This window comes from Sylvia atricapilla, chromosome 9, assembly GCF_009819655.1.
Source record: "Sylvia atricapilla isolate bSylAtr1 chromosome 9, bSylAtr1.pri, whole genome shotgun sequence".
Classification (NCBI taxonomy): domain Eukaryota; kingdom Metazoa; phylum Chordata; class Aves; order Passeriformes; family Sylviidae; genus Sylvia; species Sylvia atricapilla.
The window spans coordinates 20,138,520-20,204,036 of NC_089148.1; the positions used below are offsets into that span (position 1 = coordinate 20,138,520).

Below are 65,517 nucleotides of genomic sequence, written 5' to 3' on the forward strand. Positions count from 1 at the left end.
CTTAATTGTCCTGATGGGAAGAGATGGGGAATTATGTATAAGAATATGTAATACACATGGGCTTTTTGGGAATTTGTGTGTTTTTAACTGAGTAGAATTATTTAATCTGGTAGAAGGTTCTAAATTACAAGAGCCATCATGTTAATGTACCACTCTGGTTTTGGAATACTTCATAAATAAGAATTCACTTACATAAGTTTATGATGGTAGTGAAGGATTGTTGATAATACATCAGCCACCTTTTTAACTTATACTTGCTTGTTGCTTCTACTGGAGCAGTACCCAAATGTTTGGTTAAAATACACCTTCTCTCATGCTGGTTTCACTCTTTAAGTTTTTGCACTTCCGAGTACCTTTCCTTAAAATAAATCCATGAGATGATGGCTGGGGTAAAGTCCCAGAAGTTCTTGGATCCTTTTGCTATGCTCTGGAGTCCAGGCCACACGTTACACATATTTAAAACCGTGAAAACAGTAATAAACTTCAAGTATTTAAAGGTGAGATAAAATTGTTTTTAACAATTCTCTAAGAAAGTATTTTTTTTCTTTTTTCTTTTACCAGCTGCTGTTCTCTCACAGGTGAAAGTCATGATCACGCTAACAGAACTCAAATGCTTAGCAGATGCCCAGTCATCCTACCACATACTAAAACCATGGTGGGATGTCTTCTGGTATTACCTCACCATGATAATGCTGCTAGTTGCTGTGCTCGCTGGGGCTCTCCAGCTTACTCAAACCAGAGTATTGTGTTGTCTTCCTTGCAAGCTAGAATTTGACAATCACTGCGCTGTGCCTTGGGATTTAGTTAGAGCCAACCTTAACATGTCAGCTAGCTCCACACCACCAGTAATTGTCCCACTGAAAATCCAGAATTATCTCCATCGGCAGCAGTATTCCTACATTGATGCGGTCTGTTATGAGCGACAGCTTCACTGGTTTGCCAAATTTTTTCCATACCTAGTGCTTTTGCATACCTTTATTTTTGCAGCTTGCAGTAATTTCTGGCTTTACTATCCTAGTACAAGTTCCAGGCTTGAGCATTTTGTAGCCGTTCTTCAGAAGTGTTTTGACTCTCCGTGGACGACACGTGCCCTCTCAGAAACAGTTGCTGAGCAGTCTGCGAGGAAGCTGCCAATAGCTAAATCAAAAACAGTGATTTCATCACCTCAGTGTTCAGGAGACATAGGGGCCAGCAGACAGTCCCTGCCATATTCACAACATGGCTTGGAAACAACTGGAAGAGAAAATTCAAGTGTTCTTGACAAAAAAGAAGGAGAGCAAGCTAAAGCTATATTTGAAAAGGTGAAGAAATTCAGAGTGCATGCCGAGGAAAAGGATGTCGTATACACAGTGTATATGAGACAGATCATAGTGAAAGTTTTTGTAGTTGTCATAATAGTAATTTATGTCCCCTACTATTTATCATTTATTACACTTGAAATTGATTGTGTAGTTAATGTTCAAGCCTTTACAGGCTACAAGAGGTACCAGTGTGTTTATTCGCTAGCAGAAATTTTTAAAGTTTTGGCTTCATTTTATGTTGTTTTAGTGATCTTCTATGGATTAACTTGTACTTACAGTTTGTGGTGGATGTTAAGAAGTTCACTCAAGCAATACTCTTTTGAGAAGTTGAGAGAGAAAAGTAATTACACTGATATACCTGATGTGAAGAATGACTTTGCATTTATTCTTCACTTGGCAGATCAGTATGATCCTCTTTATTCCCAGCGATTCTCAATATTCCTGTCTGACTTGAGTGAAAATGAACTGAAACAGATAAATCTTAACAATGAATGGTCAGTGGAAAAACTGAAAAATAAACTAGTAAGAAACTCGCAAGACAAGACTGAACTTCACCTTTTCATGTTAAATGGTCTTCCAGACAGTATCTTTGAACTGACAGAAATAGAAGTCCTAAGCCTGGAACTTATTCCTGAAGCCAAACTTCCTTCAGCTGTGAGCCAGCTTGTCAGTCTCAAAGAGCTCAACGTTTATCATTCATCACTAACGATGGATTATCCAGCAGTCAGCTTTTTAGAAGAAAATCTGAAAACCTTGCGTTTGAAGTCTAGTGAAATGGGAAGAATTCCATTTTGGGTCTTTCATCTAAAAAACTTACAAGAATTATGCTTAACAGGATATTTCATGCTAGATCATCACAGCTCCATATACAATGATGGCTTTCAGGGGCTAAAAAATCTGAGATCAATTCACTTAAAAAACAACCTTTCCCGTATACCTCAAGTGATTACGGATCTTCTGCCTTCTTTACAACACTTGTCTATCAACAATGAGGGAAATAAACTGATAGTGCTAAATAACCTGAAGAAGCTGGTAAACCTGAGAACCTTGGAACTAATCTGTTGTGATTTAGAGCGTATTCCCCATTCCATTTTTACCCTAAACAACTTGCATGAAATTGACTTAAAAGAAAATAATCTCAGAACAGTGGAAGAAATAATTAGTTTTCAGCATCTTAAAAATCTTTCTTGCTTAAAATTGTGGCACAACAGTATTTCATATGTCCCAGTGCAGATTGGTGCATTATCAAACCTGGAACAGTTGTATCTAAATTATAATAATATTAAGAATGTTCCATTGCAGCTATTTCTTTGTAGAAAGTTACACTATTTGGATCTCAGCTATAATAAGCTAACCTCCATCCCTGAAGAAATTGGATATCTGAGCAACCTGCAGTACTTGGCTTTGACAAAAAATCATGTAAGTAGGACTTTCAATTACTACTCAGAAATTAAAACAGACTTAAGTTGCCATTTCTTCTGGAACAGCCTCTAGCCTTTGTGGTGGTCATGATTAAAGTAAATCCAGGAAAAAAAAGGGATGGTGCTTGTTTAATTACTAAAGCTTTGGTATCAGCAAAGCTCAATACTGAATAAGTACTATTCTGGGTTGTAGTGGCTTAAAGGCTTTGATCCAGGGATGGTATAGGTTAGCATTTTTGCAGAAACATATCTTCCCTTTCCCTGCAGTTGTCAATCCTATGTAGTATTTTAATGGAAGTGAACAATGTTTAATGTTTATGTTAAAACATCAAACTGAAAGCCAAAGTGAATGAACAGCTGATTGATGAGCAGTTCAGGTGTATGACTGGGAAGAGGGAAATAATTATGGTTGGTAGCCTCACAACCAGTGCTAAACTGTCTGCCTTGTTAGTGTGGGGCTGAGGCTTGTGACTTCTTTTGAGGTTTATAATTGTTTTTATTGGTGAGGCTGGTTTTGGATGTTACATGTCAATAGAGTGGGCCAGGACAACTGTACTGCACACATAACTGCTTATGCAGGGTTCACAACACAGGAGCTGCTAATGTCTCTCCACAGTCTTGTTCTTGTGCTTGCTCTTCATTCATTAAGTGATTGTTAGGAATAGCAAGCTCTTCCTCTCCCCGCCACCTGCACACATCTGTGCGCAGTTCTGTGTGCACCTATGGATGTGCTCCCCCTTCCAGGCTAGTGCCAGGAGCTAAGCAGCTTTGTAAGAAAACAGGGATAATAAAACCATGCTCTCAAGCACTTGATCACATAATGATAGAGGAGTTACCGTCTTCCTTTTCCTTTCATAAACTAAGAGGGGTTTTTACCTAACATAAAAAGGGGAAATGTCAAAACATGCAACTGCACATAGGCTAACAACTTGCAATGTACTTTATTTTTGTTCTTCTCTTTTGTTTTTTTTTTTTTTTAGATTGAAATACTGCCTGATGGATTATTTCAGTGCAAAAAGCTGCAATGTCTTCTTCTGGGAAATAACAGTCTGATGAATTTATCCCCTTTTGTGGGCCAGCTACTGAATCTTGTTCAGTTAGAGCTCATTGGAAACTATCTTGAATCACTTCCTGCTGAACTGGAAGAATGTCAGCTCTTAAAGCGAAATAATCTAATTGTAGAAGAAAGGTTGTTAAAAACACTTCCACCTCGTGTAAGAGAGCGTTTGCAGGCATGCTCAGAAAAGTCCTGAGTTTGAAATGAAACTCTGCATCGCTGCATTCTACAAATCTTGCTTAATATCTCTCTAAAGATCTGTATAGGTAGAGAGGAATGAAGGAGAGAGACCAATTTACAAATCAGTCTTAAACTTTAATGCATTGAACTGAGTTGATTGTATTGGAAAAGAAAAATTTATTCAGATTCAAACAGAAGATGCAGCCTTTTACATGTAAACACATTTGAATTGTGGAACATGAATTGTTGGTTAGGGTCTACTGATTGAAATAATTCAGCTAAATGCTTATGGTAGTATTGAAAAAGAGGAGATGATTGCCTGGCTATAGTGAGAGTGTATATACTTTTTTCCTATGAGAATTTTTTCTCTTGATAGTGATGATTTAAGATAGTTTTATCTCCTGCCATATGCAGTCTAAGAACTGTCTGGAATTCGTTTCTAAATATGAACTCTTCTCTAACTTAGGATATATTAAAGTAAGAGTTAAAACTATTTGAGCAGTTTAATTGCATGGGGTATACTGAAAGTAATTTTTCAACATAACTTAATTTTTAAAAGCTTTTGAGAAGTACTAAGCATTAATTCTATAATTGTGGAAGATGCCATTTGAATATTGCTATTAAATACCTAGAACTGGTTTCAGTATTTTGTCTTAAAAACAGTAAATACAAAATTAGTCGATGCCTAGAATTTGGGAGGAATCAGAAGAATCTGAAGTAACTGTTATGCGCATGTCCTAGAGAACCAATCTTACGTTACTGATCTTCATGAGTAATGATGGCCAACAGAACACAGAATAGTTGCAAAATTGTCTTCTGTATGTTGTGAGCATCCCAGGTGTTAGTGTAGTGTATGTTGCTGATTAATATTTTTATAACTTCTCTTTACTGACTGCCTCAGTGCAGCTTCTCTACACCCACTTATTGGGGAGATGATGAAGGAGGTTTGAGGTTTGTATTAGATAGGGACAGAAAGACACATAAAACTAAATCATCACACAACTTATAAACATTTGGGAGGAAAAGACAGGAAGCATTATAAGCTTTGCCTCTTCTAGGGATGTAATAATTTCATAAATCATAGTGGTGGGATAAACTCTTACACCATCCTTAATACTTGCAAAACTGGATGGAAATAAAATGTTTCCTGACTTCATTCTTCTGCTGTGCGCTGTTTTATTATATTTGAAGTCTTAATTCTCATGATGTTTATCATGTTCACTAAAAACATAAGTTATGCCCCTGGGGAAAGAGGTTAGCATGCTTTTCAAAACCACATTTTAAAACATTAACATAATACAGTTTTCAAAAACCAATCTCAGTTATGGGTTAAACAGATGAAGTAAACTGTGCCCTTAATGACTTTGTGTCCAACAAGTGTGCTAACAAACTGCATTCCAGTTTGTAATAGCAAATCATCACAGATAAAACAAGTTGTAGTACTAGACTACTTTTAGTCATCTCTTGCTCCCATTCCACCTCCAGTTTTGTGGAGTGTAAAATTTATTTTGAATGAAAATGCCCTAACAAGGCTGATCAATGTGAAAGTAGATGTCTTTGCAGGAGCAGTGTAAGAGGTGCATGTTTATCCACTGTACTGATGGCATTCCAAATATCTTTGCAGCTGGAGCACTTTTCTTCTCAGGGAACCAAAATGTGGTAAAACTATTGCTTTCTATGTAGTTCTAGAAATGTTTAGTTTAAACTGGTTAGTTGTGTTTATGTGCTGACCAGTGCTGCTGGAACAGTGTTTCATAATGTCCATATGTAACTCTTCCAAACTCTGTTAACTAACTTCGGGTTGTATAACAGTCCCATAGGAATTGACATGGTTCATCAACAGAGCTAGTTGTGGTACATGTGATGGAAGTTTTAATAATTGCAATAGGCCTGTCTGGACTTCATAACTTAACATTAAAGAACACTTTATGCCAGTATTTGACACTTAAGACTTGCAGTCTAATAGTTTATATCAGATTAAATGAGCATTTTCTTTAAAGCTTTTTTTCTAAATTAGGAAGATGTGTTGAAAAGGTTAAATCAGCAAGTAATTGACTTGGCGGGTAGCTTCAACTTTTTAGGAATGCATCAGTCCTTTTCCATAATCAACCAAACTAATTAAGGTGAAAAATTACCTTAAATGTTCATTTTACACTAGTTCTGTCAGGAGTGAAGTAGCATAAATAACTTGGAGAAAGATACTTCATTTCTAAAATGGTAGCAGATTCGAGGAATTGCGCAAATGCATAATTAATAGTAATATTGTTTTATAGGCTAAATAGGTTACATTTTTTCAGGCTTTAATTTGTTCACTCTGCACCCCCTCAGGAGGGTTGGATTATTTTAGCTGCCTGTTTGGGTGTTTAGAAAACATCCAGACAAAAGCCGGATAGTGTAAAGGCTATGATATCTAGCCTTGTTTTCAAACCACAGTGTGCCTTTGCTATCCCTTTTGTACCATGAAACCTAATCCAAGTGCTTAGAATTGAGGATGGAAGCAAATGTAACTCTGAATTCCTTGCATTCACTTCAGCCATTACCTTAATATTCACTATTTCTTCAAAATGAGGGAATTTTCAGGGAATCAATTTATGGATCCATTGTCAAACTTTGTACAATAATATTGTTGGCATCTAGTCTTTGTATAAATAATAATTTCCAGTCAAAAAAGGCTTTTCAACTTGTTTGTGTTGTATTGTGTTTAAGAACTTTGTATTGTGACCTTCCGTATAATGAACATTTTGTTTAAAGATTAAATTTTTGTTTGCATTACAATTCTATGAACGGTTCTTTATTTTTCATAAGAGATGTTGCATTTACTGCAAAAATCAGATGTTTGCTTCCAGCTGTCTGTATCTGTGTGGTAGCAGGTCTGTCTTCTACAGGGAAGTGTGAAGATAATGAACAGCAGTGGGAAATGAACACGATGGTCGGTGTCAAAACAGTTTTCATATTCTGGATTAGGAGAGACATTCTTGTGTTGATTTGATGAACAAAGCTTTTTTCTTTGTTGTTGCTAGAGAACGTTTTCCAAGTCTCCCTCTTTAATTTTTGTGAGCTGGGTAAGTATCAAATTTAGACTGGAATTGTACTGGGAGAAGCAAGTTGGCAATGATTCTCTCCCCAGCTTGGATTGTGTGGCTAAGATGCCATAAATAATACTGCCCATGGTTAATCATGAATGTATTTCAAGAATTGCCTGTGATATTAGCTCAAACATCTCACTTTTCTTGAAATGCAAGATGATTCCTAATGGCTTTTTCTGCAGGCCTGGGTTTGACTCCATGTTCTTAAAATAAGGGAAAAAGCTCAGACGTGCAAGTAGTGTTACATATTCAAGTGCTAGCTTTTTATTTTTCAAAATAAGAACTTTCCTAGTAAGTTCTACAAAACTGTGGCCCCTTCTTTTTGGACATGAAATGAAATAACTAATAAAAAATGATGCTGCTTATCTATTTTGAGGAGGTAGCGATAGTAAAATAAAGCAGGCAGTGATTTTTACAACTCTTTTTTTCATGCTCCTACAGATTTGTGTATTGCTTTCATGGCACCTTATTGTCACACTAATAATTTAATTTTTTACATCATAGATTTTCATCCTGTTAACATACTTCTTTGGTTATGTGGCTTTTTCACCTTCAAGAATGTAATCTGAAGCAGTTCACATCATTTTGTGGATTGTTTCTAGGAAGGATTTTTCAGAACTCTTGAGTATTGCTGGAGATCAGGCATTATTAACCAAGCTCTCACACTTTATTTGGCCTTGTTGGGTGGACAAGTCCATCAAATGTGCAAGCGTAGTAGTACAGTTCCCAAAGGGATTGCAGAGACTGCTGTGTAGCTCCAGCATGATAGCAAGTAATGTAGTCTGTGGCAAGGGAGGGGGAATAGTAGTTGATAGGAAGAAGTAAGCAGTGATACTATGGTTCTACATGTTTGCAGGATACAGCAATGTTTCAGGAATTCCTGTGTCTGGAGAAGTCTCCATCCTGACATTACATGAAGAGTTTTTCCCAGTGCTCCATTGCTAGGACATGTAGGTAATGCAGGGGGCAGTAGCAACCCACTCCGGGGCTGGACTGGCATCTGAAAGGGTTCAGGCATTATCTCAGTTAGTGTGTTTATTAAAGGAACCATTACATCTTTGTCTTGTTGCTTCTTTACGTTACTCCACTTCTGTGAATACCCATTCCCTCTTTGTTTGACTTCTAATAACCTATAATCTGTTATTTTGTACAAATGTGTGCTCTGCTTCATAGGAGCCAGCTGAAAGATTTTTGGGTCGTATAGATATACCAGTCATACGCATTTAACATTTGGAGATGTGGAGAAGAGAGGATGAAAATGAGTCTACCTGCAGAGAAAGGGGAGAGGAATAATTGCTCCAAGTAGCAGGAGAGATCTGAGAGATCGTTGTTACTACTTAGCCCAGCAAGGCTCTTGGGAAGTGTTTCTTGGGAAGTATAACTTGCTCGTAGGCAGTTCTGGCAGCGTGGTGCTTAACACAGGGAGGTATCAGTCTCTAGTGCTCATGGGCCTGCTGTTAAACATGAACATTTATTGCTTGCTATTGCTTTCTTCCTCTTATAAAAATGCTATCTCTGTATATACTACTACTATTTATAAGTGTTTCTTATAATACACTGAATAAAAGTAATTTCTTTTTGCCTCCCTCATACTTGCATATCTGTCTATTGCAGAACCAGTATTCTTGTCAAAAGATGTTGTAAAGCAAGTATTAGAAAAGTGTGGAGCGATGAAAACTGTAACAGGAGGTATGTAGAAAAGCCAGGCAGTGCAATCTCCTTGGCAGTGCAACCTGAAAATCTCTCAAGTCAGGGTTCAGGCTTCTTAGTGTATGGATGGCAAGAGGAAAAAGGAATGTAGCTCATTACTTTTCACTGCAAACGCAGCAAACCTGCAAGTAGAGAGTGAATTGATTGATCATTTGAAATTGGCCTTGTTCAGTAGCAAAAATGCACAAAATTGTAATGAAACAGTTGAGTAGGGTTTCTTCGTCAAGGTGTTCATTATAGCTAAAGGTGTTCATCATTATTGGGGAGGTCCCTCTGACCTCTATGCTTTGGCCCTCTGATCTAACCATTGTTTTGGCTTTTGCTGGACCTTATGCTGAGCTGATTCTATGCAAAAGCCTGGCAAAACATAGTGTACTAGTTTTCTGCTGGTTTAACAAGCTGAAAATAATCTGGTACAGTCTGGTGAGTACCAAAAGCCAGCAGAACAGGACAAAGATCAGTACCTCCCCTTATGGTAACTGCTTAGGGTACAACTTTGTATTTGCTTGCAGCATAATTATCCTTGACTGCCTCTTTGGTTTTGCTTGTTTTTTTAAATCACAGTACGTTATTACAACCAAATGAGCATGACTTCTTTACATGGATTATAAACCATATATATAGCACCATATATATAGCTACATATATGCACATACAGATATTGAATGCTGATCTGGTATTCAACCGGCTTAGGACACGTAAATATACTAAACATGTTTATCTAAAGTAAAATATTAAGAAGTGGAAAGTATAAGGATAGATTTAAAAAAAAACAAGAGTTTGTAAAGAGCATGTCTTCAACTCTTATCAGATAACAGATATGCTCAGTTACTGTGGCTGCAATGGTTGCCTGAAAATTTAGGAACAGAAGGGAAAATAATCCCACTTCCATGATGTGTAACCCATGACTACTGGTGAATATGTGGGCTCATTAATCCCTAACACTCAATTTTCCTCTGGTTGCTTGTGTTTTATCTAAATTAGTGCTCTATTATGGAGCAATGATAGCAGATTCTGTGCTCTGTAGAAAGTTTTCTGCTACTTAAGGATGATTCTGGTTCTCCAGCAGCAGTTGCTGAATTATATTTCAGTGTGTGCTAAGGCAACCTGAAGTTGGCATTGCATTTTATGAGGTGGGCAAAGTGGCTGTGTCAGAGCAACAGAGTATAGTGTAGTGAGGGTGGAAAACTGAAGAGGGGAGAAAGCTGGACTAGGTCCTGCTCTAGCCTGTTATAGAGCAAGTAATACTCACTGCTGAATCAGTTCCTTAATCTGGCTGATGAGAGCTACTGCTAGTTTTTCCTTCAAAGCAGTCTGTCTCACTAAAGAAAACTGCTGAAGTAACTTGAGGGGTGTGCAGGATTCTGTAAGGTGCTGAGTTTTTGAGTAACTCCTTAGTGAGTGTATTTGACTCCCATCCAAAGCCAGTAGAAGTTCAGGGTATTTCATACCATTCCAAATAACTCTTTCAAGTTACTCAGCTTGTTCTTCAAGATGTCTTGGTAAAAGGATCTTGTAAAACGAAGTTTTGTTTTCTTTCTCTTCTTATAAATTATGACATGAGAATGAAAAGGAAATAGGTAAGTTTTCAGGTATAAAAATAGCTAGAAACAAGCAACAATGTCAAAGGCAAGTACACATGAATCTTATTTGATTTAAATCTGTTTTTATGCCAAGTGTGTGTGGGTTTGCTGCTTGAGAAATAAATCCACTAAACAGTCAGAGCTGATAATGTATTCTTTCCTGCATTGCTTCAGAGAAAACTGATAGGTACAAAATTTTAAATTTACAGAGTCTTGCTTTCAGCTATAGCTGCCTGTTTTGCTGGATTTAATAATGCTGGCACCTTATAAAGACAGGTTGATTTTCATTGCCATCGATTTACACAGATCCACCAAGATATAAACAGAGCCTTATATTCCATAGCAGAGGAAACTGAATTTCTGCATAACGTTTCAGGTTGCAGTAGGCCACCATACATAGTTACATTATTTATTATCTTAAAATGGAGGCTTTTAATAAGTTAAGCTCACAAATAAAGATTAATAGTCAATAGAGTAGTGCTTCTGATACCTTGATGAAAAGTGGTGCATGTTTTATGCTGCCCTGCACTTAGTTCTTAATATATCAAAGATGTTTGTACTGGAAATGCACAACTGTCAGAGAGAAACTGAAGCCGTGAGCAGATGAGGAAGTGGAATACGCATACAAGCTGAATGTTCTTAAGGTAGCAGTGAAGTAGCAAATAGTGCCTGACAACTTGTCTTTTAAGACCTCAGGCCTAATCAGTTCAGATCTGTCATTTGCTTCCTTAGAGTATTGCTCCAGGACACAGCAGACTCAAAACAGAAGTGGAGCAGAGTACAAGTTGAGGTTTGGGATTTTTTTTTCCTCAAAAAAGCTGCTGTTTTCTTCTGGTTTGGGTTGGTTTGGGTTTTTTTACAGAAAATAACAAAGCTGTGTTGCAGAAGTCTGCTATGGTTAATAAGGCTCCATTAAGTTGCAAAATCCCTCTTGCATTTTTCAGAAGTTTCTGTCTTTAACTGTGTGCTATTTGATTTGAACTGCCTTTTCTCATTAACAGCCCACCCATAAATGAGTTTTAATCATCGTAGTAATTCCATAGGGCAAAGGATCCCCTAAAGCTTCTAGATGACAGAAGATTATCTCCCGTGTGTCTAGGTAAACATTCCTGTGGCTTCTGTATTGAGGTCAGGGAGATACTAAATCACTGTGCTTGCTGTCTCTCCCTTAGGGTCCAGCTGATGACAAAATTACAACCTGGTATGTAAGAGAATTCAGGCTTGTGCTGGCATGAGAGAAGGAGCTGGGAAGGGCACAGCAAGGGCTGATTATTTCAGTGGCTGTGCCACTTTTGTTTATCCGTAGATAGAAATACATAGTGACCTACATAGTGGCCATATCCAACTATAAAGCATGGAGTAAAGGAACATCCAGATTGGGAGGCAAACTCAGTAATTCTAGAGGCTGTCCCTGCTCTATGTTGAAATAATTGAGCTGGCAAAGGGTACTAGAAAAATACTATTTGGAAGGGGAAGCTTTGGTTTTAAGTCTGAGTCTCCCCTTACCAGCATTTTTTCTCACATCCTTAGCAGTTGTTTAGCTACCAGCTGTACTTTGCCATCTTCATAGAGTTAAGTCAGTGGCTCCTTTGGCAGTTATTTAAGTCCATATGTCAGTGGGGAGGGAATAGCATTTTACCTGAACTTTTTCTCGGCCGAAGTAATACGCTAGAAAATCAGAGAGCTTTTTAGTGTAAGCTGAATATACTGATACTGAATGAGATTGCTGGTGAAGCATGGAAAATTCATCCTTTGCAACTGGGGACCTGACATATTTATCAAATTGTGTCTTTGCCTTCCCCTCCCAAAATGATAATGTATCCTGAGAACATCTCCAGGTGAGGGAGAACATACATGCTGAGGAACACTAACAAAAGAACTCCAGTCATTTCCGAACAGTTACACAAATGCAACAGTTATGTGTGTATGATAATTAAAAATACAAAAATTGAGCTACTAGCTAAATGTTCAGAAATGATCAGGTATTTCCCAGGGAGCTGAAGTGAGCATTTGTAAAGCTTTACAGTGTTTTGGTTTTTTAGTGGGTAGGGAGGGTTTTTTTGTTTGGTTTTTTTGTTGTTGTTGTTATTGTTGTGGTTTTGTTTGGGTTGTGGTTTTTTTTTTTTTTTTTTTCTTTTTTTAAATCTCCTGTTGAGATGCCAGTTTATTTCAGCTTTGAAATGCTCCAAGAGCTTGTCTAAGACATTTCTACTGCACTCTGGTACTTTCCACGGCCTCAGGCAATTGTACCCTCCGTGTCCCCCTGACGGCGCTATTGCCTGGCTGGCTGGCAGCCGTGGCAGGGCTTCGGCTACCGGCATCTGCTTTGCAAAGACCGTTTGAAAAAATTTAAATGAATTAAATACGAAATAACAAGTTAAGCTCCTTGAGGTCTGACTGTAAACAAACCCTTGAGTTCCAGTCTCTGCAGTATGGAGCAGTACACTAGAAACCAGGAATGGAAAGTTTGTGTGGGGGCAGCAGTACCAGTTTGTCCTCATTGTGTGCAAAGCAAATGCACTACCCAAATCGCAAAACACTAAGGAATTCCTTATTTTAATGTATGGGTTTGAATGCAGAATTTGCATTTTCAGTTTACTTTTTGCTGTCAAGGTGTCTGCCCAGTTTTGATGCTAATCAGCCCAGGGTGAGAAATAAGCTGGGTTATTAAGATGGATGTTACCAGTACAAAAGATGTATTAAATGGAAAACATCTTGGGAAGTGAGAAGTCCTTTTCCATTGAAAAACAGCTTAATTCTGGAGGGAATATAAATTCTGTTCATGTTGTTCCCATTTTTAATCCATAGTGACCTAGAATAGTTACCTGGAAGTATGCTCTGCTCACCTCATTGCCCTTTTGCTAGTATGTCTGTCCACATGGGGCACTAAAGTTACTTCATTGCTTAGGCTGTGTCACTAAGTTGAAATGTACTCTCCTTCCCAGTCCTCAAATAATTTTTTTTGTTAACCTTTTCTGCTGGTTTATGAGAAGATATCTTCTTTTCTTCAGGTATCTTGAGTGGCTCTGCTGGAAAGTGTTTTTTCTTTTGAATAAGTTGAAAAATAAAACACTTATTATTTTGAATCTGTAGATAAGTTCTGAGTAACTTTCTAAGGTATCATGTATTGTCTTCTGGCTTTATTCTATGAACGTGCAATATAACATAAGCTACATGATCAAATGTAATTGAAGAAATGGTTTCATTATCTAGAATGAATGAGATTTAAAAATCAAATGCATAGCTTGCTGGTGACAAATTTTTAAGTGTCTAATAGTGTTTTTTCATGACAGTCTGGCAAATCTGATTGGCTCTATTGGGTTATGTCAGCAAACAAATAGACAGTGGGTTAGTTGGGGTGTTCCTCTGCTGTTTTGCATATTTGCAATGAATCCCAATTGACATCTTTTGCTTAATTTCTGTGTTTCGAGAAATCTATTTAATGCATTGCTACCAGCTAAGGTGCTTTCCTAACTGACTCCTCACTGTCTGATTTTCTCCTGGGTTATACCATGATGTCTGTCTCCATGGGCTGCTTTGTTCAGTCCTTTCACTCTGGGTGCGTTTTCCCTCTTGAGTTTGCAGCCACTGTGCAGTTGTCCTCAAGTTAAATCTCTCTGCATGCATATTTGAGGCTCTAAGGCAGCCTTTTGTGGGTCTTTGCTTCAGCTGGGTGTTTCTGTTCCATGGAAAGGATGTGTAACTGCTCACTTCCTGAAGAGGGTGACTGTTCTCATGTGCAAGCTTCAGTGAAATTGTTGGCCAGCTGCTCCCAGAAACGTTTCACTGTGATCATGCCACCAGGCATCCCAGACTAGTCACTAGAGGTCAACATCACCTTCTCTGCTGGAAGACCAACTACCACACGCAGGAAAGGATGGTTATAGGATGGTTCCTTGCTTGTAGGAAAACAAACACAAAAATGCTTTGGATGTTCATGATGGCATATTCCTGATCCTGCCACTCTGCAAGGTTAGGAGGATAGAAGATGAATGGCAGGAGTTAGTAATTTCTAAAAAAGTGTGAGCTTTTTAAAGGTACCAGGAGCAAAAAAATAATAAATCTGAAGGCCTTTTTCTTTCTGCACCTGAGGCAGCTTTTGGTGAGTGCCTTGGGAACAGTGGCAAAGCCAAGAGGATAGAACAATAGAACTTGTCTGAAGCCATAGCTGTGTGTCAGAGCTGTAGGTGTTCCAGCTAATAAGTGTAGCCAGGGACTCCTGTCAGTATAACATGCAGTTCATCAGTGTCAGGACTCTGGGGGTACCCTAGGATTTTCACAACACACAGGTATTGTCTTTACATTCCCACCTGAAGACGATTTTTACTGTTCCTAGCTTGGAGATGCATGCAATCAGTCTGAAGTCTGACAAACTATTTCATAATGAAAGTTGAGATGGAAGTTGAGAAAACTGAAAAACCCAGGAGGAAAAGTCTAATACTGCATCACTTCATAAACAGCTGAAGGAATGAAGCCTGGTCTACAGATCAGTGTCCCTGAAGATTTCCTCATACTTAAGTTATTTAAAAGTGACCTCCCTTTTACAGATTTTCTGGTGTTTTAACTTAACCTTTGAGGCTTTTTCTTGGCTGGAACACTTTGGAAATACTATCTCCCTCCCCTAGGTAGCCACTTATCTCTGTTCGTGCAACTTGAAGGAACTCCTGCATATCTCAGACTTCTTTAGGTATATTTGTTTGAAGTCAACCAGCAGATTCAATATTTACTAGAGGAATGACAGAGATTGCATCATTAATGTTTATGCTTTACCTAATTACCTCTGGGAATATGATGTAAATAGTCTTCCTCTTAAGAAATCTGCAGAAACTGTATTTGTTACTACAAATGCAGTAACCTCTGGGTCAATTAATCCATTCCACACTTCATGAACTTTGAAAAAGGTGAAGAAAGCAATACTTTTAGTGAGATGATGGATCAGAGGTTCAAGTGCACATCTATACATGCTTTTAACTTCATCAGCAAAGTCTAACACAAACATTGAAGATGGGAAGGAGAAAAGAAAGATGGAACTATCCAAAGGCACAAAACAAGATTGTCTGGGTGATCTTGGGCGTAATTATCAAGGCTTTAATCAGTGTTTTCATTGTTGCTGTTGATTCTGCTGGAAAGTTGCTCATCCTTTCCTGTCTTTTTTTTTTTTTTCATAATGACTTAATGTTCTTGTCAAATTCATAGAATTTGAGTCAGTAGTGTGGTTTTATTTGTTAGACTGGGAGAAAAAGGAACTTAAACAATAATTGACAACTTTTTTTTTTTTTTTTTTAAATCCTGGAGGAGTTCTCTCCTCAGCTGTTGTTAAGAAACATGCCAAAAGAGGGAAAGCAGACTGCTTTCCATTCTGGCTGGGCTGCCTGCATTGCTGTCTTCCTTTTCAGCTAATGCAGCTTGACTGTTTCTGGGCCATAAGCAAAGGTGTGTGGGCTGTGCCAGGCAGCTCTGTCACTTCCTCAGGACTAGCTCAGTACCTCTGTGCAGTGGTGCCTCGTGTGGGTGATTTGTCCTGTGATGCATGGACTAAAGGCACACCACTGAGATGCTGTGGAGGCGATGGCAAAATACAGCTGCAGGGTAAAACAATTCCCTTCCCGTTCTCTGTTCAAAGCTGGTGTATCGCTTTTGGTAGGCTGGTACTGCTGCATGCTTTCCCAGTGTAAGCCTGGAGGAGGTCTATCTATCTGGCATACAGTTCTGTTGTCAGGGCTGAGCTGAAATTCCATGAATAGCAAGAGCTGGCACAAGCCGATGGGTCTGCTGCCCTCTCCTCCCTCCTTCCCTCCCTGCAGATCGTTGTGCAGCTGTGCAGAAATGTCTGCATGGGTGAGCCAAGGCGGCGCTGGGCGGGGCCCGGGCAGTCACACACTCCCCATTCATGCTGCATGTTGTGGTGCGTCCATGGCACAGCTCTGGGCTGGTCTGCACCCTTCCCTGCCACCTTGGGTCACAGAGGCCAGTGACTGTGTCCTGCCGGCAGTTTGGGTGTAGCTCTGTTGATGGCAATAAGGGAGATTTGCTGTATGGATACAGGCTGTTCTTTGCAATATGTGAATATAAAAAATAACTCCAGTATCATATGCTTGTTCTTTAAATTTTGATAAGCTGCCTGTGGCTAGTTGCTTATCCTTGGATGCGCATAAGTGGGTTGTTTTTTATTCCTGCATGTCTCTCTTTGCTGCACCAAAAAGTAAATAAGTAACAGAAATATGAGAGCATTTGAAAACCTGTTTCATGAAGTGTTATACTTTGTCTTTGTGTTCCAACCAGGCATCTCTGTACATTCAGGTACCACCTGAAGCAGGAAGAACACAAACACTGAACAGTAATCCAAATGTCATGTGGTTTTGACACCTGATGTCTAAGTAGAAGCTGCAGACTTTACTCACTTATAACCAGTGTCAGGACCTGAGATCTGCTTGATAAAGCTGAGAAGCAAATGCTTCCAGGGTTGAAACCATACCAGATTTTGTACTTGTAAGGGTCTACTTATTTTTAAATAAGGCTTCCTCCAGCATTTTAGAGCAGAGTGTCTCTGAAGGAAAAGAGCAAAAAGGTCTCTTGGAAGGATTGCTTTTGTTATATACAGAGGCCAAATTTTTGCACATGCTATATGGTACTTCTTCTGAAAGTTCTCTGCATAACCTCTGCTTCAGAGTAGATCCTAGTCAGCAGAACTAATTTCTTAATGCAAATGAATGGTCAGACTTCCTGTTGCTTGTGTTCCCCAAATACACTGCTTTCCTTTTTCCTCAGAACTACAGGATTCACCTCTTTCTATATAATTATTGCCTTTTACCTAGTCATTCTTCTATTATTGCTGGATGGAAGCATGGACATAGAGCTCTTAACCTCTCCGTTAAGAATCCATTCAAGTTAAAAGTGGATCTGGTTTTATAAAATAAAATCATGGGGAAGTTACATTTTATGCTGAGATAATTTTGCACTGTTTTGTTTCAGAGTCTGCTCTTGACATCTAGGCTTCCTGTTAGCCTAGCAGAAGTCTTACAGCGTCTCTATTTTCTCCATTCTTCTTTTCACAAACTAAAATAGCCTAGTAGTGTATAGACACTGTCAGCATTACCTTTGTTCTTTCTTTATACTTGTATTTTACACAATAATCTCCAGGAAACAATCCTATTCCTGGAAATTCATCACATTCCATGCAGTTGTGTGGCCTCTCTGATGGTGTTTTTCAGCTGCTTTAAGTGATTCAGTGGAACTTCAATTTGTGTTTGAGATTCCTGGAAGGTTTGTCATATACAGTGCTCTAAAACCACAATGCAGCAGATGAAGGCAGGCAAAGAAAAATGCACAGTTCCGTCTTTTAAGAGAACTGTTACCCCTGTTAACCAGTCTATAGGGGAAGTTGTTTGAAGCATTGAATCTTAAGTGTCTCAAGTGGAGGTATATAATCAGCCTCTTGCTGAACATAGAGTCAATGTATCACATCCATTTCAATCAACAGCTCGACCAAAACAGCTTGTGTGGCTGTTTCATCCCCTTGCATTTGTGCTGTAGTAAACAACCCAATCTCATATCTCAGCTGCATGAGCACTTGCTTTATGTATGTATATGGAATCCATTCAGTCTTAATTCTGGATAGTGTGATAGTTGTTCATATTGATAGAAAGTTTTGGCAATGCAGCCTGGACTGCTTGGACAAGTCTGAAAATCACATCCACCAGAAACACCTCCAGCTGTGATAAGGGAAGACCAGAACCCTCAGCCTATTGTATTTTACCTGTGTGAATGGCTCACAGCCAGAACATGGACTATACAAAAGCACTTCTAGAAATAATGATAGACTTTTAAATGTGAAGTCACTGACTTGGCTGAATTTGGTGTAGCCCCAGGGGAGATCAAACCACTGACAACTGAGGAAATGTGAGAGTAAAAATAAAAATATCAGGTGCATGCTGTGTGTATGAAGCCTGAATAGGTGTGAGACTGCACTGACAATTAGTGCAGGCCACAGACTGATGTTGTTTATGCCCCCTCATCACTTCCCAAACACTGTGATGAAATACATGAACTTTTCTGCTGTTCTCGCACTGAAGTGGAGGGAAGTAGCCAGAGTTGAAATTTTAAACTATCCCCAAGGTTTTTTCGGTGGGATGTTTTTCCAATTGTTGGATTCAAACTGATTCCTAGTGAACTGCAAGGAGCTATTATATGACTGAAAAATAACAGCAGGAAAAACCCCTTTTACCTGTGAGGAGGCAAGTCTGAACATAGCAGACATAATTGCAGTGGGGTCAGATGCATTCCACGTTAAGTGGCTGACGAATATGCAGGAAGCACAGTGCAGGATCCATGCCGACTTCCGCTGGCGGAAGTGGAGTTGGCCTGGATCTGTGTCATGGATAAACAGCAAAACACGTACCCATTCCTCCTCTGCGTGGGCCCTGTCTCATGACGCAGGAAAGGCTGGGAGCTGCCATCGATTGCCCTCCTGACTGAGAGAACAACACCAGTCCAAAACGAGGCTGGTGTGCTGTTCATTCCATGGTACCTGCCCGACAGCTGCAGCGTGGGCCATGGCCCGCGCTTTCACACCCAGCGGGAACACACCAGGACATGCTTTCACTGCTGACTGGCTCAGTGATGCTTAGTGCTATAAATCCAAAAATACTATTAGTTTGATCTGACAGCCTCTACTGTCTAAGGAATCTCACAGCTGTTAAAGCTACTGAGCTTATGCAGAAGCCACCAACCCATTTTGTTCCTTATCAGATATGTCTGTATCAGCTAACCCCCTGTGCAGGTAAATTATGGACTAGGTCATTCCCAATCCTCTGAGACTTCCTCTCTTGCTTATCAAGAGGAATTTCAGGGAATCATTTAGATGTGTGGTGTTTTTTCAGTGTTGTTCTGTTCCAGCAATTAACACAAAACATTGTTTAAGTTTAGGCAGCCAAGACTGTTGCTGTATTTTAGGGCTTTCTAATTTTGAGAATCTATTCTAATCCTGACCCTTTCCAAGCTAACAAGCATACCATATGTCTGATTACTCAGGTTCCCATACAAAATAGGAAATTAAAAGTTCCAGATGATTAACAAACATTTCTTCTTGTTTATTTTGAGATTACTGTTTTAAAATACCATGAAAAAAATTTAGAGACTTCTTTCTCAAACGTTTACTTTATCGTTTAGATGTGTAAAAGATATTTTCATTAAGAATGTGCTGTTTATGCTTTTTAGAATATGATTTATTGACACTGGTTTCCTACCAGTAAAATATCTACAATTAACTCTTTAAAGACAGATGGCAAAAGGGTGGGTAATTCCACGGTGGAATTTCGGAGGCAGGTAACTAGGTACAGACATTCTAAGCTGGTTTCATGCCAGTGAAAGACTTGAATCCTATTCAAAACATCCAAGTCCAAAGCGTGATGCAAGTTGCACCACCACCTACAGCCTGTTATCTCTTTGCAGGATGTCAGCCAGAGGAGCAGGTCATGTAACCAGTGACTGTGCAGGACAGCACGGAGCCAGGATACTGGTCAGGAGAGGTCATTGCTCTGGCAAGTAGAGACTCCCCTAAATGCAGAGCTGCTTTGTACTAATGTAGAGACTCTGTGCATGAGTTTGGTTATGAGCAGACTAATTTGGTGAGAGACAGAAAGCTGTTGAGAAAACCAAACACTTGAATAAAGCCATCTCTCTGTGAGTGCTTGAATGAGGGGAAGAGATGGTTCCCATGCAGAAGAAAATCTGTATGTATGTCTGATCCAGCTACAGCATGTCAGTAGACAACATCAGAGGGGGAAGGCTGGGAGGCAGCACTGGGGCAACCTCAGCTGCCACATGAGCACAGAAAGCCTACTGCTTGATTCTTGTCCTAATATCTGCTACCAGAAGTGTTTGTTCTTGCTACAGCTTGTTTATTCAATCACACCCATAAACGTGCATTGGTAGTAATAAACACCTCTGTTATTTCCAAAGTAGCAGTTAGTAATTATAAAGTGCTTGCTCTGAGTTTGAGCTGCTGGACTTCATCCTTCCTGCCTCATGTGAGCTACCCCCTCTCGTTGCATCACTTCTAAAATTAGATAAGATGCTGTATCCCGTGAAGTGCACGGCTCAGTAGCTCAGAGCTGCAAGAGCCAGACCAGGCACAGCTTCATAGCTCCTCAGTTAGGAAGATGTTTTCAGACAGATCACTGAAGAAAACTTAATGATGATCAGAAGTGTTATAGAGGTAAAGCAGCCTTCACATCCAGGAGCTCCAGTTCAGCCAAAGGTCAGAAAAATGGGAGCTAGTTCTCTTTTTTTTGGTATGTCTTTAGCTCTGTATTTTCCCAACAATATGTGGGGACAGCTGTCAATAGCTTCTCTAGAGACATCTATTTGGGCCAAATTCTTCCCTGAGGTAATTGCACTGCTTTCATTGTAATCATACCAGTGATGAATGTGGCTCTTTTTCACTTAACAAAAAAGCTCATGAGATTAAAATCCTTTCATTTTTTTCCTTCTGATTAATCAAGTTTTAGTACTTAGAAAATGCTGTGGGCTTAAGAAATGGCTGTATTTTCATCCTGCTCTGAAGCTTTGCTTCAACTTCCTGGACTCAGCCCACAGGATTCATGCAATTTATTTTAGAAGTCTGTATTTCCAGTGCACTTGTATTATTTAAACATCTGGTGCACTTAAAAATCATATTTCAAAAACATGAATTTGGGGAGAGAAGAGTTAAAATGTAAAACTAGAGAAAAACAAACAAGGGAAGAGAGAAATTCTGACAGAAACTTCAAGCAGCTAAGAAGTACTAGAGCTGTCAAACTACGCATTTTGGATTTCAGCTGAATCAAATCACAGAGGCATTTTTTCAGTGTTTCGTCTGAAAGCAATTTAGCTTTTCTCTGTTAGCAGATTATGCTGTTTTCAACAGTTGTTGGAGAGATGACTGATGAAAAGCATTTTCATTGTGGGTGTGCTTCCAAGCACAGGCAGAGCTGGGGGACTCAAACCCCGGGTTTCTCACTCTGCTCTCTCCTGAAGCTGTGGGTAAATGGTCTTGTCAAGCTCTGTGCAGCACTATCTCCCCAGACCCAGCTTCAGTGCAGCTCTTGGCACCCCAGACTTCAGTGTATGGGGATGGCTTTGTGTTTTTTCACAGTGTATCCTCAAATCATGAAGGGCTTGGAAAAAAAACCCCAAAGAAAACAGCACTCTGAGCAGGAATCAGTAGAAGATGGGGGGTGTATTCTGGCAGTTGGTGCTGAGAAAGGACCTCAGGATTAGGCACCTTGAGCCTGTATCAGATGTGAGAATGAGCCCATGGCTCCATGAACAGAGGATAACTGGCAGTGCAATCTGTCCCTGTGTTAACTGAATTTGGAGGCTGGTCTCTTGATAGTTTTAGCTCAGGTGCAAATCAAACCCTGCCCCGTCATAGTGTAAGTACTGCAAGGTAGCACTCAGCAGCAGCAATGACACTTAGAGAATCTGTAAGTTATGAATTACAGAATAAACTAATTGAGAGAAAAAGGCAAATGTACTAAGTTTTGGAGTAATGAAATTTCTTATGTGGTCTGCCCCACATTCGTCTGGAGTCAATGAAAAAGAGGCAACAGTGAAATCAAAGCATGTCAAAAACCTGCAGTCATACAGACAGTCGAATTCAGTTTGTTGCCTACCATTTTAGTAAAAGAAATACTCCAAAGTTACTTCAGATTTCACTGGCCTAGATAGTCTTAAAATAATGCAGGCATTTGCAAATAAATTACTTTTCTGCAGGCAGCAGATATTTTCCACTAGAGCAAAGGTATTTGGAGCCCCAGTTGTGTGTTTACTATCAAACATGTATTTTTGGGCCTTCTTCCACCAGAACTGCACTAAGCCTCCATCCCCAAACTCAGCAGCTATATTTATCCATGGACCATGTTTTCTACTGCAGTATCAGTGACCTTGCCTGTAATTACTCTTCACAGGGAAGCTTAGCTCAGTCCTCCAAGTACTGCAGTAACTCTGAACAAAAATAACCCAAAAGTCCACAACAGGAAACGTTAACAATGGCAGGATTACTGGCCACCATGTCATTGTAAAATAAACGAGCAACTGAGAGGGAGTGTGGGGAAAAGCAGCACCACAATCAAGTAATGGGAGGGACTGACTTATGAGGAAAGATTAAATGAGCTAAGTGATGATGAAAGTGTGAGCGGAACAACTGCCTCCAAATGTTTGAAAGAAGAAACCATCCAGGGCAGGGAGGGATTCTCTAAGCTGCTGCCAGGAGTTAAGAGTAATGGAAAGAAACCAATAAAATGAACACAGCAGTCACCATAACTATTTCTTCAGCTCAGAATAAGAAACCCAGTGCTTTTATCCATGTGGAAACCTTGCTCATTTGTCCTGTTTTATTTCTTAGCCATATCCCACAAAGCATAGGGGGAACACTTAAAATTATGTAATGGTGCAATACTGCTGAAATATTTCAGGCTGAAGGACTGTGAGGGAGCTGTGCTGACATCCTCTTCCAGCTCCTGTCAGACTCAGACCCTCATTTCTTGAGGTGCCTCAGAAAGCCTTGAGGTTTCAGCTGAGAAAAGCAGCTCTACACAACTAAGCACTTAAGCAAACACTTAAGGTAAATGTTGAACCGAACGGATATAAATCACCTCCATGATTCCCAAATGAAGAACCTGAGTCTGCCCTTAGCGGTCCCTGAAGCACACAGTCACAAAGTACACAAAGTGAGAATTCCCCACAGCTATCCCTGGCAGACCTTTGGTTCACATCCCAATGTAGTTAATATTTTTGCAGCAAAACAGCTGTGAGGCATCATGTTGTGTTTGTTTTCAATAACTCCTCCCCAGTGGGCTTATATATTTGTATTTCCTTGCTTACATACTTGTAGTGTCCTTAGGGGGATACGCACACTACCCCTAAGGTTAGGGGCAAGTTATTGGAGGGCAAGTACCTCCCTCTGATGCAGAATTTGTCCTGTCTCTTGCTTCTGCCAGAGATGTAAATCTTTCTGGAAATGTTAGACAAAAGTCCCTTTAAACATGTGGTTTCTTTCAGCAGCAGTTTTCCGACTGCGCTCTTTGAATTGTTGGGCTAGAAGTTTGTGTTTCCAATTGTCACTCTCTGAGACACTTTTCCATTGTTAATACAGTCCCAGGCGCTTTACAGCCTGGTCTCTGACAGTCGTTCCACGTTCCCTGCGTGTTGAGGTCCAGATCTTTCCATCACAATTTGTGCTGTCATCCTCCCGACGCGGGGCGAAGCCGCCCGCCCGCGAGGGGACAGCGGCTCCCCCGCCCGCCGCTGCTTCCCACGGCACCGACCGCGCTCCGTGGGGCCGCGGGGCAGCCCGGCCCGGCCCCCGCCTCGCCGCTCCTCCGGCCGGGGATGCCGCGGGCGGTACCCGGAGGTGGCGGCTCCCGGTACCGCTACCGGCGGCCGCGGGGCAGCGGGCTCGGGCCGAGCGCGGCCGTCCCGCCCCCCGCCGCCGCCGGGGCTGCGGGCACGGCCCGACCGGCGCCCCCCGGCACCCGCCGCCTGCGTCAGACCGGAGACGTGGCCCCGCGGCGGCGGGGGCGGAGCGGCGGCGGGCGGAGCGCGGCTGCGGGCGGCCTCCCGGCCCGGCCCGGCCCTGCCCTGCCCGCCGCGCTGAGCCGCGCACCGCGCCGCGGGATGTTCGCGCTGCCGCCCGGCCGCCGCCGCCCGTGACCCCGAGCCGCACGCCCGGCCGCGCACCAGGTAAGCGCTGCCGCTGCCCGCCCGCCGCTCCCGGGGCGCTCCGCCGCCCGCGCCGGGGACGGGGCATCGCCGCGGGGACGGGGCCCCGGGGGCCGCGGGGACGGAGCCGCCCCGCAGGGCCCGGCGCTGCGCCCCGGCGGGGAGAGGACACCGGGCCCGGCCCGCCCCGGGAGCGGCCGGCGGGGCCCCGCTTTGCCCGCCGGCCGCACCGGCGGGGCCGCCTCCGACCCTCGGCAGTGCCGGAGGAGCCAAACTTCATCTGGGATCGCCGCCGGCTCCTCTCCCGCGGAGGGGCGCCGGGAAGCGACCGCGGCAGCCCCCCACGCCCCATCCATCCCGCCGCATCCCCTGGCGGGCGGGGCAGCCCTGGGGGTGCCCGGCACGGCCGTGGCCCGCAGCCAAGCGGGGCTTCCCGGGAGCGGGGCCGCCGAGGGGGCACTGGTAGGAAACAGTCGCCGTGGAGACGAGCGGCTTGGGAAAGCCTTTGGGGAAAACAGGAAAGCCCGTGGCCTTATTTTCCCCGAAAATAAGCCCCACACCAGCCGGCATTACCGGGAGGATGCGAGCCGGACTGGGAGGCGGCGGTGCAGCCCCGCCGGTCCCCCGCCGTCCTTCCCCGGGGCTGCGCAGCCTCTCCAAGCCTCGGAGGGTCCTGGTGGGAGGGGAGCGCAGCCCAGGCGACACTGCGAGCCTCTGACGTCCACAACTCGGTTTTTGAAGAGATTGAAAAAACAACAACTCATCCTGATTTTAAATCGGTTTAAAACCAGCTGTGCCTTGTCGCAGAGTGATGGGCAGTTTTGCCCAAGTGCAATTTGTCCAGTTCATTAGAAAGAGTTGACCAAGCAAAATGAGACACTTATGAAAGACCTCTGAATGTATCCTACTAGAATTTCATGAGGGTTAAAGTGTTTAAAAGTAAGGAATTTAATGCTCAGATAAGTATGTTAGTTATGGTTTGTTTTTTTTAATTATTTCCTTTTTTTTTTCATTTTTGGAGTACTTCCTGTGACAACATACTCAGTATTATTAGCACCACTGTGTGAAGATAACCATGTAATGTTTGCTCCCACAAAGCACCGAAGGTTTGAATGATGCTGTAAAAGATTGTACAGGCAGAAAAGTGCTTTGCAAGACAGTGGAGAGAAACATGACAACATTGGAAATAAATAATACTTTAAAAATTGCCCTTCCCAATTCAACCAGTTATGCATCTTGCCTTCTCTTCACCCCCCCCCCCCCGTCCTGTCCCCGGGTGTACTAGAACTGCTTTTACTTTTCTTTTTGGTATGATGAAAGCAGTCAAGAGGGTAGCACTCCCCTGGGCTCACTCTTCTCCTGGAAAAACCTGTTTGCTCCTGTGGTGCAGATCAGCATGGAGAGCTGGGCTGAGCACAGTTCTGAGATGATTCCTAATTTTAACCTGGCCTTGTATTCCTGCTGTCTCACAAGTGCCCGTGTCCCAGGGCTGCCAGCAAGGCACAGCAGCCTGCTGAGCACCTGTGGTTTCTGAATCATTTCCTTTTCCAGTTACTTTGAGTTTGCTAAATTTGTGGCAGCCATGCTGCTGTTTTCTTCCAGTCTGAATACTGACAGGCCCTGCTTAAGTTTTGCCATAGTATAATGTTCTGTGTGTTCTATTTGTTATTATTTACTCTTGTAAGCAGTTTTAGAAATAAGGGTTTTTTGATGGAAAGGCTAAAAATCTATTTGCTTTGTACACCCAGTACTGGAAAAGGATAGTGCTGGATTTCAGCAAAAAATGAAATCAGGGACTGCTAAATTCTCAAGCGCTCACTCCGTGCTTTGTGTTATCTTGCAATCAGTTCCTGTGCCAGTTCAAGTTGATTTCCTGAGGCAGCCTCATCCCACCTCGGTATCTGGCTTTCGAGGCCACAACAAGGAGCTGTGACCGGGAGGGGGGCAGCATCCGGGCCGGGCAGGCTGGAGCGCTTAACAATGCTCAGGTGGCCTCAGCGCCAGAGGAGCGACACACGGAGACCCTAAAGAATGAACTGGGTCAGAGGGCTGGGAGGAGCAGTTCCCCTGATTGTCCACTGACCTCAGCTGCAACTGGCTGAAGTGGGCCATGTTCACCTCCACAAAGGCACTTTGCAACGGAGACTTTTTGAGAGCTGCGGGAAGTAAAAAAAAAAACAACCAAAAACTTCTATTACCATCCAAACAATTCACAATAACAGGAGCTTGAGTTTAATTTTATAGTTTTTCTCCTCTTTAAGGAAACCTAGTGGAAAGATGCTGTCCTCATTGTCAGAGCTGTGAAGGGCAGGGGAAGGCTGGCTACATAGTAAAGAAAACACTGAAAATGAAACAATTGACCTCAGGAAAAAGAACCTTCTAAATACTTTAAAACCTTCCTTAATAAAGCAAAGAAGCCATTCTTCTTCCAAAATGATTTGTCAAAGACTGTTAACAACTGCTGGATTTCATATGCTCAACATAATGGAAACTTTACTCTCTTCATCCTTGAGCTGTTTACCCAGGGGTTTCATGCAACAGAACTCTGTTGCAAATTCAAGCTATAGTGCAGAGACTTTTGTTGGGTTTGTGTTTCTAGGACCTCTTTCTGGCTAGGAAGATACTAGATTTGGTTCAGCCTCTTGGCCTGGTATGACTATATCATTTGTTCCATTGCTTTTATTCATAACACAGGGCAGGCCCTTCTGCCTTGCCATCCCCAGGCAGGCAAAGTGTGTTAAAGCTGTCTTTTGACCTAGATCAGATCCTAGATGAGCTTTCTGTCATGGTATTCATTTTACATTTTAGTGCCTGGCACGTGCAGCTAATCAGATACAGCATAAACTTTACAACTGTGTCACTCAGAGAATCATAGGTTTGGACCAGGAGGGTTTATTCAGAATTTTTCCAGTACAGACTTTCTATACAGTCTCCTTCTCCCTTGAAGGTCTGATTTACAATCTGGTGTTTGATCTGGTCAGATTTTTAAAAGGTAGGATAATGCCATGCATGTGCTTTTCACATTTCTCACTTGTTTGGGAGAATCCTGCCTTAAGATACAGTGCATGTTTTTTCTTGGTTTTGAAGTAAAACAGAGGCCTCCCCTGAAGCAGAGGATGGCACAGTTCTCCAGGGCGAGTTGCTGACGCTGATGTTATGACAGGCATATAGAGTTCCACTGAATTTGAACCGGAGCATTTGGTTCTATACCATAGTATTAAAAATCCATTTCTCTCTGTCAAAGTAAACTTTAACTTTTCTATTGACTTCCATGTGAGCAGAATACACTCTTTTATACCAACTTCTGATCCTGGGTTAATCTGTGGTTGCTTAAAATGGAGATGCTAGCTCACATCTCCCTTCGGTGACAACAGTACATAGTGACTTTTTATTGATGGGAGTCCTAAATTCATCAATCCAGCAATAAGACTGCCAACATGCTGAGAACGTTTTAGATTTTATTATCACTGAAAGGAAGGTGGGAGTTTGGACTAATTGCTTGCTCTGGAGCATATGGTGAAGCAGAGCACAGGTCAAACCCTGCCCTGAGAATGCAGCAATGTAAGGTCCTGATACACGTGCCATTTACAGCAGAATGCAACAGCTCAGAAGTGCAGGCTGCTGCCAGAGGGTTTGGTGCTCTGAGCAAGGACCATTATAGATTACATTTTCCAGTTGATGTGACTGTTTGATGAGCTGTCTTAGGGCTAGGTAGTTTGTCACCTGTGTTCAGAGACAGTGTTCTCGAAACGGCTCCTTTTTAGGTGTAATGTGACTAAAAGAGTATTTGCTCTGTGTAGTCCTTTAACCATGATGACATAATTTCATAGACTTACACAACTGCTATAGTGTTATCAGAATCCTCCCCCCAGCAACTGTTTTTATCTCACAATTTAGGCTTGATGGAAACAGTAGTTTTTTTTCTATTCTATGCAGCAACAGACTTTTTGGTGGAATGAAGTTAGAGGTAATCCCTCTTTAGTAGTCTATGGATGGACATTGTCCTGAAAAGGTCCAGTAGAGAAGGTAGTCCTGGTTTTCCAGTTCAGAATCTTTAAAAGTCATCCTGTGTGAATATGAATTCTGATTCTGTAGTTACTAGTGTATCTCTTTGAGTGTGTGTAGATCACATACAATTTATGTGTTTGGATTTGTCTATTTTCGTCTTTCTTATTCTTTCAGGAGTATAGATGAGATCATGAGTTTATTCTTATTATCAGGGCGTTTTGTTACAAAGGATGGTTTAGAGGAAAAAAATCCACCAGGTGCATCAGGCTGAGAATACCTGTGTGTTTATGAAGGTGTGTTTAGGATCCATGTTTTATGAGACTATCATGAAATTTTAGAAAGCTCTTTTGTGTTGCATGCAAGTGGGAGCAAAAAAGATTCTTTATATGAGAAAATCTCCCAAATCATGAAAATAAGAATTCTTTAATGCTTTTGGCGCAGTCACTGCAAAAAATGTTTTTAACTAACTTGTCAAATGGTTGAGCTGCTTAAGACTCAGAATGGACCTTTTGTGCTTCCTGTCCCAATTAGGAATTAATTTTTAATTATATCAGCTGAACATTTTTAAATATGAGCACTTGTATTAGCCTCAGGCGCCTGTTTCTTTGATGATGAATGGCACTGATTCATGTAATATTGCCTGTTCTGAGACATTTTAACAGCATTGTTTCTGTCTTCATTATCTGAGTATGTTAAATAGTGTTTGTGGAAAACCTGGTATAACTTTGATTAAAACTTGATGTGATTTTATTTTCTCAATCGTTTAGATTTATTTCAGGAATACTAAAATATTAGTTACTGGGTAGTTACTTGCTTGATGCTTTGGTTTGCTGTTAAAAGTTTTCACTCACATTAAAACCATTTTGCAGCTCTGGAAAGAGGGCAGGCATCTTGAGTGATAGCCCTGATAAACAAAGAATGTTACTCCCAGAGCTGAAAAATGGCAAGTATTGCCTTTGAAGTAGTCTTTGACATGGAAATGCATAGAGCGTGCTTTTCTTTAGACTTGGAGAAATAGCTCAGCAAAGCCAAGTCTTCTCACAGGCCCATGTGCTTGGTACGGAAAGAACTCCTATTGATTTCACTGAGACTTTATCTGGCAGAATCTTGCACTGAACATTTTTTTGTCTTTAGTCCAACCAAGCTGAAGTCAAAGAGCTGCTGACAATAGGAAGTCTTTTTGGTGTGTAATACATAAAAAGTGCTATGACTCAGTATGAACTAACAACAAGGTTATTGTCTGGGATTCATTGCCAAAGCAGCACTTACTGTATATGTAGGTGGAAATTGCAACAAATATTTTGAAATGCAGTTTAGTAAAGTTGCTTCCTCTTCATGTCCTTTATATCTCCTCTTTATGATTCTTATGTCTCCTCCAAGTTCTGAGTTCGGGTCTTTGAGCTTCCACTGCCACAGCAGATGGTATCAAGAGCAGAGCAGGGGGATTTGCTGCCACCTCTGAATGCACCACGCTCCCTCCCGGCTGTTGGGCAGATGAGCAGCTGAAACCTAATGTACATTGGATGCTTGCAGTGTGGGCCTCAGGAACTTGGAGGGCAAGGAGTGGACTAGGTGTTCAGCATGTTTCTGGAACTTACACCCTTTCCAGTTCTCTCCAGCACTAAATCCCCCATTGGCATCTTGCCCACGGTTGTGGTCCTGCAGAGCTGCAGCTCTGGGGAAGCTGGGTTCTGGCAGGTGACGTAATGGAACACAGCTTTGCAATTGTTGTTTGGGACCTTGCTGGAGTTCAGGTGGTTCAGCCTAGCTGTCCCCAGTCAATGCATCTGGAAATGAAACCCCTGCCCTACTCTGAACAGCTGTCACACAGGGGACACACGTTTTTTGTAGAACCGCCAAACTGTGGGTTCTGGAATAATGTCTTCTGTAAGCTCATTGTATTTTGTCTGTTCCCCAGATCGGCAAACTAATACCTACTGTGACATTTGATTTTGGTAATGGGTGGTATGAAATCAAATTCACTTCAGTGGCTTTTCAGGGGAGTTTTGACATGTTATCAGTTTGGATTCAGGCATTGCAGAAAACTGGAAAAAAGCAATGTTATGATTTTTTAGTACTATTCATTCATATTTCCCACCAAAGGTACTAAAAAAAGTAGATACCTTTCTGTTTTGCAGCTGGAGAAGTGATAGCATGTGGTGGCGGGTTGATGTGACGTGCACAGGCTGTCCATGTCCGTGTCCCAGTGGGGACTCCTGACTCACTCTCTCTTGTTCCTCCAGGTCACATTTCCTCACCAGCTTCAGCCACAAGGACATGAATTTGTTTGAAAATACAGTAAACTCATGGACTGTTAAAAATAACTGTTTGGATGCAAATGGTTTGTTTTTAATGTCTTTCCAGTTCCTTTACATGGGACTTATGTTTAAGAAACAGCATCATTTGTTTGTACTTCTTACTTCAGAGTGATGGTATTTCTTCCTATGAAAATCTCCATTGCAGTCAACAAACAGAAAGGGAGCCATCATGTTTCAAAGTGGCAACACAAGCCAGCATTCAAAGTAGCTTTTCCAGAGGAAAAAAAAAAAAAAAAAGCCTTTTTAAAAATTATTTTTTAATTGAATTTTGTATTACAGGAAACACCAATGACAATAAAATGTAGCCAGGAAACTGGTCTCCTGAAATGCTGCAAATACAAGAAGTAGCAGAAGTTTTATCATATGTTATATGAGAACTGACCAAGCACCTACACGTACCAAAATGCTGGATATTTTGGTCAGTGCAAACACATAGCAAAATAATTACCAAAACTGAATGTCAGGGTAGTTCAGACATGATTTCACTGTGTGTACCATGTGTGTGAGAATACACAGATAAGAATGGAACATAAACCTCTTGGGAATTAGGAGTTACTAATTCCAGCCCTTATCATCATATTTCCTCTTTAGTCTAATCTCAGTTTCCCATGCTTGGTGTCTAGTCCCTGCATCTACTTTTAGTCCTCTCTTGGTTAGGTCATGAAATGAAGGAGGTCCATTATCTGTCATCTGTGGTGCCAGCATGGGCAGTGCCAGGAGCTATGAGGGGTTTCTGGGCACATGCTGAAAATGATGTCTTCATCTGCTGAGATCAAAGGACACAAACCCATAGTTTCCAAAGGTTTATAAATTAGCCAACTATATGCAGCTGTTCACACTGCAGTAAAAACTGTGTTCCCAGCACTTCAAATTTTGGGACGTGGGTGATCTGAAAAGTTTTAATTCGAAGACCACAATTTTTGTGGGGCTCACTTCCAGTTTGTTTTCCTAAGCTTGTTTCTAGAATGATTTGAACAATTGCTGGCTGGACCTTTGTTCAAATTTTCTTTAAATTCTACAGGTTTTCCCTTACGGTTGTTTTGGGGACCAAGACCCACCTAAAAATACAAATTTAACATAATTATAATTGAGAAAATATATGATGGACGATAGCATCAAGCAGTTTTCATGCCAGGCTGTGTCTATCAGCTGTCTAGAGGAGACTGTTGCCCTAAGCGCTGTGGCTCTGCACAGACCAGTGATTTTGTTTAAATACCTTTTTTGAGACTACATCACCATCAACCTGATTGAAAAATTCCCGTTTGTGTGCTTATTTAACTGTCTCAGTGTGTAGTTCCAAAGCAGGTAAAACAGGATGCAAAATTCTGCTTTTCAGTGCAGCCTCAGGCTCTGTGCTGAAAAGCACTCCAGCTTAACTTCACCTCCTGGCCCATGGCAGCTGAGGCCAAACAGCACAAAACACTTGAAAAGTGGCTTTATGGTATTTGTGCAGAGTAACAAATGTTTACAACAAAGGATGGTGGGGTTTAGGTGTGCAATGCCTTATCCTGGGTAAAATTCCAGTGGTGTGCAGCCCCTGCACACGTGGCCCACAGCCCTTGGGCTCTGCTGGGTCTGCTGCCAGGTCACAAGTTTGTTTTGTGTTAAATACGAGCTGTGCTCTGTTCCTTTAATGAAGACGAATGCGCAATAAATCATGTATGGGAACCCACCCAGAGACCTTCTTGTAGTGCTATTCCCAAAAGGCATTTCATAATTTATCCTAACATGCAGTACGTTTAAAACAGCCAGGAGAACAGGATTGGCCTAGAATTTTCTCCTTTCAGTAGATCTCTGATGTGAAAGACCAAGCAGCACCAGTCTGAATTGGCTCTTGAGGACATCTGAGCTTTGATCCTTTTGCCACACTCAGCTGGGCTGAAGCTGTGGTCCTGCAGCCTCTTGCCCAAGTCCTCAATACCAAGAGGAAAGCTCCTTCCCCAGTGAGGATCAGGGCTGTTCCCCTACCACCTGGGGCTTGGATGAATTCTGTGCTACTCTTGGGAGGTGGTGATGCTGATCCTACATCCGTGGAGGATTGATGGGATGTCAGGGAAATGAGGTTAAATGTCAGCTGGCTAATCGATTAAACATTCTTCTAGTCAGTTTAAGAAGTCCCACCAACTTTTCATGCTTCCCAGCTGTCAGTATCACTATTTCTTTCTCCTCCAGCTATGTTCCATCTCCTTTTTCCTTCTGGTGTAAAATTCATACCCTGCTCTTGCCAAACCAGCAGTTTCTGGATGCCAGTTGCCTGTCTGACATCTAGGGGCCCCGATTCTTGTGCACAGCTTTGTGGCTTCCCCCAAAACAAGCAATGGATGGCACTGATTGCTTCAATACATGTGACGTGATTGAGTAACCACTAGTGGACGGACAGAGTAGCAAAGGGCTTGACTGGTGGTGAGTAACACCTGTAAGCATGGCTTACACAGCTCTGGCAAGTGCGGGTCTCCTGCCTGAGCACATAAAGCAGGAGTGACTCCAGCTGTCTGTCACACGAGGGTGAGGACGGGCTCCGGGGCTGTGCCGGGCGGGGAGGCCAGAGGCAGGGCGGCTGCTGTGTGCGGTGACACGGAGCAGTGCCGGGGCAGGGTGCGGGGCAGCCGGCAGCTCTCTGACAGCACGGCGCAGGCAGCCCGGGCAGCGTGTCATAGCGGGAGCCGCTGGGGCTCTGCCTCAGGGAGGGACACATGCCACCACACCTGCCTGGCTGAGAGAAAGGCAGGGCCTCACAGTATTCTCCTTGCTTTGCTCACTGCGCTGCTGTTAATTGCCGTGTCCCTGCGGGCTGTGTCTGGAGAGCTGAGGTGGGGCGGTGGCAGCGGCAGGCACTGTTCGCTGGTGGCGGAGCCCTCCCCAGCAGCATCACCCTTTAATTCTCCTGGGGGGCGGCTGCTGCCCATCCGCGCAGTGACACTCCATGAAATGAATGAAGTGCCTCTAGGAGAATCCGCTTAAAAATAGCAGCCGTCACCTAGTAAGAGCCTGCGGCCTGGAAGGTGCTGCAAGCCAAAAGCGGCTTTGTTCGGGGTTGTACCAGAGGGGCGGTTTTCTGAGCATTCACGGTTTTGCTTTGTGAAGAGTGTCGCAAGACACCAGATGAATGCAGCTTAATGAGGGGAGTGTCAATTCCCCGTCCCCTGTGTTTGCCCGTCCGGCACGGTGTGTCCGGCTCCGGCTGGGGTCCCTTAGTCCGGGCACAGCCCCTGGGCGGACACGGAGCCGTGCTGTGACACTGAGCCAGCCAGGGCACGCCGGTCCCTTGGGCTGCTGCGGCTGGTGGCAGTCGGGCTGGTGGCACTCAAACGCCCCGGGCCGCCTGCCCGAGCCGCCGTGGGCAGGAAGGTCCGGGGTTGATTTCCTTGGTGTCCTGCAGCGGACATCACGCGGATAGCCCGGTGCCTCGGTTTTCTCTTCAGCCGCACTGGCCGGAGCCATCGTCACTTCCAGACTGTCCTCACTGCTTTCCTTTATTCCCTCTGATATAAACCAACTGCTGGGAGGATGGTTGGCTCCACGGTGCGGCATCTCACAATCAGCCTTTGATTCAATCTGTTGATTTATTAAATCTAATTTGGTTCCAACACTTATGTCTCTGTCTTGGATCTATTTATTCTCCTTAGCTCTTTTAGGTCGCACTAATTTGTTGTGTCTCGCTCCTAATCTCCTATGCGTTAGTTGATTCCTGTAGTTGGGTTTTCCGATGGTGTAGATGGATGGATGTACCTGGATTCAAGTATTTAATTTATTGTGACGTATTCATTTTCACTCACCAAGTTTTCTACACTTCTTAGAAATTTTGAAATTTAAAAATAAAAATCGCTACTGAGTTCTCCCCCTGCCAGTGTTTTTGTGGAGGTTTTTTGTTTGTAGTATTTTTCTTTTGTTTGTTTTGGGATTTTTTGTTACTGTTTCTTTTTCCTGTTTGATTTTTTTTTTTTTTTTTTAAAATCTAGCAAACCCACAGCTCTGTTCTATGACACTGCTTAACAGCCAGTACAACTGTTTTTTAATTCAAGTTCCTTTTTTATCTCCTTCTGGTAGCTGAATGTCAGATGATTTATCTCATGTACTGTTTTATTTTCTCTAGGGCCTGAGGATTATTAAAAATGCAAGGAAAAAAAAAGAACAAGTTCTGGTTTTGATTGAAAAGAATATCCAATATTTAGAACTCTAGTATTTACTAAAGTAGGTTACAATAATATTTTACAATAAGTCAGATGCCACATTTCAGCAACAATTTACTCTGCGATTAAATAACATTTTGAATGTGAGTGAACACAAATTAGTAATGCAGTCGTCGTTTTCACCAGCTGAAATGTTGAACTCCTTGTTACAAGGAGAGATAAGGAACTACAGTGTATGGTGTGCTGTCCCAGAGATGGTGTCCTACAGTAAATGGTGTGCTGTGACTTGGACTGCAGTGTGACTTTTTAGCATCCCTTGATTTGTTCAAATTGATGATGGATTGAATAATTTTATTTTGTGCATTGTGTGTGATTATGAGTGAGTCTGGCAGTGGTGCACCTTCGGGTGTAGCAGTGGGGAAGAACTAGACTTTGGACATGGCCAGGAGGGATTTTTCAGGATTACTCTGAGCCAGGTGGACCTGCTGTGTCTTTCTGAGGTCTGAGTTTCTGCTGATAGATGTCCTTTCCATCCCTGGAGAAGCCAGAATGGAAAAAAAGCTAGAGGGAAGTGGGAGACAAATGAAAAGTGACTTGGTGTCATTTTGTTCTGTGTGCAGATGTCAGTAGTGCTGGTTAGCCTAGGCTGCTCTGGAATTCTTTCCAGCATTTCCTTGATTCTTAATACAGCAAGGGGAGAGGCAACAGTGTTCTGCCACTGAGTGCTGGAAAATGGTATTCCTACTTTGTCACATTCAATTGCCATTTAAAGTTTCTCGCAAATGTCTTTTTCCCAAAGCTAAAAAATACCATCTGTCAGTAGACATTGTTGGATTTTTTTACTGTCATTTTATGTGCGGTTCTATTGTCATCATTCAGTAATGTTTGTTTTCTTTTTTTAACAATGTAGGAAAACATTAGAGGCAGACAGGTTTTGATGTCTGATGTTGGACTGCAGACCTTCCACCCCCAGAGACAGGTTTTCTAGGATGGCCCAGAGGGGCTTTCTGTGTGCAGCTCTCCCTCTGCTCGGCCCATTAATTGGTGTAACAGTATGTGCACTCTGCTAATGAGGAGTCACGCTATGCAAACAATAGCCTCTGAAGAGGACCAAGGGATCAGGGCATCATGTTTGTGCTATCAGAACCTATCTCCCTTCATCTAAATTCCCCACACAGCACTTAGGAGAAATAAAGCAAATACATGATACAACAAAGACCCCTAAAAATACATAGTGAAACTTTAAAAAAAAAAAACAGCCAAAGGATTTTTTTGGTCTGAAAGCTGTCCCTGCACAGTAATTTGCAAGATAGTTTCCAGTCTCATCTGCTGTCAGGCACAGCCCCTGATTCAATGTTGCTGCCTTTCATAAAGGCTATGGCTCAGATCCACAGTTGCTTGGGTGTCTAACCAGCGAGTCCTGGATCTCCATACATTTCATGAATGTGAGCACTTGTGTTTTGTCAAGAATCTCCACTGCAGGAAACATAATTCTGTCTTTACCTGACACTCAAATTGTTTGTCCTCTTGAAAAAAGACCTTACAAATAGGATTTCTAGAGGCTGTGCCATCAGAATATGAAAAAGCACTCCTAAGCCATAATTGCAGGGGTGGGAAGAAAATGTTGTGAATTTAAAGCAATCTGTTGATAGGTATTCTTGGGTGTACTGATGGCACTTCAGTCAGCCAGCTGGCCTCAAAACCTGAGCCAACAGTAAAAAACTTTGTGTTAAAAAACTTTGAGCAGGAGTGTTGCATGGCAACTGCTTAGCTACCATTTGTATTAGTGGATTCCTTTGAGAATTTTCTAAATTTTTCAATGCTTAATTGAGATAAAAAATTAAAGCTTACCAGCAGCTACCCAGTCACCTGCATTCTTTGTGGAAATGAAAAAGAGAAGGATAATTCCTTACCAATGGCAGTGAAATGCATATGGGAATGGAAGAGAGATTGTGCATGATGTTCTTCAGCGCAGGTGCCACTGGGAGCTGCCAGCAGAGGTTTAGCTGACAGAGTGCTGGGCGTGTACTTAAAGCTACATGGGGCGCTTCTAATTGATGAGATCCACTTTTTCTACCAGTATTTATAAAAGAAGAGTGAAAGGCAGCAATGGTTTGTCCCAGCAGCCACCCCAGCTTTTCTCTGCTGTAGAGGTGTATCTTCCCTGATACGTCTGCTAACATTTGCAAGACAAGCACACAAAAAGCAGAATTGTGGTTCCTGGCTGCCTGCCATTTGATAACAAATGCTGCATTCCTCTACTAGCACTGCAGCAGTTCAGGCCTGTTGGCAAGGATGCTGCCAAGCCTCTGACCTGGCTGCATGAAGTCAGGCTTGCATTGCCATCATTTTCACTGATGGTCTATTAATTTGAAAGTGCTATGGAGGACATCCTGCCTTCCTCTTGGAGATTGCCAGCTGTGCAAGAGGCGTGTATGGTTTCACCTGGCATTGTAGCCTGTGTCCTGGGGACAGACTTTAGAAGGACAGAAGGCTGAGAGAGCAGTTCTCCTGACTGGCCAAGTAGTGCTTGAAGCAACATGGAAGGGTTGCAAGAGGAGAGGGAGGCAAGGAACTAAAGTTTTTATGCTATTCAGCTGCAAAGCCCCAGCCTAGCCACTACCATAAGTTCCTTTACAGACTTCACTTTATGCCTTCGGGGACTGCAGTACCTCCTGAGGATCAGATGGGCAGGCAGAGACAGAGTGGTCCCTGAGAAGGTGCCAAAGTGAGCATCCTTCCACACAAGTATGACCACTTAGTGGAGGTCGGTTCTTAATCCTTAGGATGGCTGTACACTAGCAGTGAATTGCAGTCCTTAGGGCTTGAATCATTCCTTTCCTTTTCACTGGCTCTGAATGAACTGAATCCCCTAAGTTCCTGTGCAGCCTCTCAGCAAGAGTGTGCTTATCACTAAGCCTGCCCAGAAATGGATGTCACCAAACCCACATTAATGGGTCCCAGTGTGCAGTTGAATCAGGATTATAGACTTAGAGTGTTACTGTGATATGAACTGATTGTGATGAGCCTTTATGATGTTAGTTAATGGATAAATTTTGTTAATTGCCCTTGGGAGTATTTCTGTTACATTCCCATCTGAATTTATCTTTCTAGTGTAACTTACTAAGGAGTTTCAGTACTGGTTTGATCTCAGGAATTCAACTACACAGTATGCTGTAGGCTTTAACATCAGTTGCTTTGCCTGTACATGCTCATGTGTTAGCTGATTTTTCAAAGGACATGAGGATGTAAGCCTACGCATCTGAGGTCAAGATAAAGCCCTTGATCTGGCTGTAGTTTTGGTTACCTAACGCACTTTAGGAACTTGCATTCAAAACATAGTAGATTTAACATGCAGTGAGTATGCACAAAAATATTCCAAAGGATTCCTGAAGTCACTATGAATAAAATGGAAATGAATGAAACATGATAGCTAAAAAGGTGTGTGAAGTTTGAATGCAGGACAAGCATTTAAGCCAGACCTTTGAGAATAAGGCTAATGTGTATGATGCTGAACATTTCTGTCTACAGAATGGGCTGGTTTTCAAGGATGCTGAAGGCCTCACTGACCCATCAGAGATTGCTGGAGTCAACAGAGAGAGGGGTTTGCCTGCCTGCATGGATGGGATTGCAGGCTCTCCCTTCCTCCCTTCCAGGAGCTATAGTGACAGCAAGAGCATCCCACTTTTGAGGTGGGGTGTCAGTAGCTGGGAACTTCTGAGCCACATCCTGGGAGTTCCATTTCCAGAGGAGGTTTTTTCACCTGCTCCTGTGGTGTGAGGGCTCTGAGCTGCAGGAGACTGACTGGCCTTGGTGTTTTTCAGGAGGATGATTCCCGTGACCGAGTTCCGGCAGTTCTCGGAGCAGCAGCCGGCGTTCCGGGTGCTGAAGCCCTGGTGGGATGTGTTCACGGACTATCTCTCGGTGGCCATGCTGATGATCGGAGTGTTCGGCTGCACCTTACAGGTAAACCAAAGGGCACAGAGGCCTGGCTGGTGCTCTGGGGGCTGCTGGAAGAGCACCACAAATGAGGAGGGGCCTTGGAAGGATGGTGTCCCATCTTCTTTTATCTCTGGAGATCAGCATGAACAAAGCAAAAATGTGCTGGTCCCAGGATTAAAGCTGTTTAAGTAGCAACATCAGATAACACAGACCAGACTTTTAGCAGTTGTGAACCAGCAGAGTTGCACTGGAGTCAATGGAACTGTGCCAACTAAGATAAGAGCTGTTGGTTTGGCTGGTGTCTGGATCACTGTTTTCACCTCAGTTTGGCACAACAAAACAGATTACCAACTTCATTTCTTATTTGTTACCATTTTGCTTGTTTGAAAGTTTAAAAACCGGAATTTTGTAGCTCCTGTTTTTCTTTATTTGGTAAATGTTAATATTATTTCTGTCTTTATGCTTTAAAGAGATTTGAAATTAATGTGCTGATTTTATTAACAACACCCACAGCTAATATTATGTTTCTTCCATTCCAAAATGTCTCTGAGGATGCTTACATGTAAACAATTGACATTACTGTCAGTCACTATTAGTTACATTTTGCTGAAGAGCCAAAAGCAGAAAAGAAATGAAAAATACTGTTTGGGATGACTCTACAAAAATATAAAGTTACAGTTTGGGTTCAAACATGGTTTTCACTTTTCTTAGCATGACTTTGAAATGGAGCTAAAGGGACATATTCACAGAGCTCTTACTTCAGAGGAATTTGCTACCTTACATGGCTTAGGATTTAGATACACTGTGTCTCAAATTTCACATGAAATCAACTGAATTTTCCCTGTATTCTCTAGTATTCCTGTATTCACTAGTATTTTCAGTTGATACAACATGCATATTTCAAAATTTCTTTATATAGAACTGAATTTTGCATTAGTAGGTGTTTGCTTAACCACACAAAGTGAATCTGTTATAACTGTTATCTGTTTTAAGTTTACCTGCTTGATTGGAGGAAGCACACTGGAAAATAATGTGTGGAAATACTGAAATAATAGACAAATTGTTTTTATTACAACTTACTGTGAGATACATAAATCCAGGACATAACTAAGGGTGTATATCACAGTAGTAGACAGACGTAAATTAACTACAGAAGTTTTTGATGTGTCAAAAGCACATGTGGTCTTACCTGAGCATCTCCCTACACTAGGGTGGATCATCAAGGATCATCTGATTTTGGTAGCTCTTGTTGCATACCTTATATTTAGTGCTTTCAACAACCATGATGTCAAACAATGCATCTACACTACACACATTCTTACTTTGGGCTTACCCCAGTTAGTAATTCAGAACAAATAAGAGAGCTTCTTGTTTTGTCACATGGACTAGCATTTTAAATTCAGACCTGCAGAGAGCCTTGCATTGAACTCAGAACTGTTATCCCAAATTAAACCAAATGTGATTGGTCCTTAAAGGCACTCTGACCTCAGTTTATCAATATGGATGACCATCCCGGATTAAGAAAACTTGTTTGTTTATTCTTACAGACAGACTCAAGAACAGAGCTAGACTTTTTCCCCAGGTGTATAGTCCATCCTACAGATGCCCCCCATAGAGAGGGTCTTTGGACAAGGGCACGCAGTGATAGGACAAGGAGTAAGGGCTTTTATCTGAAAAAGGGTAGGTATAGATAGATATTAGGAAAAAATTTTTCACTGTGAGGATGTTGAGGCTGAAGTTCCCAGAGAAACTGTGGATGCCCCATCCCTGGAAGTGTGTGAGACCAGGTTGGATGGGGCTCTGAGCAACCTTGTCCAGTGGAAGGTGTCCCTGCACAAGGCAGGGTGTTGGAAATAGATGAGCTTTACCCTTCCAACCCAGATCATTCTATGATTCTGTGAGGACTTTATGTATATGTATAAGAAACTAAATAAAATTTATGTCCACACACACACAAATGCCATCAAAGAACTGTCCTTATCTGTCTTTACTAAGACTGAAGATGAATAATGGCCCAGCATAGATATGCTCACATTAGCCCTTTGTCAGCCATTTTTGGTGTGATAAGACATCACAGTGGGAGAGTACACCACATGAATGCAGTTGTGCTGCTCTCAAGCCTAAGCTATCTCTGGACATCTTGTAGGCAGGGTGAATACACTGGCAGTAACAGTCTGTCTCTGGGGAGAGCAGAGCACAGTAGGTGACCCCTGGTCTTTTCTGGAAGCATTCCCCACATTTCTCCTTTTTCTGAATTGTCTCAAGGCTCTCTTATTCAAATTATGGAAAGCTAATTATAGATAGAAAGGTGTGGCCTAGTTCTTGGCATATGGAACAAGAGCCTTGTTGAGAATAATCATAGCACAGCCTGTGGGGCCAAGTAGCAGGGTATGTGAAGGAATGCCTGGCAGCTGGAGGTACTCCAAGGACAGCTACCCATTGGTGCTGCCACCATTGTCTGTACATCAGTTCAAAAGGTATGTTTTTGTGTGTTCCAGGTCATGCAAGACAAGATAATATGCCTTCCAAAGCGCGTCCAGCCTTGCCAGAACCAATCTAATAGTTCAAATGTGTTTAACACAATACCAGATACCACCCCTCTTCCACCACCAAAGCCATCCACCCCTCCAGCTACAGTTGAAATGAAAGGACTCAAGACTGATTTGGACCTTCAGCAATACAGCTTTATAAATCAGGTGTGCTATGAACGGGCTCTGCACTGGTATGCCAAGTACTTCCCTTACCTTGTCCTTATACACACACTGGTCTTCATGCTATGTAGTAACTTTTGGTTCAAATTCCCTGGATCAAGCTCCAAAATTGAACACTTCATTTCAATACTTGGGAAATGTTTTGATTCTCCCTGGACAACAAGAGCTTTATCTGAGGTGTCAGGGGAAGACTCTGAAGAGAAGGATAACAGGAAGAACAACATTAACAAGTCTAATACTACTCAGCCAAGCACTGAAGGCACTTTGGTCAAGACACAGTCTTTAAAATCAATCCCTGAGAAGTTAGTTGTGGATAAGGGAACACCTGGGGCATTAGATAAAAAAGAAGGTGAACAGGCCAAAGCACTGTTTGAAAAGGTGAAGAAATTCAGACTGCATGTTGAGGAGGGTGATATACTCTATGTCATGTACGTTCGCCAGACTGTACTTAAGGTAATTAAATTCCTTATTATTATTGCTTACAACACAGCACTTGTCTCAGAAGTTAATTTTACAGTAGTCTGTAACGTTGATATTGAGGACATGACAGGATACAAGAATTTTTGCTGTAATCACACGATGGCACATCTATTCTCTAAACTTTCTTACTGCTACCTGTGCTTTGTAAGCATCTATGGCCTGACATGCCTTTATACCCTGTACTGGTTGTTCTACCGTTCACTGAAAGAATATTCCTTTGAGTATGTTCGGCAGGAGACGGGAATCGACGATATCCCAGACGTCAAGAATGACTTTGCTTTTATGCTTCATATGATCGATCAGTATGATCCTCTCTACTCCAAGCGCTTTGCTGTCTTCCTGTCTGAAGTCAGTGAAAATAAGCTGAAACAGCTGAACCTAAACAATGAGTGGACTGCGGATAAACTGCGACAGAGGCTGCAGACAAACTCCCACAGCCATTTGGAGCTACAGCTTTTCATGCTTTCTGGACTACCAGACACAGTGTTTGAAATTACTGAGCTGCAGTCTTTAAAACTTGAAATAATTAATAATGTAATGATACCAGCAACCATCGCCCAGTTGGACAATCTCCAGGAGCTCTCATTGCACCAGTGCTCTGTGAAGATCCACAGTGCTGCCTTGGCTTTTCTGAAGGAGAATCTCAAGATCTTGAGTGTCAAGTTTGATGACATCAGAGAACTTCCACATTGGATGTATGGCCTCAGAAATTTGGAAGAGCTCTATTTAATTGGCTCCCTAAGTCACGATATTTCTAAAAACATTACACTGGAGTCTTTTCGGGAGCTTAAAAGCCTAAAAGTTCTTCACATAAAAAGTAATTTGTCCAAAATCCCACAGTCTGCAGTTGATGTTTCAAGTCACCTGCAAAAATTGTGTATTCATAATGATGGCAGTAAGTTAGTGATGCTCAACAACCTGAAGAAGATGGTCAACCTGACACAGCTAGAATTGGTTCATTGTGATTTAGAGCGCATTCCTCATGCCGTCTTCAGTCTTCTCAGTCTTCAGGAATTGGATCTAAAGGAAAACAACCTCAAATCCATTGAAGAAATAGTAAGTTTTCAACATCTGCGAAAACTGACAATTCTAAAGCTGTGGTACAACAGTATAACCTACATCCCAGAGCATATAAAGAAGCTCACTAGTCTAGAGCGGCTTTCCTTCAGCCATAACAAAATAGAGGTTCTTCCGTCCCACCTATTCCTATGCAACAAAATCAGATATTTGGATTTGTCTTACAATGACATTCGCTTTATCCCACCTGAAATAGGAGTTCTGCAGAGTTTACAGTACTTTTCCATTACTTGCAACAAAGTGGAGAGTGTGCCAGATGAACTATACTTTTGCAAAAAACTTAAGACGTTGAAAATTGGGAAAAATAACTTGTCAGTCCTTTCACCTAAAATTGGTAATTTGACACTGCTCTCCTACTTGGATATTAAAGGCAATCACTTTGAAATCCTCCCACCTGAGCTCGGTGAGTGTAGAGCTCTGAAAAGGACTGGTTTCACTGTAGAGGACAACTTGTTTGAAACTTTGCCTTCTGATGTCAGGGAGCAAATGAAAGCTGAATAACTTCTTGCTCAGTTTTACAGAAATAACACTTCTACCAAAACACTCTAGAGAATGCTCCAAATATGCATTTTATTTGTCGTTATTTCTTCTTTTTCAAATCCTTTCTGTACAAACAAATTTGGAGTAAGGAGTACATATATTTTTAAATAAAATTTTCTCATATTTTTTCACTGTTTTAAGATTTTTTAAGTTTGTTTTGCCCTCAGAACAAGGGCATCTGTAACTTAATTTTTACTGGTAAAAGCAAATGATTTTGTCTGCTGTTTTTTCTTTCCATTTTCTAATCCCACCAGGGAAACTGTGTTTAAGATGTATGCTTTGGGTTGCATAGTTTGTAATAGATGATTGTATTGTCTACTTAGTTATTGTTAGTCCCTTATGACATGGTCTTCAACAGGTGGTGCTGCAGGTGTTGAATGCCTTTGTTTCCTCTTTTCTTCAGTGGCAGTAGAAGGTGTTCAACATCTAACAAGATCAAATCTAGCCTGACAATCCCTTTCGACTTACAACAGGGTTTTCTTGGATGGTCAAAGCAAGTAGAAAAGGTTCTTTATGTATTTTAACAGGTGAGAGGGAGCATGCAGAACTCCTTCAGGCCCTATTGGCAATTCAGTCTGGCTGCCCATTCACACACTGCACTGAGCAGGAGGCACTCACTGCTGTTTCCTCTCTGGTGCAGAAGAGGAAGGTCACAGTTCACAGTAGAATCAGGACCAAAGTGACGCAATGTTGAAGGTTTTCCTAACAGTGCAAAGGGATGTGGCTGCCCATTTCCTACTAACTTGAGTAGGGAAGGGGTGCAATGAACTCACCATATTGGAAATGTTGACTCAACAAGATGAAATGCTAGCTTGAAAAAACCCATTCTCCCTTAAACACCAGTGCTGCAAGAGAGAAAGTGCTCTCTGCCCCCTCAGCCCACTTCCCCACCAAATTGCTTGGCACCTTCTAGGAATGGGATTCAGAAAAAGCACAGTTTGTGAAGCTCCTGACAAGGAAATAGCCTCTAATATGCCTCTTGATTTGGCTTGGGTAGCATAAAACCAAGCTCAGCACAGGGACATTTGCAGATTTGCAAAAATGAGATTAAATGAATCCAGTAATTTCTCACAAGTCTCAGCCTACCCAGCATACCCGAGGACAGTGATGAAGGCTGTGTTTTCATCTCCCAGAGAGGAATTAAATTGGAAATCCTACAGTTGGAAGTTTGCTTTTTAAAATAATGTAATCTCTGATGATTGTGCATCAGGTTGGGAACTTTATCCTCTGAAGCCATGTTCAGCTGTTTACTTAATCCAGCCATTTGATTTCTTTTAGTCAGGTTTTAAAGGGATGTGCTGCTCACAAGCTAATTTAAACTAATTGAAAGTAAAATATTTTGCTGGGAGGAGATCTCTTCATCATACTCAACAACACATATTTGAGTCAGATGCAGGCACTCAATAAATGTTTCACAAGAATATCTAGGAATAAATCCTTATTTTTCTAGGAGGCAGTGCTGTTCATAAGTTGCAGAGGATGAACTGCTGATTGTTTAAATTTATGTAAAATATTTGACAGTTGTCAGATTGGTTGCTCTTAGATGTTTTCTAACTGCTGTGTGTTTTGAGCTACCATTAATCTGAGTTCTTGAGCTTGGTACAAAAGCATACAGTTGGTTTAAGAGTATGACTTATAAAGGTGGGGAGACAAACTACAATGAGAACTTCCTCATTAATCCAGGGTCTGCTGTGCAATTTGGTGTGTGAGCTTGCCACAGTATCAGGTCAGACTTATTTTTTGCACTTGGCTATGTTCTGGAGAAGATCCACGTGATTAATCAAAAATGGGTCAGGCATGAAGGAATCAAATCAAGCTTTTTTAAAGGGGTTTGTTTTAGTTCTGTTGAAGACTTATAATTGATGTAGCTATTCCAAGAGCTACCCTTACTCGTGTGTGGATGCACTTACTGGAACAGCTTGGCAGTATATATATTCTAAATGTATTTCACTTTGATGTAATGTGAGGAAGAGAAACATTTCATTGCTCATATTAACCTAATTAAGTAAACCAAAGTGCTGTTGTCCCCAATGAATGTAAACTGTTTGAAATGTCCAGGTAATTGGTGGAGCTGTATAATTCTCTTACTTAGATTTTAAATATGGGATTACATTTAAGGTTTTTTTTTTTTAAAGTCTTTATATTCCTAGATGTAGCATTTTAAATCCCTAATTTATTTTGTGTCTAATGTTGTTTCATGTGTAGTTTGTGGTCTGGTTTCTGAAGAGAAGTTATGCACACCTCATAACTGAAGGTTGGAGATGTGTTCTATGCCATTTTTGTAAATACATCACCTAGGGGATGTGAGGTTTTGTTTATTACTGATTATATTTATACCAGTGCCACCCCTCATGTGGACACAGTTACATGAGTATAAAGTGCCTTGTGCTGGCATATCTTTATTCACTTTGCTAGGAATAAACTATACCGGTCTAAGCACTTTCATGCTAATAACTGTATCTTCTCCAAGGGTTTGGTGAGCTGAGACAGCTTGGTCAGTCTGACAGCTCACTGCCACAAAAAAGGGGCAGCTCCCTCCTCCTCCCATGCTGCCTATTCCTGCCAACACATTCCAGCTGCTTCTCATGTACCTTTACAGGTCTGGTGCTGGTCTGATCCCTCCACAGGACAAATCAACTCTTTAATCCAGCAGAAAACTATCCCAGTCTAAAAAAGGGACTAATTTTCTGTTGGGTCAGCTCTCTGAAGGACTGGATGGACACTAGGATGGGAGTGACAAGGGAACAGGACTCTGCAGCTGGGGTCTGTACAAGGAGAAGGCAGGGCAAGTCCCTTTGGAAATGTTAGGTCAGTTCATCATCTTGCCAAGCCATGTGCTTGGAGAATTGTGCTGTTTTATGAATAGCAGGGTTAGGCAGCTTGGCTTTTGTGAGTAGACAACCCTCAGGCTCACAGTTGATGATAAAATATCGTATTACTGTTAATTTCTTAATGAAACAAACTCAGGTAGCTGCACTGTTGACTTTTTCTAAACTTCTTACTGTCCATTCTGGGGTGTATTTTCCAAACCCATATTACAGTAACTTAGAAATGAGTCAGCTGAGGGAAGATTGTTTCCTAATTCTCTGTAACACCCAGGAAAATATGTAAAAGTGCCATATTTACTCAGTGAATCATGTACTGCTCATATGTATATTCACATGCGATTCATACTCGACTTTCCTGTGACCAATAGTGTTTGACTTAGAATGGATGGACATTTTGTGGAAAATACTTTAGCATGGTTTGTATATATACAAAGAGTTTATATAACTACTTATATTAATCAGGTGCCTAACAAGTATGACAGTTCCAGAATTTAAGCAAGGCATTTTTTCATTATTGCTCAAAAATAATAAAATCTTCCTTGGTAACAGAATTAGAGATGACAAAGATTGCATCAAAAGTAAGAAGACAACCTTCATAGTACATTGAGCCTGACAAGCAAATCTACTTTGTGATCAAAATCTGGAGATGTGCATCTCCCACTTTGTCAAAATTAGAATGGATATTTGTGCTGACCTCGTTCATCCAGCCAGCCCAACAACTTTTGCAAATTCTGATTGGAAAGCGCCTGCTCCAAGTCTTATATCACTTTTCTGGCACGTCAATAATTCATGTGCTTAAGTGTTAATGAGTCCTGTAGGAATGCCAAGAAAAAACTTTGAAATTTGACCAAATGGACAAACTTAATTCTGTAGCAAGAATCCTAATATGATAATAGACCTGCATAGTGTTACATTGCAATATAGTACACCCAAAAAATACCAGAAATAAAATGCTCTTTTGTAATAATGACCAGTGTCAGACTGCAGTGTGATTATTTGTTTGGGAAACACTTTGTTTCTGGGTTACCTAAAGATCAAACATCTTTTGGGTTTGATCCCTTGGGAGAGAAATCAAGAAAATATGCTTTAAAAAGCATCATTATACTTGACAGGATTTACAACTGCATGGTCTCACTTCCTGTGCACCTCCTTCCATTGCCTGACTCTTAACAGCTAGAAAAATGGCCGGGAAAAAAGCCATTCCCACTGGAGCAACCCCCTGCCCTGGTTTCTGTGCTCTGCCAGGGCTTGTGGGGGTATTCTGGGAGCCCTGCCAGCCCTCAGCCAGGGGTGTGAGGGCTCCTTCCTCCCCCCTGTTATGTGCTGCCAGGGAAATGATGCTGTTAGACCTTGCATATGACATACTCCTCTATAAATCCAAATCTTCAAATCTCTTTTTTTCTCCTATGGGTTGTAATGAAGCCCTGAAGATTCAGATGAAAAAGAGTTTCTGTTTTTCTTATTTTTCCTCTGTGATTGCCTCAGAAATACCCCTCCTGCCAAGGGTGCAGGTCTCCCCTGCTGCCTCCATCCCCATGAGGAGCAGGTGCCTTGGAGCAGTGGCACGCAGGCAAAGGCTGGGAACACTGCAGGAGTATGGATACTGGGGTGGGTCTGATAAGAGGGTGAGGACGAGCCCCTCAGCATCTTCCCTTCTGGGGCTGGCAGGGAAGGGGCAGGCAGGCAGTGTCCCACCAGCAGGGCAGCTCAGCACAGCAGCTCTTTGCAGGGCCATTTCCACCCATGTATGCCTGGCCCACGAGGCTCAGCTCCTGATTTCCCATCACAGGGGTTGCCCATCTTCATGCTGATGTCTGTAACACTGGGTGCAGAGGACCTGAGAGACACATCTGGGCTGGACCTGCCCTGTTCCCACTGAGGTCGAGAACTCTGGTGTGTTGTGGGGGAGCATGAGGTTGGCAGATATGCAGTGGATGGCAATAGCTCCAGAGCTTCCACATAAGGAAGGCCAGACCAGCATGAGGACCTCACTCCAGTCCTCTGGCTCCAGGCACATATTTGAAGGAGCTTGTGCTGGCAGGGAAATTGTTTTCGAAAATACGATACCATCAATGAGTGAATAAATCATGAGCAGGGGGGTTTGATGGCTTTTGGTGAGGACCAGATTCCCAGGTACCATCATGGGCAGCACTGGCAAGGTGTGTGATCCCAGGGGTGTGGAGTAAAACACCTGCATTGCAGGTGAGCTTGACCCATTCTACTGTCAGGGATGATTTTATCAGTCCATCCTCTCCCCTGCTGCCAAGCTCGTGAAGATGCATCTAAAAGCAGTGGGTATGGGGAGCACATCCAGGAGAGTCCTTTTTGTGACAAGGTGGCAGTGGCATGGACATTGAGAATAGTAATTGCAAGATGGTGCTTCCTTCCAAAGCTCTCTCAATGGGCCAAATGGGACATGAAGTGACCATGTCCCTTTACAGTGCTGCAATTTTGATACAAAAGGCAGATCTGAGCTACTTCGGACAACTGTAAGCTCCCTCAGGAACCTGACAGAGGTGGCAAGAGAATTCAGGATTTCCAGATGCACCAAGAGCCCCCAGAGCAGCCAGGGATTTCACCAAGGAGTCACCTAGTAGTGCATGTGTTGCTGCTGGCCTGGTACGAAATGCCGGAGCATAGGCTGACTTGATTTGTTGTGGTTTTACATTGCTGGAGTAAGAGGGCTACTCAACTGTCTGTCAGAGGAATTTTGTCACATGGATTTTATGAACTGTGGTAAATAAGTGTTGATGTTTTTCTGAATTAAAATGGAATTTAAATGTAACCCCTGTCTCTTGCCAGCTGGGGTCATGTGGCACTGTTGGATTGGCTTGTGGAGACTGCCTGCAGTTCTTTTATTTAGTAAAATATTTTGGCAAAGCTCTGGCATCCTGTTTCCTTGCTGTGAGCAGAGAGAAGAAAGTAGTTTAAGTAGCACAAAACTCCAGTACAGTCACAAGGTTACCCTTAGGATCAAGTTGTTGGCTACAGCTAGGAGCTAGATGAGTTTGAACAAGTTGCAAACAAAACCACAGGGCAAAGTCATATCCTCAGCAAAGAGTAGCTCTGGGAAACTGAAGGGAAAGAGCAAATAAAGGCAGGACTAGTGCTTGGGAGACCTGTGACCTCATTTACCCACTTTGTCCCTCTCCTAAGGCACGTGATCCTCTGCAATGCAGGGGTGGAGAGAAGGGCATCTTTACTGTAGCTGGAAGTAGCAGAGCACTTCTCACCTGTGCTTTGAAGGTGATGTTACCCATAAGGCAGTTTATTTGCCTACTTGACTGCAGCATCTCTGTGCTGGATTCACTGAAGAGGACTGATAGCCTCAAAGGGATAGAATTTGTTACCTTCTTTAAGAAATCTCTTGCTACATCCTCACTGCAAGGTCTCAGTGTGCCACCTGCGTCATTTTGGAAACATTGACCACGCTTCTCACCATCAGCAGCAGCACGTCCGAATCCACACATGTACTCTGTGTGGGGTAGGACATGGTCAATGAATCCCATCAGAGACGTGCTCCTAGATGGTGGCTACAGGTGGCTACAGGCTCCTTGGAAACACAGCCTAACCTTTGAGGGGGTTTACCCCTGTGGCTTCAATGAGCTGAAAGTTTCTACAAAGTCATGGGCCTGGACTTTTTTTTCGAACCAGAAAGCTTATCAGGGGCATGAATCAGTAGAACAGATAAGAAAAGTAACTTTCTGAGCTGATGGAAATGGCTTTGCAAAGCCTGGCACTTGCACAGTGGAGGAGCAGCCAAGTGGTCCTGCCAGTTGAGGGTAGGATTGGCCAAGCAGGTAGGGCTGGTTCCTCCTGCCCAAGCAGCCCCTCCCAGGAGCTTGGCATGGACACCCTGATAAACCACCCGAGGAACTGCCGAGCACACACTTTGCTTTTGTCAGCAAGTATTTCAGCAGAGGTTGTGAAAGTGGAGAGGTATTGCTTCCAAACTGCTGATAGCATCCATAATCAGAAACCAGCTGCACAAGGGGCTCATCCCTCCTGGCACCAGCATCCAGGCACCTCTGTCCATCAGTGATCCAGCACAGTACCTTGTGCTCCTCCAGAGCTCTGGGACTCTTTCTTTAGCACCATAACCCACACTCTCCTGTGAGCAGTGTATTTGCAGTTTTTTCTTCAGAGAAATGAGGCTGGGACTTGGTGAGTCCAACTTGTGCATCAACCTGAGCTTTAGCTTGTACCTGCTGCAAGTGGAGCTTTGCCATAAATCTTGCAAAGCAAAATATTTTTTGGTGGCAAACCTGTGAATAGGACCTGAAAAGAAAATTTAGTGTTTATCAAGTGTCTGAGGGGGACAAATAAAACCTTGCATGCCTGAAAAAAATGAGGTGGTGAAGCAGGGGGCTGCTGCCTCTTGTGGGGTGTGATGATACCCACGCTGGGGAGGGGTGTGAGGTTCTGCTGGCCCTTATGCTCCAAGGGCTCAGGGGTTACAGTACTTCTTCAAAAACAGGGCTGCAGTAGCAAGGCAGACTCTTTGAAAGAGAATGTTCTGTCCATGACAGAGTAAAGGCTTCTATAGTCATTAAAGAGAGGGCTGTGGCCTGGAGAGTGAGGGACCAGTGAAGAGGTGTTTTGTTGGGACTTGGATTTTTCCTGGGCTTGTGTCAATGCCAGAAGAGCTGGGGCTCTCCCTTGGCAGGAATGGGGAAATGGAGGAAACAGATGTGTTGCCATGGCAATGCAGGGAGCAGCTGCCATGGGCACAAGCTTCCTTTTCTTCCTCATTCCAGCCCACACTGAGAGCCCACATCAGGGCCAGTCAGGCCTGCAGCCACCCTGACCCCACTGACCCCACACAATGCGGTGGGATGGGGTGACTGCAGCACCCACACCACCAGCGCTAGGGTTGCCAGTAGGACAGTCAGGGCTTTCATTAAAAAATAAAAAAGCCTGTTTACTTAAATGTCTTTTTTTCCCCCTCAGCTTCATTGCTCCAATTCCCCTTAGGTGGGCTTCAAGAGTCCTCATTCATAAGGGGGCAAGAGGCAAGTCAGACTCTTTGGAGGAAGTTACACCTAAAGATGAAAAACATGTCTGCTCAAAACGTGCACATTCCAGACCTTACTGTCTCTGTGTCCCAGATCTTGCAAAATATTTAATGATTTTTTTTTCCAGAACAGCAATTTAGTAGGTCAGTAGATGACTGAAGTGGTGAGTTTCCCAAAACTGGTCTTCCCCATGTTCTCCTTGGACCCCAAGGCTGGAGCACAGGGCACCAAGGGTCCCTATGCATCATCTCATCAGAGAGGGCAGCAAGCTCTAAAACAGCAGGAATGAGGATGTGTGGCAGAGGGCAGGTGAGGCCAGTTGAGGTGCTCCCAGTGCCACTGATAGCTCTCCTCTCCATGCTGCAGGTGTGCTCAGTCCTGGCAGGAAGAGGTCCTGTCTGTCTTAGTATTTGGCCCAGGATATTTTAAACAGGGGTTAGAGGAAAAGGAATAATCACTGGCTGAACTAATCAGTAGGCTCCAAGGGTAGGATGTTCAGTGGTACAATTAGGTCACTCTGCCTCAGATCCCTCATGTGGCACAGGCTGCTTCCTCCTCCTTCAGCTTCCTTCTGCATCCTTTGGCTGGAGCTGGAAGGTGAACAGCAACGACTATGTGATGCTCAATCCCAAGCAGCTAAAAGGAGATGAGAAATTCCCTACCCAGATGACTTACAGCAGATACCACCATCCCTACATGTTCAAGGATGCTTGATCCCAGCAGCAGAGTGCAACCCTCTATAGAGCACAGGCCAGCTGAAACTTTTTTGCTGAGATTTTGATATGTGCTGAGACACTATCCAAACAAAAGTGAGCAATGTCTCCCCAAGTCAGTCATTTATAATGTGGATGTGGGTGTTATCCCTTGACAGCAATACATTTGAGCTTTAGCCTTATCTAAATCTCATTTAACTAGCTATCCAAGAAAAGTTTAAAAAGTTGCTGGAAGGCTGGAAACTGCATCTAAATCCATCCATTTGAACTGTAGTTTCATCCAGTACTTATTTAGAAGAAGCTATGCCTGAGAGATCTGCCTAATGTACGAGGGTGTTTTCCTTACACATTGCCTGCCTCGACAATATTCCACTGGAGATCACTCAGCTGTTGGGGATATGTGATAATGATGATTTAGAGACAAGGCCAGCAAGGAATTCAGAGTACAAACAAATGGCCCAAAGCTGCCTCTATGCCAAACGTATTTCCATTTTTCACACCCTTTTTCTCTACAGTGTAGAAGACTCATAGCAATCCATAAGTGACATTTGCTGTCACTTCAGGCCTCAAAGAGCATCCCGTATGAAAACAGCTCTCATCATATGAGAAATGTTTCCAGTTTAGGAGCCTTTAAAGAGAGTTCCATTAATGGTCATGCTTCTATGAGTCCTGCAGTTCTCTCAGTAGGTTTTGATCCCTTCTTTACCTGTGCCTTGGATGCTCCAGTTGCCTTCCAAGATAGCAAAACTGATTCCCTGGTTTTTAGTTACATGGTATCTCAAAGCACTTTGATTTCAGGTCTTTAATGTATTATTTGCCATGGAAGCACAGATAATGCAATAGATGCCAGGTTTTTTACATCTTACAGAGATACTATTAATTTTTTTCTCATTGCAATCTCCATGAAGAAGTTTATTTATTCTGCAAAACTTCAAAACATTAAAATTTAAACATTTTGTTTCCCTTTTATGGCTGTGAAAAAGAGAGGTGAGACCTCAGAATATGAGCCTCTTCCACAGTGTCTCTGACAGGCAGCAGATACTACCAAGGCCAGGGGAAACTGAGAACACACCAAACAAGATCTTAGAAGGGTCAAGGGCAGGGTCTGAGGTGAGGAGCTCAGTGAGCAGTGCTGCTGGTAGAGGTAACAGGCTGAGAGGCTTCAGCCTTCACAGAGTGCTGGCTTGTGCAGCAGAGGCCAGGTGATGTTCCCTCTTTAGATTATGCCCCTTTCTGTGGTGAAAAAAGTAGAATTCACTAGAGGTGCTGCTGGGGCAGACCTGGGGAAGCTTCTCTCTTTCCTTTGCTAATTAACTTGGTAAGCACACACTGAGCATGATGCCAGTTATTACCCCCCAGGACAGAGGCTGTGTCTGGCCCCAAGTGGGGGCATCCATGCCAGGAGTGCTATCCCAGGATGTTCCTGCCAGGGCTCAAGCTATGTATGGAAGTTAGAGCCTGGTAACCAGCATCTCACCTGCTGCCCTAAAACAGCTACTCTGTGACTCTCTGGCATCTCGATCCCGACTTTGGCATGGGGGGAGCATTTATTGTCAAGCTGACAATAGGTGATGTAAAACACTCTGAGATCCTCAGGTGAAATCCACTGATGAAATAACCTGTTACTGCTGTGCATCTCATCAGACTTCCCTGAAAATAGTTCTGGCAGTATCATGTGAATAATGCAGGGGTGTATGCAGCCAGCAGTGTTGGCAAGGGGGTTTTCCACTTTCCAGGTGAAATAGATGCTGATTTGATCCTGGTGACAGTTACATATGCTGCAGATAGTCATTATTCTGTGTTTCTCCCAGGGGTTTATAGCTGAGTGAAGCTCCTGATGGCTAAAGTGAGTAAAGCCAGGAGGTGACACTGCACTGCAGGAGCCCCTGGCAGTGTAGATGCACCCTTGTTAGCAATATGTCAGTTTGGTTTGCTTGCCATTGGGCTTGCTTCCTCTCCCCTCAGCCTCTACTGCTGAAATCCTGTCTGTGTCCAGCTCTTCACTGCCCTGTGGAGCTGAGGGGTTGTGGCTGTATCCCATGGGGTAGAAGGGCAGCAGCTGGTGGGGTCAGGGAAGGCAGAGCAGAGCACTGAATGAGTTCCAAGGCAACAGGGCTATGTGGTTTTCTGGGGGCACGGAGCTCGGGTCCTACCCCTTGGGGTGCCCCTGTCTGGCTGCAGGTACCCCAGCAAACCCAGCCCTGGGGTGTGCACCAGGAAGGGCTACAGGGACCCAGCTGCAAATGGCAGTGCTGAAAGCCTAGGTCAAGAGGAAGGAAGTTTTCCAGCTGTCTTGGTTTCTGTTCTTTCTTCAGAATTAAAATCTGATGGGTACTTAGGAGAAGGTTTTATCCTTGATATTTATCCTCTTAAATCCTTCTCTTTCCCCACTGCATTTGCTCTGAAAGATTTTTTGTTCCCTTGCCTGTTTCCCAAAGCTTTTCCCTCTCCTTGTTTCCCTATCACTGAAGGGGAAAAAAAGTTCCTAAACGCAAACCAACAACAACAACAAATTAAATAAATAACTCAGACTTACAGGAAAAGCTTGTCTATTTTTGAACTTCCTCTGCCTCACTTTATTTCTGACTCCTTCAATGCCCAGTGTCTCCTGCCACCCACCTCTGGGCCTGGGCACATTCACAGGCAAAGCCAGGCTGGTGTGGACTGGGAGCCTGCAGGGACCCTCCTGGGGTGTGCTAATCTTGCTGCCTCATTGAGTGGTCAAGGTTCTCCCCTGAGGGAGTGGGGAAAGGGAGGGGTTTGCTGTTTTTAAGAAGCAAAGTAATTTCCTTGGCTAGCCAGGAAATTCTCATACGAGCAGGGTACACAAGCAGTAGCTCAAATTCTCATCAAATCAGAGTACCAAAAAAACTGTGCCACAAAAGTAGCCTGGTATCATATCACCTTAAGAAGAGCGCTGTATTCCCAGGCTGATAACGTAAAAATGAGCAACTAACATGTAAAATAAGGAAATACTGTATTTCTCTAACTGTTTCTAAGTGCTTACCTGCTTGGCTCTTTTTACTGCTTTTGGCTCCTATTTTCTGCAAAACCAGTTTTTTTAGGAAGGATTATTGTGGGTCATTCAGTGAATGCCTTACTCCAGTTTGCTTTCTGCAGCTTTTTTGCACTTGGATCCTTTGTTAATAAACAGCCTCTACTGTTTACCTCCCTAGGGGACTATGAGAGAGCCTGCAGTCAAAGGGGATTGAAAACATCATCTTTCCTCCGCCACTGAGCTGGAAAGAAAAGCCTCCTGAAAAGCCTGTGGGACGCAGTGTTTATAGGAATCTCAGTTCAGATGAGGCCGAGAATAGCACAGGGATGCAATGATACATCGGGGGACCAGGGACACAGGTGGCTGCTGGAGGAGGGGTTAGCCAGAGGGATGTGTTTCTCCTCCAAAAGCTGCTGGAGACGTATCATGCAACTCCTCCTTCGCACACAGAGAGGGAGAAATCTCTCTCAGCTGCCACAAGTGACTCATGAAGGAAGAAGGTGGATCCAGAAACCAAACTACAAATCAGGACTAAAGGGTTGTACCTTCCTCCTCCGTTACTATGCAGAAGAACATCAGAATTGAAAGGCAGATTGCTTTTTGTGAAACAAATTGCAAACAACTGGAGGGCTTCAAGTGCCTGATCTATTTGTAAAACCAGTGGGAAGTTTAATTTGCTTTATTTTCCTAACACTTAATAAAATAGCTGGCAAACAGAAGTGATAAAACTGCTTAAGTTAAAAATTTTGTGTTCTCACTTCTTCAACAAGCCTTTAACTGCAGGCTCTGCTCATCCTGGGACACCATCAAGGGAGACTGGAAATTTGGAGAGTTGAAAAATAAACACAAGTTAAAACTCTGTGAACAGATATATTTCATTACTTATTTCTTGGCATTAAAAACCAACACCCTCAGTTCTTCCAAGATTACTTCAACAAGAATTCAAAGAAATAAAAAAGGGAGAGGCCTTTAAAAGTGTAAATCCTCTCCCACTGCAGTCCACTAAGCTGCTGCCGGTGGAGCCATTCACTGTGGGAATTTCTATGAGGAAGCCCTGAAACAAGCTGAAACTGCTTGGTGAAGGTGACATTTCTGATGAACATCTACAGCCACAGAAGCCTGCAAACCACTTCCTGGTGCTTTTGAACAAGGCTGGAAAGAGGAGGATGCAGAGAATATTTGGTGGTATGTTCCTCTTTACATTTTTTCCCAAGTTCTTCCCTAATAAAATTTAAAAAACCAAAACTGCAGTTGAGGGTATCTGAGAGGTTCAGGAAGGCTGGTGGCCTGGCTGTGCAGGACAGGGGTTTGGTCTGGAGGCAGCAGGTGGGCAGTGGGGTGGCTGCCATTACTTTCCTGGCTTTAGCAGCCCCTGGTTCCCCTCCAGGCAGCACAAGGGCAACACTAAGGCAGCTGCGCCCACCTGAGCACTTGCTGCAGTTCTCAGCTCTGGGAAAATGACACCTGGGAGAAAAATATGTGCATTTAGTTATTTGTACATATTTTAAATATATGCAGGACCTTGAGCCTTAGAAGCAAGAAAGATGCTGAGAAGGATTTAAAGAACTGTGTTTCTATCATGCATGTGAGTTGTGCACATATTTTCCTTTACATATACTTTACAGTAAGGCATATAAAGAATGAGTGCCTTTGCACTGAAGGTGCTGAGGGTCATGGTGTTGCTTACTGAAGAGGGCTGTAGGACCAGCTGTGTTGGTGCAGGTTAAATCAGAAAGCAAAACTGGCAGGTGTAGGACACTGGCCTAGGACCAGTGCTGTGCTTCCCTGGAGCTGGGTACCAAGCTCTCTGCCCTGCATGGCACATGCAGTCCTTTGTGCCTGATGAGTGTTTTTGTGGAGGATGTAGATGTGCTCTCAGGATAAGCTCTGGGTCCCCATCCTATTTTAGAGTAATGTGTTTTATTTTCTTGCTGCTGGGCACTCTCCTCCCCCAGCTGTGGATCCCACCTCCCACTCACAGGCTCTCTGCATTACTCCTGAGTCCCTGCTGCTGGCTACCTTCAGTGTAAGAGGTTTGACTTTCTATAGGAAGCTAGAGCAGAAAATGGAGGATATCATTTCAATCTTGTGGCACTGCTGATGGGGAGAGTTGATGTCTGCTGGGCACTGAGCGTTCTCTCTGTGTGTGTGTGTGTGCTGCAGTGCTGGTAGGCACTGACTAATAAAGGCGCATGTAACTGAGACTGGGCAGTCTCAAGGATGGGCAAGGTATCCTGCTGAGGAGGTGAAGGGAGACCGACTGTGTGTCTGGGGTTTTTTTCTGTTGTTGTTCATGTGCTGTGCTCCCTTAGGATGGTCTTTTCTGCTGAACTCTTTCAACCATTTTGTTCCCACAGTATTCAACATTTTTCTAATGTAAATGAGCTCCTTCTCAAAGTCTCCCTTAAACTGCACAAGACTTGGGAAATTCAGAGAAACACTGATGCTCAGAGGGCAGGGAATTTTCAAAACCCCTATATAAGCAGCTGATGATCAAATCCTTGCAAGTTATTTGTCCATATCCTCATTTTTCTCATTCACCTAACATTTACCCACACACTATTGGTGTGGCAGCGTCTGGAAGAGGCATCTGGTCTATGTCAGCTTTTATCTTCCTACTGTGCCTCATTATGTATGCTCACTAATTCAATTCAGATTTGAAAGGAAATACATGAGAAATTAACTGGCAAGACAGCAGCAGCTGCAGGAACTCCATGGGAGAAGAAATCTATGAACTGATGGACTTAGTGGCAATGTAATACCTAGACATGACTGCATACTGCTTCAGCACATGTGAGTCTGAAAACAGAGACAGGATCCAAGAAAATGGAAAGGAGTCAGAGAAAAAAAATCTGTGAAGTGGCATTTTTCCTGCTCCTCTCAAAGCTGTAGATGTACTCAGAACACAGTAAGGCACTTTACAGAACAGGCACAGGCAGGACAATACAGTGGGCAAAATCCTCAGCAGTGCAGTGGCAAAGTACATCACACTTGCTCACAGTGCCATGGGAGCTGCCACCAGGACTAAGGACATGGTGCCAGCAATGTCCCAAATCCCTGGGAGCACCTGAGGCTGCATTCTGGGTGCTTGCATTCCCCACCTACCTGTCCTGTGGAGCAGGAATATGGCTGTGAGGAGTTTGCCATGGCTGTCCCTCACTCGGCACCAGTGGGATGGTTGGGTCTGAGTAATTACACACTTTGAGCAGCCTCACTACAGATATAGAGACAGCTCCAAAAAAGCACTCTGCCTAATTACAGATTTCAGTGGTTGGTGTCAGGATTAAAACAGACACACTTCCCCTAGAAGACCTGTGATACCCCCCAGTTTCTAAGAGTCCACCCCAGCGCTGGAGCACTGTGTGGCTGGGGACATTGCACATGTTGTATCACAGCTGAGAGTTCCCACTGCCTTTTTTTTTTTTATTTCTTTATCTCTTTTTTCCTTCCCCCCGCCTCCTTTTTTTTTTTTTTTTTTTTTTGGTGAGGTTTTGTTTTGGTTTTGAGTCAAGTGACATAAATATTCCCTAGCACTGCGGAGCTACATTTATTTTTATAAGACTGAACTTCTCTCACCCCAGTCTTTAGGGCAGTTTAGGGCACTCTGTGCTCACACAGACTTCCTGCCTCTTGCTGGTAGCCAGTTCCATCAGCTGGGAATGCTGGAGACAGGAGAAGGACTGGGAAACTGCCGCAGAGGGATGCTGGGCACAGCACAAGTGAAAACAACCAGCACACAGAGAGCCAGTTTAAGGTTACAGGTTCTGTGCTGCAGCTCTGGCCATAATGGGGAGAGCATTTCAACTGTGAGAAATGCCACTCTCTTCAACTAGAGTTTGCATTTGGACAAAATGGAAGAAACAGGTACCCACAGGCTATCAGGATGTGGTTCAAATGCCCAGAACCACCATACAAAATGCTGTCAGCATGAGGTGAAGAGACTCCTTAAATTACTTGGCTGAAATTAGCCCTAGATCAGCAATTCTTACAGTAGCCCTGTGCTGTAAGGCCAATTGTTCTTTTTATCTTACTGATTAGAATAGCAACAGAAAAGCTTTTCTTGGTGTGTTGTGGGTTTTTTTCCTTAGAAAATAAAAGATTTGTCAGGAGGTGAGGCAGTGGGGGCTAAACATGGGAAAACTTCTTTCCTGAGCAAGTCTTCCTGAGTGATGTGCTGAAACTGAAGTCCTGGCATGGAAGCCATGGTGGCATGAGGATTACAGCTCCTGGAAACCAGCTGGCCTCCAGAGCTGGGGTGTAGAGCCACCATCCCCATAGCTCACAGGGCATTTCCACGGTGTCAGCATGGTCCTGGATTGCAGCATTGCAATTCCCTCCTCTCCCTGCAGGTTTGGGACAAGTGTCTGGGGGCAATGGTAAGCACAGAGGAAACTGGGGCTCAGCCAGAGGCTGTTTAATTGACCTAAGTGTCCCAGGCAATCCCAGAACATACCAGATGCTCTGTCTCACACTGGGAATCAGAATACAGGAAGCTAAAGAGTTTTTTAGACCTCTACCACCATCCTCATCTTTCCATTCACCCTTTGTACTAGGTTTGCTTATGGCAAAAAGAGGTTGCTAGCATTGCCAGCCCTGTGCAGTTATCTACAGCTGTAAAATTAATGCTTTGAATGTGGTTACAGAACGGAGGTCAGGCCCATTTTACAGTGACTTTGGACTATCCAGAGAGAGGGATATTCGGATTCCAGTCATCGATACGGGGATACAGATAGCAGGAGCAGAACAGATGTCCATGAGTCTGTAAACAATAGTAAAAGGAATTTAAAACAGACTCCTTGGAATGTAACTTGCAAAACAGGTGAGTAGAAAAAAAATGTAAATAATTTCAGGTTTCTAGTTCTTTAAAAATTTTAACGGTTCAGGTATGTGATGAGCAGCTACTTTCTCAGAAAAGCAGGCAAAATATTAAACCAAAGAAAAAGGAGAATGTATGTACATATGTATGCACTTTGAAAGCTTCCTGTTGAATTATGAATACCTTCAAATCATATAATATAGAGCCTGTCAGTGGTTTGCACAGAAATTTGAACATGCAGTTTTCACTTGCTCACAGTGCTATCTGTGTGTGCTATCACGTTAAAAGCAGAGAAGAAGCAAGAAAGACACAGAAACATCTTGTAGGTAAAAAAAAAAAACCACAAAAAACCAAAACACTACTACGAACCTGATTGACAGACTGAGCAATTATTAATGGGAAATTCAGAGTGGAGAGGCACAAGGAGCAGACTTCTCTAGGAACTGGCTTTTATCACACAACAGTCAATAGATTAATTGCAAGAGGCGAAAGTGCTTCCTTCCCTTGGAAAAGTGGGGAGGTTAAAAATGCAAACATTCCCCTGTAGCAGCCAGCAGCTGCACTGGTGCAGCAGAGATGCTGCAATGGGACACTGCTCTTGTGTTGACAGAGGCAGGAGCTTGCACAGCCCTCCATGGGCACCAACAATGTGATGACTACTGGGAATACCCTAAGATTCATGGGGTGGAGGGCATGACCCTGAGAACAGTGTATTAGGGACTGACAAAGCACCCGGAAGCTGTGGGTTTGGCAGTAGCCCTTCCAGTGCTTCCTCCATGCCATGCACCTGGAGAAAGGATGTGCCAGGATGGGCTGTCACAGCTGTGGAACTGGGGAGATCTATGGAATGAAACATATGGGCCTTGCAAGCAGCTATGGAGCTATGGAGCAAAGGACAAGCAGGGCTGAGGATGTCGTGACACTGGCAGAGTACAGCCAGGCTGGCAACAGGCACGAGGCTCTTGGCAGCAGCAGGCTCTGCCCATCCTGGACAGTCTGACCTTGCTCCAGGCCAGCAAGCTGGGACCAGCAGGGGACACGCCTGGATGTGACCCCAGCTGCAGTGGCAGGAGCTGCTGTTACTTTTAGGGATCCAGGAAGGGTGTTGAGGTTTCAGAAGACTTCCTCCCATGGTGGAGGATATAGGACAGGGGTCATCTCACTGGTCTACAAAGCTTTCACTTACAGTGACAGTGATGGCCCAGCTGCAGATGATGTCCTGGCCCAGTCCCATTCCCAAGAAAGTGACTGATGACAGGGACCAGGGCTGTCCCTGGTGCCTCCTGGCCTGCCCTGCTCCCTGGCTGGGATGATGGGATAGGTCCTGCTTGTTGGGTCCTGCTCTCCTGCCCCAGGGAGCCCACATGGCTCCCACCTCCCAGACTGTCTAGGATCCCAATGATCTAGGAAAATACAGTCTCATGAACTGCAGGCAACAAAGAAAACTTTCCAGCAGGAATTGTATGACTGAACCTCAGGTCAAGACTGCTGTCTGTAATTACTGTCTGTAATTCAGGGAGGAAAACCATGACAGGAGCTGGAGACAGGGTGCCCAGAGCAGGAGGGAGGTACTGCATCTGCAGGCACAGCCTGGGAGCACAAGGGTCTGCCCAGGAAGGAAGAGCTGTGAGCACCTCAGTGAAAAAGGAGGAGGAAGCAGTTCTGATGGAAACAGTGACCTGGATTCTCAGATCACTGAATTGCAGGAAGGCTTGGAGTCTAATTGAGCAGCCAGTAAAAAAAAACAAACCCAAAACAATAAAAAAAACCTGTGTAGAAACTCACATTAGAGACTGAAGAGAAATTGGATATTCTTCATGCAACACCAAAGCTTTCTGGAAGGAGAAAAAGGATGGCACTATCTGAGAAAGCAACTTTGAGGTCAAGCTGGACAATAGCTGAGGCTTTCCAACACACTGGGAAAATAATTCAGTTGAACAAGCAGCATGTTTCTCAGCTGGACAATACACTGAAGCAGACCCAGTAGGCAAACCTCAATGTGTGGCCAAGGCCAGTGGAGACAGTTACATTGCTCTGGAAATCATAGAATGATTTGGATTGGAAGGCACCTTAAGATCAGCTGTGCCTTAACTCTATGGACAGCTGTGTGCAGCTTCAGTAAGTGGGAACTGGGTCATTCAATAATTATATGTCATTTTTACAATAAATCATATCATATGGGCATCTTCTATTGATTTTCTTTGCTGCTAAAAAGGAAGTAGTTTGAAATAAAGCCATTAATATACGGAGCTACATAGATTTCTAGCAACAATGTGTGGAGATCTGAATAGAATTCTAAAAAGGAAAATCCATCCTCCTGTGGAGAGTTCATGATGCCCTGAAAGGCCTTGAAACAAGGAGTCTGAATGACTGGAAGGCACAGGCTGCTGCATACCATCAGAACTCTACTGATGCAAGCCCGCATGTGGATGCCCTTGCACTAGAGTGACCGGAGAGATTTGTCTAGTTTATGTTTATGAGCATAAAGAGCAAGTTAAACCTGGTTATTATTATCTGGATTTGATACACATCAGAGTCAGCTGGTTTAAAGCAGAACCCTGAGGCCAGATCTCTTGTGATGTTCAGAGCGAAGTCCTTTCATGTAGCCGTGCTGCCACCAGTGACTCTGTGGCTTAACCTGCAAGCTGCCTTCTTTCTACCACTCTCATTTTCTGGCAGGGAAGTGTTTCCTGTTACCCTGTGGTTGCCATGTGCTGAGGGCAGATTGTGCTTGCAAATTGCAGCCTGCCCAGCACCCTCTGTGTGAGGCACCTTCCTGCCTCATCCTTGCTCAGCATGGTCCCTTTCAAACCTGCCTATGCACAGATGGGAATTGGCGGGGAGAGCTCCTTTCCCAGGCTGGGTGCCAGAGAAGCAGGAAGCAGTGCTGGGGAAAGGTGAAAGGGGCCCTTGGTTATGTGTGTCCAGAGGAGGCTGCTTGTGCTGTTCCCTTTACAGAAAGCATCAGGAGACATTGACGCTTAAGCACTGTGTGACCTCAAGGAAGATGTCAGAAGTACTGAGGGATCCACTAGCTGTCATCAGGAGATCGACAGACATAGCTGAGGTAGGTGACAGCATGGGCAGAATACTGCACTTGCAGAAATCTAGCTAGCAGCAGGGAGTGCTGTTGGCAAGACAGTAAAGGACATAGGCAGGCATCACTTCATCATGAAATGCTTTGGCTAAGTAGGTGAGTACTGTCAGAGATCCCTCACACAGCACTAGAGGGGGTAACACTGCTCTGAGAACTGCATAGCTCACTGGGACATTGAGAGAGTATTTTCTTCCTCTCCTTGAAAGGAAAGAACTGGAAGGAAAATTATCAACCAGAAAAGTATGTTTGTGGGAGAAGGAATCTCGTGTTTGTGGGCTCAGATGCCTGGCACAAGCAATTTTGATTAGCCTTGGCAGGTAGGGGCACAGCACAGTGTCACTTCTTTGATTCCACTGGTTATTCAGCCCCTCCAGGTGAATCAGGCCAAGGGTCTAAACAGGGTAGGTTCAGTGGAAGACCTCCCATGAGGGAAGGAATTCCATGAGCTGAGAAGTCTTTGCAACTTCTTTCATCCCTAATTTTGTTGGTTTTTGTTGGGTTTGGTTTTGTTTTGGTGAGGTTTCCCCACGTGCCTTTGCTTTTCCTTCTCTTTCTGCTACTCTTTTAAAATATTCTGGTGTGTAGTGCTTTCCTGACCAAAAATGTCAATAAGAAAGGAAACAGAAGTTAAAAACCTGCAAGCATTCTGAAGTTCACTCCTGGTGTGGGTGTAAACAGACTCAGCTTTAACAACATGGCACACTTTGTCCCGTGGCTACCTCTCTTACCGGTCATGGAAACAGGACAATATTGGCTTTTTCCAGAGTGTCACCATGAATCCTTGTGAGTAGCGATGACGGTCCCGGAGCGCGCTGCCGAGGTGATCTTTGAAGGTGTAAAGCCTTGCGTGCCCGCGAAGCAGGGAGCGGCACTGTGACCGGCGGCGATGGCCGGGCTCCGGGCCCTGAGCGGGCTCTGCGGCCGCGCCCGGGGGCCGGGAGCGGGGTGGCCGAGCACTGCCCCGTCCCCGTGTCGCTGACCTCGCACGGCCTCTGGGTGCCTCCTGCCGACGGGCCGCGACCGGGCCCCGACCGCGGGCTGCTGCCCCACGGCAGGGCGGCTGCCCCACGGCAGGGCGGCTGCCCCACGGCAGGGCGGCTGCCCCACGGCAGGGCGGCTGCCCCACGGCAGGGCGGCTGGCGCGGCCTCCCGGCGGCGCACCGGTCATGTCCGCAGGGCGGCCTGGGGTGTGCGGGACCCAGGGCTGTGCGGAGTGTGCGGGGCCCGGGCTGTGCGGGGCTGAGGCGCGGAGCCCGGGCTGTGCGGGGCTGGGGCGCGGGGCCCGGGCTGTGCGGGGCTGAGGCAGCAGCCCGCAGTGGCACCTGCTGCAGGGGCCGGGCCGCGCCGAGGTGTGCGCGCCATTTGCCGGCGTTTCGGGACCGTTCGGCGCACTCGACCGCACCGTCCTCTGATGGGATTTCGGCCGGACTGCGAACCCTTCCAGCGGGACTTCTGCTTGCCTGAGCACCTGGCCCGTTAAGCAAAGGGACACATTTTTGCAGAGACACCTTCCTAGAGGCTCAGCAGACGGCTGTGCAGCACTCACTGGGGTGGTCTGCATGGAGCCCTCCTTCAGGTCAGGGAACAGCTGTAGCTTGAGGAGAGTTTACTTCCCTACCCTGACCATCCTCAAAGTATCTTTGCAGTAATAAAAAGGAAGCATTTTTCCTTTGCAGTTTTTACTTATTCTACTCATGCTGCAAGAGTGACCTCTTGAAAAACAGAGTGTTTCTTAGCGCTAGATATAGCAGTCATTTTATAACAAGTACTGGAAGATAGCAGTAACAGGCTTCAGTCATCTCTGATGGATTTTGGAGCATGACAGAAAGTCTGTTACCGGTTCTCTTTTCTTCTTCCAGATAAGTTATTCATAGGCAGTGTTCCCACAGCAGGTCCTGAGCCCACTTAGGCCAGGCTGCTCCTTGTGGTGGTGGCCAGCCCCAGCTGTTGTGTTACCATGAGGCCATGACTGCATTGTTTAATAATTTTGCTTTTGTTTTCTTTTGCAGAACTGTTAAAACCAGAAGACATTCAGGCAAGCAGACCAAGACTGGAAATGCTAAATGTTGTAGACTCGAAATGATATGAGCAAAATGTTTCCTTGCCCTCAAACCTAGGGAACAGCCTACTAACACAGGTGATGGATGATGAAAGATGGGGTGCAGGAACTGGAGCTTGCTGGGAGTCTGGGAAGGGCCAAAGGTCTCTGTCTGATGACCTCTTTGCCTCTTGGGAGCTGCAAGGGGTGGCCTCCCTTCTTTCCCACTTCATGCAAGGGAAGGTGGGATGCTGGGTAAGGACGTAAGTGGGGGAAGAAATGTGTAAGTAGGCATCCTTCAAAGACAGATTTCATTTTCTTTGAAGATCTGTGCTCTCTTTTCTGTTAAGACATATGGAAGCTGAGTGCATTGTGGCCTACAGTCATGTGGATGATGTTTTTTTCTGTTGTGACTAAGGATTCAGTACTGTGCCGCAGCCTGTAATGTGGTCTGATAGGGCATCTTCAGTTTGCCACTGTAGACAAGTTTCTTTGATTGCTTTGTGACTAGTGCAATTGGAAACATATTCCAAACACAATGATGGGAAGAAAGGAAGGCCTGTATTTCCCTTCAGTGCTCTCCATGTGATCTATCTGCATCATGTACCCATGCAGTTTTCTGTGGTTCTTCTGCATACAGCTATCCCAAGTGAAGTAAAATAACTCTTTTTATTGACCTAAAAAGAGCTTTTCTTCCTAAGCATGGGGTTTCTGGGTTTGTAATAGAAGTATCATTGTGTTTCTTAAAGGTAGAGCTTCTGCAAGTG

At 43.6% G+C, this 65,517-nt stretch overlaps 2 protein-coding genes and 1 long non-coding RNA gene across 4 annotated transcripts in view; all 3 read left to right on the forward strand.

The window, feature by feature from the left end:
- Window positions 1-6,734, forward strand: part of LRRC8B (leucine rich repeat containing 8 VRAC subunit B) — a 20,236-nt gene extending 13,502 nt beyond the window's left edge. For both annotated transcript variants that reach the window (XM_066325176.1, XM_066325177.1), the window contains exons 4-5: window positions 562-2,720; window positions 3,703-6,734. In XM_066325176.1, the coding sequence (XP_066181273.1) occupies window positions 588-2,720; window positions 3,703-3,975 (2,406 nt within the window). In that variant the 5' untranslated portion in view covers window positions 562-587 and the 3' untranslated portion in view covers window positions 3,976-6,734. The remainder of the gene's footprint in view (window positions 1-561; window positions 2,721-3,702) is intronic.
- A 218-nt stretch (window positions 6,735-6,952) lies between these two features.
- On the forward strand, window positions 6,953-8,635 carry LOC136365231 (uncharacterized). The gene is made up of 2 exons (XR_010744305.1): window positions 6,953-7,021; window positions 8,219-8,635. It is a non-coding gene; the product is annotated as an uncharacterized lncRNA (long non-coding RNA).
- Window positions 8,636-23,974: 15,339 nt separating this feature from the next.
- LRRC8C (leucine rich repeat containing 8 VRAC subunit C) lies at window positions 23,975-47,041 on the forward strand. Its single transcript, XM_066325178.1, has 3 exons — window positions 23,975-24,060; window positions 38,320-38,461; window positions 40,936-47,041. The coding sequence occupies exons 2-3, from the start codon at window positions 38,324-38,326 to the stop codon at window positions 43,204-43,206; spliced, it is 2,409 nt and encodes an 802-aa protein (XP_066181275.1). The 5' UTR covers window positions 23,975-24,060; window positions 38,320-38,323; the 3' UTR covers window positions 43,207-47,041.
- Window positions 47,042-65,517: the final 18,476 nt, after the last annotated feature.

Bases quoted from the DNA above. Each gene is read 5' to 3' on its own strand.
- LRRC8C (XM_066325178.1), top strand. From the start codon at position 38,324: ATGATTCCCGTGACCGAGTTCCGGCAGTTCTCGGAGCAGCAGCCGGCG. The intron at 38,462-40,935 runs GTAAACCAAAGG...TGTGTGTTCCAG, and splicing joins TGTTCGGCTGCACCTTACAG to GTCATGCAAGACAAGATAAT.